This window comes from Pinus tabuliformis, chromosome J (assembly GCF_031772625.1).
Source record: "Pinus tabuliformis cultivar Carrire ecotype Pingquan chromosome J, CPIR1, whole genome shotgun sequence".
Taxonomy (NCBI): domain Eukaryota; kingdom Viridiplantae; phylum Streptophyta; class Pinopsida; order Pinales; family Pinaceae; genus Pinus; species Pinus tabuliformis.
In genome coordinates, this window is record NC_142295.1 from 1,039,150,205 (window position 1) to 1,039,222,293 (window position 72,089).

At 37.3% G+C, this 72,089-nt stretch overlaps 1 pseudogene; it reads right to left on the reverse strand.

The window, feature by feature from the left end:
• Positions 1-29,567: 29,567 nt before the first annotated feature.
• On the reverse strand, positions 29,568-30,290 carry LOC149230448 (histone H2A pseudogene; annotated as a pseudogene).
• Between the last annotated feature and the right edge of the window lie 41,799 nt (positions 30,291-72,089).

Below are 72,089 nucleotides of genomic sequence, written 5' to 3' on the forward strand. Positions count from 1 at the left end.
TTGGATAATGCTAATCTAATTAAATCAAAATAAAATCCTTGAACTAAATTGGTGGAACTGCACACTATTTGAAGATGTTGGTTTTAACTGCTAGCTTGAAATCTATAATTTGTTGATTGTGCTGCAAAATTCCCTACTTCTTGTTGCAAAATTTCCTAAAAAATTACTCAACTGATAAGTTCAATGAACTTATCCCACTTATTGATCCAAATTTAAACAGGAATGCAACAAATTACAAATATAACCATACACATAGAGATGTAGCGAAATAAAACTTTATTTCATTAATATCAAAAAACTGAAATATGCTTACATACAAAATGGAAATAAACTAGTACATGACGTGCATGATGTAATGGTTGGGGCGGATGGTTTTCACCCTGCCCAGCCAAGTTCGAATCCTGTGGAGGTTGTAAAATGAGAGGGTCTTACCGAAGCTTACAAAAAAAAAAAATGGAAATAAACTAGCTCGGGCGATGGTAGCTTATCTTTGAGAAGAGATGTGGCAGCTACATTCCACCGAACTATGTTACAATGAAGCTTGAAGGCCTATATATTATTGAGAAACAATGGAAATCCCTAAACATCAAAAAACCTAACCCTAGGAGATGAAACACCAAACTACAGGCCCCATTGGGGTAAGTTGGTACATCAACTTCCCAGGGTCGTAACTTTGGCATACGATCTTAGTTTGACGCACACGATACCTCAATAGAAATACCTATCTGAGGACTACAACTGTTGACAGAAAATTCTAAGTTGAACACTCATATTCACCACCAGTGATTTTCCCAAAAAGTGTCGTTTAGGGCCTCAAAATGGCTGTGGAAGTTCAAGACCTGGAAAAATGCCAAAAATAGCAAATTGTACTACAATTAAGGAAACTAAAAACTAAAAGAAACAATGGTGGGGGTCCAAGTGGAATAGGTGGGTGGACACTACTTCTATATACTTTTCAAAGGTAGGATTACTTACAAAAAGATGGTGAATTTCATGTGAAATGAATAAATCACTTTCTAAACCCTGAAGAAAAGTTTTACCATCAATATTTCCCTTTAATTTGGAAAAAAATGAGTTTTATGTTGTTATGTCTTGTAACTTTTGTTGCTAATATTCTTGTTGGATTAATTGACCATGAGAATCTCTTAATGATGGTAAACCCTTTTGCTATAGAACAAAGAATTTTTTATGAAACTTTTAATCTGAACTTCTAGATTTTTTCATTCCTAGAAGTCCTGGAAATTTGTAATACCTTCCTAACTTCCAAGACCTCCTTTTTAATCCTAGTTTCAATTTTACCTTTGAATTTAGAAGAACTCATTCTGAAATCAAATGGGAGATGAGAAAATTGGAATACTAGGAGAAAGTGCAGTTGATGATAATGGTAATTGAAAAGAAAATTGGGCTTTAATGGGGGATCAATTATCCGTGGGAATTTCAGAAGTGGAACGTTCACTTAAATTTAAATGTTGGTAGGATTGGGTTGGAAGTTTAGCAATGATAGGTGGAAAAGAGATAGTTATAACTAGTTTAGCGGGTGGTTGGTGAGGAGTTAGCAGATGAGATAAATTGGTGGGAGTAACGGTTAGGTGGAAAGGTGGTTTTCGAGGGGGTTGTCAGTGGTAAGGGCTATTGGAGTGGGGGCTATACAATGAACGAGCGCTGGAAACGTATACCAACAGTGGTTTCAGGAATCAGGATTGTGTACCCCCTGGTGCGTTAAATACTGGTAATGTGGGGGGTCCTGCTTTTTATTATAAAGTGTCGATATTGGCAGAGGAATTCAGCCCCATTAAACATGCGTAGAAGATAAAGTGCACAACGACAATTGTCACTTTATTTTTTTATATAAAAAATAGAAATTTGGCATTTATAAAACATACCAAATTAATTAAAAGGTACAAAATGCATTTTCCTTTATTCATTTTTATTTTTAAAATAAAATTATGCAATTTGGAAGAAGCTTGCATAAGAAAATAAAAAAAAGTTACAACGAGTATCACTAGGTGCACATTAAGGATGAAGATATATATAAGACAACCTTCAAAACAAGGCATGAGCATTATGAATTCATGGTTGTTCCCTAATGCATCAATTACTTTTATGTGCCTATGAACAATGTGTTGAGTCCTTACTTGGACAAGTTTGTGTTGGTGTTTGTTGATGATATGTTGGTTTACTCAAAAACCAAGGAGAAGCATGAGGAACACTTAGCTACATTGTTCCAACTATTGGGACAACACAAGCTTTACATGAAGCTTAGTAACTGTGATTTTTTTCAGTCTTAGATACAATATTTGGAGCGCGTGGTCTCAAAGGAAGGTGTGGCAATTGATCCAAAAAATATTAAAGTGCTCATGGAATGGCCAACACCGATAAATGTGGCTGAGATCATGTCATTCATGGGACTTGAAGGGTATTATAGGAGATTTATTAAAAAATTCTCCAAGATTGGTTATCCAATCATGACATTGCAAAAGAAGGGGTGCAAGTTTGAATGGACAACAAAGTGCACTGCAAGCTTTGTGAACCTGAAATACTTGCTAACTCATGCACCTGTAATCAGAATAGAAGATACAAATAAGGAATTTGTAGTGTGCACATATGCTTGTAAATAAGGACTTGTAGGACTCTTAATGCAGGATGGCCAAGTGATGTGCTATGAATCAAGGAAACTAGATGAGCACAAGAAAAATTAGGTGACTCATGATTTGGTTGTCATTTTTCATGCATTGAAGATGTGGAGACATAATATCCTTGGAAGGAAATTCACTTTGATGACTAATCATAGAAGGCTGAAGTATTTATTTGATCAACCTAAATTACATGCCAAACAAGAAATATGTGTCGGGTCTGTGTGAATTTTTTTTGGACCCTATATTAGGTGGGCGGACCTACATATGGTTTTTTGCATGGGTTTTGCACAAGGTTTTGGGCATGATTGTTTTCTTCCCATGGTATTTTGTAAATCTAGTCAAGGGAACTACGGCTATGTTCTAATCCAAGGTTAATGGATTGGGATTTATGAATGCTTCAACATTTATATATATGTATTGTAACATTGAAAGGAACATAATGAAAAATCAATTTGGTAGTTTCGATTTTGGGATCCAAGGGAAACCTCTGTGTATTTGTTTTATATTCTCATAATTGTTTATTTTATGTTTTTAGAATGTGTCTACAGGTAATTTTTGTACAAGGTTAAAACCTACAATATGGTTGGCCACAATTAATGAGTTTAAATTCGAGATAAAGTACATCAAAGGAAAGGAAAATAAAGTTTCCAATGCACTCAGCAGGAGGTTTCAGCTATGCCATATATTAACCAAAATTTCTTATGGGACTGATCTCCAAGAAAGAATTAAAATTGTGGGGCAACAAGATGAAAAATATAAACAATTAAAAGAAAAGCTACAACAAGAGTCTGAAGGTGAGAAAGATAATATATTTTACCTCATATCTGATGGACTGATTAGATACAAAAATAGAATCTATGTGCCAAATAAGAGTGACTTGAAGAAGCTCATATTAAAAGAATTTCATACAAAGCCATATTTTGGCCACCAAGGTTATCAAAATACATTAACAATCATCAAAATGTTTTATGATTGGCCTAATTTAAAAAGGAAAGGGGCTTATTTTATTTCTAAATGCATCGAATGTCAGCAAGTGAAGGTTGAATGCAAGCATCCAACAAGATTATTATAGCCTATTCCCAATTTTGAATGGAAATGGGATGTAATTTCAATGTATTTTATTACATGATTTCTATAAACATCCAAAAAAAATGATGCCATCATGGTTGTGGTAGACAAATTAAGCAAGGTAGCTCACTTTGTAGCCATACAATCTAGTCACACAAAAAGTGATGTGGCTCGAGTTTTCATAAAATAATTCAAGAGATTACATGTAGTTCCCAAGAAAGTTATCTCGGATGGAGATGTAAATCTTACTTCAAAGTTTTGGACAAAATTGTTTGTTGGTCTAGGGACATAATTGGAATTTATCACAACATACCATCTACAAACATATGGGAAGACTGAGAGGAAAAACATTATTCTTGAAGACATGCTTAGAATGTATGTTATGCACCAGCCGAGGAAGTGGGAAGAGTTTCTTCCACTTGTGGAGTTTTCTTACAATAATGGTTATTAATAATCCTTAAGGATGAGTCCATGTGAGGTTCTTTATGGGAGGAGGTGTGACACTCCTATTAGCTAGAGTGATCCAGTGAACATGGTTCTAATTGGGCTTGATATTCTAAGAGAAATGGAGCAAGAAATGGTAACCATCAGGCATAATTTAATGGTGGCCCAAGATAGGCAGAAGAGTTGTGTGGACAACCATAGAGTGCATAAGGAATTTGAGGGAACATTTCTATCTATGAGATAGACCCAAGAATATCTCTTTGAAAATTGGGCCTTGCGCCAAGATGGAACCATGATTTTGTGGGCCATTTCAAGTGCTTGAAACAATAGGTCTCGTGGCCTATAGGATGGGCTTTCCACCAACAATAAAAGTTCATAATGCTTTTCATGTTTCTTTACTCAAAAAGTATGTATAGGACACTAATAATTTGATTGATTGGTCGGTGTTACAGGTAGAACCAAAGGAATAATTCTAGTCGAGACCTCTATGCATCCTAGATCGAGGACAGCTCATGCTACAAAATCGAGTAATCAAGCAAGACAAGGTGCAATGGAGGCACTTTGAGCCTAAGGAAGTCACATGGGAGATGGATGATCATATGTGAGAAGAATATCCATTTTTGGTTGTTGGTTAAGCAAATGTAAATATTTTTGTAAATTATTGTACAAAGCTGTGTATATAAATCCCATAATGATTTTTTCTTGGTTTAAAGCATGTTGTTTTTTTATGTTCAGATATAAAACACCGAGGATGATGTTCCTCCAAGGGGATGGGGTTTGTGATATCCCTTGGTTAATTCCTCCCTATTGAAAGTGTTATAATCATTTTGTTGTGATTTAAAATGGATTGAGATATGGGAGAAAAATTCATAGCTTGAAGGAAGGAGATTACTTGGGAAAAGTAGAGGAAGCTTGGTTATTTAATTCCAATTATAAGAAACTAACTAGTGTGCCTTAAATGGGGTGAATGTGCATTTATTTAGTTGGAGGAAGAGAAGGCAAGAATCATGCCTCACTTTTGAAATCCCACAAGTTAAAGAGGAAAATAGTTAAGAGTGGGATTCGCTTGCATGGGTGGCGTAGGGAACTGGCATAACAACATCCCCATGACCACACGTAATGGAAAAAAGACCACTGGCCAAAGAATGGAAATTTTTGGAGAAAATTGCATGATGCATGGATCATCAGGGGTGAGTTTAAACAATGCGTAGGAGAAGGAGCTCACAAAGAACTGGGAACACATAGGGACCAAGAGAAAGGATATTTTCACTTGGAGCAACACAAGAGAAATAAATATGTAAAGAGAAGCACACACAATGGGAGCCATGTATCATTCAATGTGTTGAAGTGGGATGACCAGTAGAAGCATAAAACAAGGCACAAATTGGAAGAATGGTGAAGGACATTTTGGTTTTAAGTAGAGAAGGGTCATTTGGGCATCTCCCAAGTGAAATACATAGGCTCTCTGGATTTCTTCGTTTGGGTGGAGGCCCTGTTCCTTTGGATTCATTATTAAGGAGTGCCTTGGGACCTCTTAGTTTGGGTGGAGGCCCATTCTTTTGGATTCATTGTTAAGGAGTGTTTTGGGATCTTCTTTGTTTGCTTGCAGGATGAGTAATTAATTTAGTGATCTCTGAATTCTCGATGTAGGGTGGAGTTATTGAAGGTATTGTGTTTGGTTCTTCTCAGTGAGATTTGAACTCCTGGTTCAGGTGGAGCCACTCAGGGCATTAGTTTAAGGTTGAAGGTGGTATATCTTATGGATTCCTTGTATTGCTAAGGGGATAGGTGGCATAACTTCTGTATTTCATATATTGACTAAAGGGTGGAGGTTGTATATCCTCTGGATTCCATATATCAAGTGAAGGTGGAAGTGGAGCAACCTCTAGATTCCCTGAATAACTAGTGGGTGGAGATGGTATAGTCTTTAGACACCCTATTTAAGCTAGAAGCATTGGTTGATTCCCTAAAATCCCTCCTCCTCGATATTTGAATTTGACTGAGGGGTGATTGGATGCAAGAAAGAATTGCGGTGCAATCCAATCTAAGGTTGGGTGGAGAGTTGAATTCTCAATCTCAGTTTCTAGGTCCTTCATTATAAGATAAGTGCTTATCTAGCTCTATGTGCTACTAATTATGATATAAATGATCATTGTGTGTTTAATGCACAAATTAATGATTATATAGGTTATTTACTTCATGGTTTTGAGGAGTGGTTTATCTCCTATGTTTTTAATGGAACATTTCCAAATTCAATGTCTATTTTTGAGCTTAATTTCTATCTAAAATCCTTGAGTATTCGAGATAAGTTAATATATGTGGATTGGTTGATCAAATGCATTAAAATGAATGGAAATAGTCGGCCTTGTTCTATGTGAATTCATGTCAGAAGCATGTATTTCCATCATTTATATTTATACCCATGTATGGCTATATGCCTATGCTAGACATAAAGGTTGGGATGGGTTAAATCCCATATAAGCTCGGGAGGGATAGGCCTGTAAGGTTGGGATTAAAGGGAATCCTTGTCCTAGTATATATATATATATATATATATATATATATATATATATATATATATATATATATATATATATATATATATATATATATATATATATATATATATATATATATATATATATATATAGATACATATACATATACATATATATATCTGGAGGGATAACTTATGGACATACACCACTGTGTATGGGAATTGAACCAAATGTATATACATAAAAGTTCAGGAGAGATAGGATGGTATGGTAGGGAACCAAGGGCGTCCTTGTCAGTATAATCATATATGTATAGGAAGCTCAGGAGGGACAACAATGGTCGGATGTGTCAACAACTGTATAGACATATATAAACATGTGTTATAAGCTGGGAGAGAGAGTGTGATGGCTAAGGGTTGGAGGGATGTTTCCAAACGACTAAGTGTCCCAAAAAACAATGTATACACACACACATGCACACACACACACATATTGTAAGCTATAGAGGGATAGGGACCAAAACTGTGTGCCATGAGCCTTAGTGAGGACTTACTTACACATAAATTTATGTACATCCCCAGGAGAGGGGTCATTAAAAAAACCAAGTACTGAAGGATGATGATAATTATTCCTAGTAATTAGTGTCATGGGAATTTTTGTCTCGAGATCCTGTGTCAGCGAGCCCCGAAGGAGTGCACAATAAAGAATGACCGAGAGGGGTCAATATGGATAAAATCTTGGCATATAACATGAAGAGGGATTTCCATCTCAAGCCTCGATAATTACAAGAAGATGGAGGACCTAGGAAACACCATAGTATTATACCATGAAACCTCAGTTTTTCATTGGTAGGTCGGGACTAGTGGGACTCAAGCCACAGTGGAAAGTGGCGTGTACCTAGGATGATTTGGTGCTATGATGGCATGCCATATGGATGCCATATTTGACCACATTGGAGGGTTGAAAGGCATAAAAACGAGTTACATTTAGTACACCTAAAGGAATCCACATGGATGGGATGACATAGATTGATGTTAGTGAGGTTCAATGCAGATATGGAGAAAGGTTCTTGACAAATGACGTAAAAAGGTGGTTATGTCTCATGAGTTTTGGAAGGGTGACATGGTTGAGTATCGAGGTAATAGGTTGTGAGATGGGGTCGAGATGTGAAATTTCCCTTTGTTTTACATGGAAAAGTTTGCGTCCCTTTGGGACTTTTGAAGTGGGTGCATATTTAGCACCAAGGAAATAGGCCTAGAGATGGGGCCAAGATGAGAAATTTTCTATTGTTTAACATGGAAAATTTCGTCTCACCTTGGGACTTTTTAAGTGTGAGCATGTTTACCCAAGGAAATAACTTGTTGTGTATACCACTTATGCATGCTTAACACAGAGCCCAAGTGGACCGATGTGGGATGATCCATGTGGGATGGAGGACTCCCACGTGGGGTCCGTGTGGCAACCATAAGGATGACTTGGAAAAATTTTATTGGTTAATTCTTAAATTGGCCATATCTTTTGATTCAGGAGTTAGATTTAGGAAAAAAAATATATTGTTGAAAATCTATTGATGAGCTGGATGAAATGGAAATGCTTATTTTAATTTTTGAGGATATAAAAAATGACGAAATTTTAAGACCTCATTTCCATAACAAGACTTTGGAGGTCAAGTCAATGACAATAACATCTTCTTCCATCCTGGGGATGGTCTCTAAGGTGGATGAGGGTGTTACAACATGTGGAAGTATTTGTGTCCTCATCTTCTATTGTAACTATTTGTATTTGATTGTAGCCTTTGAATCCATCTAGAAAGGAAAAAATAGATTTTTCCATCTAAGCTATCTAGGGCTTTATCTATGAATGGTAATGGAAAATGATCTTTAAGGGTAGCTTTTTTCAATTCTCTGTAATCTATGTAGACTCACCATTTTACATTTTTTTTAGGTACCACAACTAAGGGAGAAACCCATTAATTGTCAGAGATAGGGTAGATGAAATCTACTTGTAGTAGATTTTGAAGTCCTTTTACTATCGCCTATAGGATTAGATTCATCCATCATTGAGGCTACCTTATACATATTGCATTTTCTTCTAAATAAATATGATGATTGCATGTACTACGATGAATAGCTTGCACAAATATGTAATCCCAAGCAAATTCTTTGGAATACTTCTTTAACACTTGACTAATTGATCTTCTTGAGACGCTTCCAATGTGGAAATAATATTTACAAATTTTCTTGATTCAATTTTAACAATTTTAGTCTTTGAATTTTTCATTGCATTTATTGGAAAATTTGTTTGGAATGAATATTGTATTTTTAAGGAAATACTTGAGCAAGTCCACCCAAAGGGATCTCTTCCCACCAACTTATTAGTTGGGCCTAACACTGAGAGCATCAAGGAGAATTTACCCCGTGACCTCCCAATAGTGAGGTGATTTTAAAGATGGGACCTCAACCAATTAAGCTAACCCACAGAGCTTCTTGGAATGAATATGTAAATAATTCATTATGTAAATTTCTTGAAAATTTTATCCCAAAATTTGTATTCATATATTGAGTTGTTCCTAGTTGTTCCACAATACCAGAATTATAAATGACCTAATATAATAGATTTTCATTTGATTCATCCCTAAAAGAAATAGCCCAATTTATCATTTTCTTTTTGAAATTATCATTTGTCCTAATCTACAACTGATGAATGCATGTGACTATATCCATCCATGGTCTTCCAAGGATAAGGGGATGTCCTCCCAAATTAGAATTGGGATGTAGAATTAAAATGTTCATGGGATATACCCATGAATCTATGGAAACTATTAAATATTCTATTACACATTTTGGATTAATCCTTGATCTAACATCTAATTCCATTATTATAGGTGTTGGTCGAAGATTGTCTTATTTCAAAGTTTGTATTGTATCCATTATCATTACATTGATTCTTGCACCTAAGCCAATTAAATTATTTGTTATTAAAAGATTATGAATTGTAATTGTATCCATAGGAATTATAGGATCAACATGGGATCAACGTACTTTTTAGTTTCAACTGAATTTGAGAATATGCTAGCTAAATGACCAATGACATGTATTACAGTGAGATCTTTCTTTCTTTTCTTAGATTTGAAACAAAGGAATTTTAAGAAATAGATTTTTAAATCAATTTAAGAAGTCATGCATAAGAGGAATCATTGGTTTTCGTACAATTAACCTATCCAGAAAGGGAGGTACTTTAGTAGCTAATGATTGACCCTGATGAGATTCTGTTATTTTATTTGATTTTGTGTTATTATCTCTTTCTATGATTTTTTACGTGTTGGTTTTACTTGAAATTTCTGCAATTTCTTATTGTCCTTGTATATATCAGAAGTTTCCTTTGTAATATTTTTCTTGACTTTAAGTGAATATTATCAATGGAGACGATTGAATATGTGAGAATTGCTTCTTCTTCTGCATTATATACAGGTTTATCCACTTTATCATTACGGTTTTCCACTAGATGGGTTGGTAATTGAGTATGTATAGGCTAAGGTTGATTAGAAGGAAGGGTTATTTGTGGTATCACAAATTGTTGTTGGAAAATTTGAGGCAGTTGAAATTGTTGAAAAGATAGTTGTTGTTGGAAATATGGTTGATAGGGCTATTGATAAGGCTATTGGTGATTATACGGAGGTTTGTTTGCATAATTTTTTCCTCTCCATCCTTGTTGATAAGGTTGGTTTGAAGGCTACTAAGTAGGTCAAGCCTTCCATGGCATAGGAGCAGTATATATGTTTTGAACAGGAATTTTACAATAAGAAAATTTTTGGATATGAAGTCAAACCTATAGGTCGAGGATGCCAATGTCTTCTTGGAGGTGAAACATAGTAAAGTGACTATGTTGCTTCACCTTCTCTTTTTTTGGTTTCCTTAAGTTCTTCTATTGTTGGGAATTCTATGTTGAATGTTTTTCTACACAAATTCCACAAACTTCAATATTATCCAAAGGAAATTTATGTAAAGGATGTTTCTTTCAACATTTGGGGAAAATATAGATAGTACTTCATTTTTTTACGCTTGTATCTTTCTAGTTTTCAATGTATCAATTTGAGAGCCAGGGTTATTTAGAAATTCTATTTTAAATTTTTCTAATAAATTTCCAAGTTCCAATGTGATGACTCCTCCCGAATCTAACTTAGTAACCTTTAAGAGTGCATCCCTTTGTCCCTTACCTAAATTAGTTGTTTCTATAGAATATTTCCTGCATAATTCAGTAATTTGATCATAAGGTAATTGAGAAATATACCTTGACCCATAAGATTGAAGACATATATATATTCATCTCATCTTCCTTTTAATAAGATTGTTTGTGTAAATTCAAGATTCAGATCACTATGTAAATATTTCTAAGTATTCTTCCAAGATTGTTGAATGGTGTTGTCAATGATGCCAACATTGGTTCTTGAACACTCTTAATATTTGTCTGGATTTCATTTACAATGGTTAAGCATCCCTAAGAATCCCTATATTCCTCTCAAATAATGAGAATTTTGGATAGAAAGATGATTGTGTTCCGACTTAAGATCATCACCATCTGATTCTCCTTGTCATGAAAATTCTAACAATAGGTGTTACATCTCATAATTCCTCATGGCTGAGGAGTTATGTTCTTCTAAATATTGAAACCCTATTCCATTTCCTAGGAACCCCAAGGAGGTGTTACAAGAAAATTTCATATTATTCAAGAAAATTAAAATTAAAAGGTGGGGTTATTCTATCCTAGTCGAAGCCAAAAAAATGATGGGGAAATTTCTTCAAGAATAAATTATCAAAATTAGTTCTAAATTTTTTGGCTCCAAAATTAAAAACTTGAAATTCAAATTCAAAATTCATTTTCCCTCCTTGATTAAGTCAGCTCATGAATCCTCTCCCATATCTATAAATAATGTTGGCATTATGATACAGGTATGATACAGGTGTTGTCCTTGATGGCAACTCACTCAAATGACAGATCATAGTGCAGCAGGTCAATAGCAAAGAATTAATGATCAAAGAGAGGTATATGTAGGTTCATCATGACAAAGATGCGTATACACGCGGGTTAGCAGACCAAAAGGTGTGTATAACGTACACACGCACTTTCACATAAGGAAAGGCACGTACATGTTGGAAAACTATGTTTTGGTCAGTGGTATTTGGTCCATGGTATTTTGGTATTGGTCCATGGTATTTGGTCTGAGGTATTGACCCCAGGTATTGGGTCCAAGGTATTGCTCCTACGTGGTTTTGGACCATGGTATTGAGAGAGGCCTAAACCTATATAAGGAAGAGAAGATCATTAGGCCAAGAAGTGTAAGTGGTGCAAGTATTGAATATCTGATGAAGTGTGAGAGATCCAATATGTAGGTTATGGGTTTGTGACACTTTGGTTGATCTGAACTAATGATGCACCTATGTGGATGATAATAGATGATGGATCAGGATCTTAATGCTTGGAATGTATTATCATTATGTGGTTTGATCATGGATAGACTATATCTGAATTATTGACGCATGTTTTATTGTATAAATATTATGATCTGGGTATGACTGATGTCTGGAATAGCTGCAAAGTTATGAATAAATATTGGCAGATCTATAAGCGGGTTCACTTTGGCAAAAGCGCATATACACGCTAGTTTGGCTCATCCGAGTAGCGTATACAGTATGAATTATGATATTTGAAGTTGCAGTTGGGTCTGGTTGGTGTTGCAGAGTTCTGTGTTCTACTCTCTGTTCTGGTGACTATGTTTTGATGACAGGGTTTCAGTGATTCAGTATTGGGTGATTCAGAGATTGATGATGCAGTTCTAGTTGATGGTTGTATTGCAGTAGTGATTGATTTGTGCTTCAATGTTGTTGATGCATCCAGTATGAAAATTGGATGAAACATGGCCTTCATATTATGGTGTTGTGATGAAACAAGGTCATAACCTTCTATAGGCCGGCGCCTACATACTAGTAAACATATTGGCTAGTACAAGAGCTAGGGGGTTGGAGCTCCCTTTCAGTAGCAGCTGGAAAATGAGTGAAGATTGTAGCCTTTAGTAGGTTGGCACCTATGTACTAGTAAACGGATCGGCTAGTACAAGAGCTAGGGGGTTGTAGCTCCCTTCCAGTAGAAGCTAGAGAATGAGAGAAGGTTGTAGCCTTCTGCAAGTGGGTGCGCCTACGTACTGGTATGATTTTGTGCCAGTACAAGGTTGTAAACAGGTTTTTCTTATCTTAAAGAAAACGGTAGCAGGTGGCTTTTGTCCTGCATTGGGTTTCTACCTTATATCATGGTGTTCATGTGTGTTTCTTATGTGTGATGATCTGTTTTGTTTTTACTGCACCTGGTTATTGTTTACATGGTTAATAATGTTCTGATGCACTCATTAAATATCGACATATGATGAATTAACTGAATCATAAGTTTGCTGGATATACGTTAGTTTCATTAAACACAGTTGCATATACATGCGGGTTTCCTTCACTGAAGTAGCATATATGAATCTGATAATGGAAATGAAAAGATTATTGATTTGCTAATACTGATTCACCCCCCCCCCCCCTCTCAGTATTGTTTCCAACAAATAAAGGACTACTCTATCTGTTAGCGCTTGAAATTTCACCTCAGGCTGAGAAAGGCAAACTCCAAGGCAACATCAAACCACTTAGCCTCGTAGCTAGCCCTACGGGGCAGGAGAGGGCTCTCTCCGGTATATCTCGACAAAGATCTTCAAAGGGCGGAGATAACCAATAAAGAACACTGATTTTAGGCTAGTAAACTGATAAAAGGTTTGATTTGAGAATTTTTGGGATTTTGGTGGAAAATCGGGGAAAGGCAATTTTGGGTGCGGGGATTGGACACAGTTTTTGCAGGGGGTTCTTTGGGGCAAGGTAGGAGACTGTATTGATGCCTTTGAAAGAGTTAGATGGTCAAGAATGACTGGTGAGGAGCTAAGGAGAGCAAGTAAACACCTTGAGTTCTTCTTAAACAGATGAAAACATTGATATTAAGCAAACTTAAAAGCAGAGCATGGCAATCATGAATTCTACTTTAACACTTCATTTGCCTAATTTGCAGAAGGAAAAGTAAGAAGATGATTCACATAACAAACTTAAAAGTACAAAGAGAAACACACCATCAATACATGTAACCACAGGAATCCCAAAAAGGACTGCAAAACCCTGGTCTTTCTTCCTTTGCCAAAATTGCAGAGACACAATGAGTAATACAATAGAAGCTTTCTCCCTCAAGAGTCCAACCATGAAAATGACCAAGAAAGTACATAATATAGGCAATCTAACATCTTTCCTTACCTCTAGGGGTCAAGCTCACTATCCTAGGAGCTGTTTCAACCAATTCTAAATTGAGCACTGAAAACTAGGCAGTCAAAACAACTTGCCTCTATAAGCTAGGAAACCAATTCATTCATTAAATTTTTGCCTATCTCATGAATGAATCTTCTAGAAGAGATAAATAAGTGTCAAAATATCATAAAATTACATCATTTACAACAAGGAAGATCAAAATCTACTCCAAAAAGTCAAATCTAGTCAAAAGTGCGTTTTGTTGGGCTGTAGGTGAATTTCTGTGAAAACTGCCCAACACATCGCGCCATGATCCTGAACGCGTCGCGCACCTTTGGAGCTGCTTTTGAGGCACTTCCAGGTGTCCAAATGAGGCAAACGTGGGCTTGTTGGAAAGGTCTGGATGTCTACTTTCCAACCCAAGTGGAATTTCTGAATTTGGTGGCCATTTGCCCCTCCAAAATTGAAATCTCCCAAGACTGCTTCCTGTGTGTCAAAAAGGTGGCAGAAAGTCATTTTTTGCTTGTTTTTTGACTTTCTGGAGGCCCAAAACTTGGTGAAATTTCTTGGAAATTGCTGAGCAAGTGTATCTTTGCATGAAAAATCCAAAAATTCTGAGTTTTCTTGAAAATGAGTTTCCCATCGAAAGGGTCGCACGCGGCGCGCGACATGTTGGTGGAGAAAACCTGTTTTTTGCCCAAAAATTCACAAGTGACCAAAAATGCTCAAAAATTTTTTGAAATTTGTGCTGGAGTTAATTCATTTAGCATCATGCTCCTTCAAGGAAGCCTCAGCCAAGATGTGGAGGGGATCGGGCCTTTTCCTTCGTTTTAGTGCTTTGGCCAACCGTCTTTGGAGCACCTTCATTCTTGCCTTGCATACGTGCATTCGGGCCCAATAGTGGTTCTTCATGTTCCGGAGCAGGTCCTTATCTTGGTTGGCCTTGGCCAGCAACCTCTCCAAATGAGCATTGACCCGGAGAAGCATAGCCTCTCGCTCAACGGGTACCAAATCACGGGACTCTTGCGAGCCAAGTTGCGGTCCTCATGAATCCTCCGCAACTCATCAAGAGTGTGATCATCTTCCAATTTCTTGTTGCGCTGCTCCAAATATGTAGTTGTCCATTGTGCCATCTCTAACTTTTGCTGCAACAAGCGGTTCTTAGTTTCCTTTTGCTGAATGATCTCGTGAAGCTCCGTGCTAGGAGAATGGATGTCAAGATCAATGATGTCGATATCTGGATCACCTGACGGTCCCTTCTCAATCATGGGCTGCTTGCCCCTCTCTGATACTTGTGCTTCTGTCGGAAGCGAGGCCCCTTCCACCTGATGTGGAGATAACACTCGCTGAGCTGATGAAGAAGGCGAGACCCCTTCCACCTGATGTGGAGAAAATACTCGTCGAGCTGATGCAAATAAGGCCCTGTGGCCTCTCTGATATGTGACCAATGGAGGAGAGCTGACATGTCTGGTCTCAGGGATATCATGTTGTTGTGATGGTCCTCCCTCCTCATGAACAACCTCAGGAGGTGGTGGTGGCGCTGTGAAAAAATCACGAGAGATAAAATCCTCCCATGGGATACCCTGCTGAGCCAACTGATGTATGACCACAAGCTGGATCAAACCATAATGATAGATGCTCCTGTGTTGCTGTGTTGGGCTCTTTCTCTGCATCAAGGGCACCATCTTCTCAATATTCCGGCACATGAAAAATGGTATGTTCAACATCCGTACCCGTGTGAAATGCATCAACAAGCGAATATGGTACGAATACAAACATGAAAATCTACCCTCACAGGTGAAATAGCGCATGATGAGCCTCATCAAGGGAGCATACTCATCCCTCAAAAATCTGAAAGGAAATACACCAGTCATGTGCCTCATATATGCAGGTTTAATGTAGGGCTCATACTGAAATCTGTCCAATAGTTTGCGCTTGTTCCACTCTTCTCCAACATTAGTTATCCCTGTTGCTTGAGCAACCATCTCAGGTGTCAATGAAAAATCCACCCCTGCAAGGTTCACATGCCCGTTATGCTAATGCAAAACAAACAAGCGGACCAATTCCCTGTGATGCTGAATTTGAGAGATCCTCTCGCAAAACTCATAACATGACAGGTGGCGAAAACATGTGACTGCAAGTGGACAAGCCTGCAAATAGGTCAAAGAGGTGGGCTCCTCTCTCACATGGTGACCACTCTTACCACCCCTGTGAGGCCTCCTTTGTACCTCAACCTCTAGTGTTGACTCACGGTCATCACTTTGCTCATAGTCGGTTTCGGTTTCTGACATGGTTTCAAGAGCAAAGTGGCTGAAATGTACCGCTGCTTCTGCTCAAAAATCTGTTGTTTTAATTGTTGAAATGTTGTTTCAAGGGGACAAATAACACAAGGGAGATGTTAGGGAGGGGAGACTTTTAAGGGAAATTAGGGAAAATATATGAAATAGGGAATTAAGGGAATGAATCATGACATATACACCATCACACAATTATAATTTGCAAGGGTTTTATGGGAGGTAGGGTTTAGGGTTATATTATTGATTTTTAGGAATAGGGGTAGGGTTTTAGGGCTTTTGGTATTTTTGGTAGGGAGATTAGGTAGAAATGATATGGGAGGTGGTAAAGGGATGTGGGGAAAAAGTGGGGGTGAAAAGGATGACCTTGAAAACAGCAAAACAAACCCTAGCTTTACTAGCACTTTGACATTCTTAAGCAAATACACATGGACTCCTCATTTGAAAATAATGGCTTTTAAATACATTCTCATGCTCTTTCAAGCTTTAGCAAACAATACATTTTGATGATTGGAGGCCTACCTGCAACCTTGAAGAAATTTGGGGTCGTTTTGCAGTTTACAGGCAATTTTCTGTGGATGAATCCCCAACATGTAGCGCGCGGGTCTCGCGTGCCCAACACGTCGCGCCAGTGCTTTTTTCCAACTACGATGAATCCCTTGACGCGTCGTGCCTGCCAACACATCGCGTGCAGGTCTGAACGGGTCGCGCGCAGGCTCTGTCTGCAATTTCGCCCAGTTTCTCTTCAAATCGCCTTTCACTCTTTCTTTGAGGAAAATGATGACCAAATGGAGGGAGAGAGGGGCTTTATAAGCTTGATTTAAATTAATTTCCCCTCAAACCCTCTTTCTAATGTTTATAACATGACACTTTTTCAAAATTTAAATGATGTTGACTTTATGGTTTCCTTTTGTCCTGAAATTGGTTGAACTGATGCTTTTTCTTGAAAATTTTTGCAGGGATAGCTTCTGAGGAATCTTGGCAAAGGGGACCAGGGCTGCATGCTGACTTTCGAAGAATTTTTAATTTTTACAACTTTTTACAAAAATGAGAAAATGACCTTGTCTTTAAAAACTGGGTTTTTAAATCCAAGGTAAAAATTAGCTGTACAAGATGAAATCTTTTGAAGAAATACTTTAATAGTCATCCCTCTGGCCTGCTGGGCATTTATTGACTTTTAAAGACATGACCTCAAAGATAAATTGGACCTAAACCCTAGACCTAGGACTTTTGACCTTAAGACAATACAAGTAACCTTGAAAGAGTTTATTGACTGAAACAACTTGATCCAGCAGTGCCAAGAGGGGAATAAAGACACCAACTCCTCCATCAGGGTTATGGCATGCCTAATGGAATGCAATGAGATGACACTGATGAGACACCTACTTATGCAAATGCAAAGAGCTTTGATCGTTGATGGAGGGCTACTAGACCGACTCTAACACTATCCACAAAATGAAATGGAGGAAACTCACATCTTCTATCTCTACGTCATGGAGTAGTCTTACAAATCTAAAGGAGGTCAAATTACAAGGGTTTTCTTGGTGTTTTGTTTTGTCTGGGCTCTGGAATTTTCATTGCATCTTTGAGGCAGCTCCTAGATATATCTCCATCATTCTATGGGCTAAATATAAATCAATTTCATGTAAAATATTTTGATCTGCTTTTTCTAAGGGAGAATCTTAGATCACTTATGTTGTGCAATATTTGTATCCCTTTTGATATATCTCTATGATGATTTGAGGGTTAAATTTATCAATGTCTATGAAGCAGTTTGTAGCCCTAGAGGCCAAATTTCCATGCTCAGGCTTGTTGAGAGAACATTTCAATTTACCTTGAGGTTGATCATGAGGTTGGTTGAACGTGTCATCTTAAAAGACTAAGACCGAATATGCTCTAACTGAGATCTATTTCGTGACCATCAATTCAGAATCTTATCACCATTCTTGACAATGTCTTTTGAGGTTACTTTGGATCATTGTGGATTGGATTAAACACAAACCTAAATTCATGATTACTTGGCTCTATGAAAGATAATTTTTGTAGCCTTGAAATTGTTTCAATATCTCAACCCATATTTCTATGGTACCAAGGCTCATATTCTTTTATCTTAATCCATGGAGGATTCTAGAATGAACTTTGAAGTGTTTTGTAACTCCCTTTATGAAACCAGATTCGAAACTAAAACTACCATCTATTCTTGATTAGACTTGAGTTGGTTGTAATTCTTGAAACATTGAACTAAGAATCATCTCGAGTAGTATTGGGTTGAAGCTTAATTACAAAAAAAAGTCAAGTTGTAGTATATCCTTATTTGGCATCACTCTCAAAGTTTGTCCCAACTTTTTGAGCTTACGAGCCTATCTTTCAATCCAAACTGGAGGTATATTGATCTGAAGCTGATCATATTACCTAAGGAAGTAACAAAGGCATTCTCTTTGAGAAGATCCTTTGAATGATATTGGGATGTCTTCTTGTGCTCTATTCTTTTGAGGTAGATTAGATTAACATCTCCAATTTTGGACTGACGTGAGGATGAAATAAAGAGTACTCTTGGGTCATTTATTGGTTTGGAACAAAGTTGAGTATGGTGTTCCTATAGCCACATATTTTGATATTCAGTCCTCTTATAATCTAGGCATCTTTTGAAGTATACGATATAAAATTTTCAGAGTTGTGGTTTGAAAAGTCTTAATAGTTGATACCTATTTGACCCTCTATGATTGTTCATAACAAAGCATCTTCAAACATGATCTAAAAATTCATAGCGAGATAATTTAGGGACTATTGCAGACTTATGTGTTTTTTTCTCTTTTGAAAGGGATGGTTGAGTAGCCTAATTTTTGTATTTAACCAATATCTGAAGCAAGAACATCAACATTATATCAAACATCAATGGCAGGACTTCTTCCCCCTATGGGATGCAGAGAACATGTAGATCTATGTGCCCTCTCCTCGAGCTATGGAGTCATTGTTGTAAAATATCACACTTTCTCTGAAAATATAATTCACACCAACCATTTACAATGACAGTGAAAGACACCTATGCAGTAATGAATGTAGTGTTTCAAATATTGGCCATTGAATGGAAATGAGTAATGTTCTTGCTACAAATCTGTAGAAAGAAAGTATTATTTCCCTTGATTTCTGCAATTTTAAAAGGTCCCAACCAGATGTTATCAAAATTTCCATGTTTTCATTTTTATTCTCTTCTTGCATCCCATCTTAATACTAGGTCTCCTTGTCTAAAATCTCTCTCTATCTCTCCTATCAAATAAAATTTTCATCTTATCTTGATATTGGAGGAGTTTGTGTTGAACTTCTTCTCTATCTTGATTAAGTTCAATAATATGATTGATTCTTTTTGAAAAATCATCAGTTTCCTCATAAGAATATTGTAAGAGTTTCATGACTATAAAGGTCAACTTGGTAGGAAAAATGGCTTCAATACCATAGACTAGTTGAAATGGAGATTTACCAGTAGATATTTTAGGTGAAACTCGGTTTTCCCAGACTGCATACTTCAAATGACTGTCCCAATTTCTTTTATGATCTGCTAACACCTTCTTAATAACTTTAATCAAGATTTTGTTTGATGACTCTGCTAGTCCATTCCCTTGTGGATAGTATGGTGTAGAGTGATGTAAATAAATTTGGTATTTTTGAAAAAACTCAATCATTTTAATGGAACTAAAATCTTGAGCATTATCTATAACTATTTGTCTTGGACAACCAAACTTGGATAAAATGTTTTCTTCAATGAACTTCATGACAACAGAATCAATTGCATTTCTTACAGGGATAGCCTCTACCCATTTTGTGAAATAATTTGTTGTTGTTAGGATCCATCTATGTTGATTACTAGAAGAAGGAATTATTTCACCAATGAAATCTAGACCCCATTGCAAGAAAGGAGCTTCAACTAATACTGGAATGAGAGAGAGAGCAACTAGTTTTTGTTTTCCTCCGAAAAATTGGCAAGTAATACAATTCCATACTTTCAAACCAACTTGGAAAATCAATTTAGGCCAATAAATTCTTCTCTCAATATATTGTGTGTAGTTTCTTTCCAAGCATAATGGCCTCCACATACTCCTTCATGAAACTACTCAATTACACCCTCTGTTTCACTTTCATTTAAACATAGTAGAAGAATATTCAATAGATCTTTCCAATACAGGTTTGCATTAAGTATGCAATATTCCATTTCTACAAGCTTAAGAGACATGCGTTTATTTATGTTGAACTAGAGAGGATATTCACAATATCTTAGAAAATGTATAATATCTATATAGTATTTTGATAATAAAAACTTTTCATCAATATGCAAAGGAAGTTGGAATGGTGTTGAACTAGAAGAAGTTTCTTGTGGATTCTTCTCCTCTAAAACAAAAGAAGGTTCTTGTGGATTTTTCGCCTTTGGAACTTTTGAAATCTGCGTGATTGAATTTATGCCCAGAACTTTACAATTTGATTCTGGTAAAAACCTAGCCAGTCTATGTCGTTTAACTATCTTTTTTGGTCTGATATCCAAATCAAACTCTAAGATTTTGGCTATCCATCTTCCTCTTTTCCCATCTGTATTAGGTTGAGTTAGCATTGTTTTTACTGCATTTTATCTCAATTTACTTGATGATTCTTTGTTAGCCTCAACTTCAATTGCATCATCTTTCATGTCTACCAAGGTTCTATATTTTCTTTCTCTCAACATTAAACCAAAATCATCAACAAATGCTTTCGAAAATATAACCTTTGTTGCAATGATGGAGGTTCAAAATCAACTGGCATATTGTTGTAGCTTTATGAAATCCCTTGATGAAATATGAAATAGGTTCGTTAGGATTCCTTCTGAGATCTTCAAATTCAGTCAAATAATAAACATGATCTTTCTTTTTCCCCACTGATTTATAAAGATATTGGTTAACTCTGGCTAGGTACAAATAGAATTTGGTTGCAATTTTCTAAACCAAATTCTAACATTTCCTTCTAACAATTGAAAAAACAACCTCATATAACCATCTTCATGTTCTATTTTCATTTTATCTGCAAAATCCAAAAATGAAAATCATTGATCTTCTGTATTTGGTCCTATTTCCCCATTATATCTAGGCAGATGTTTTAGATAACCTTCAGGAAAATCATGAATTTGGGTTGTTGGTGGTAACACTAATGTTGCATATCTAGCTACCATAATTGGTCCTATCCCAACCATTTGTTGTTGTTATGAAACTAATTGTCTAGGAGACAAAGGTTCCTTGGAAGATGGCTTCCCTAAAATTATAGGTTTTTTTATTATTGAGGGTGAATGATTAAATTTTCAACTTCAAGAACAATTTTCCCTTGATCTTCAAAAGCTAAAGGGTTTGTATAAATTTTAAGCTCCTCTTCAGGTTGATCAGAAGTAGAAGGATAAGTATGAATAACAAAGGATATAAAATCTCTAGGTTTAAGCTTAGGTAATTTTAATTCAAGTTCTGCTTCTATATCAGATAATTCTGAAAGAGAGACAAAAGTTGAAAGGATTCAAGTTGATGGACCAATAAGGCAGATTGTAGATCTACTCCTTTAGAGAGAAGTTCTAAGAATTTAGGTGGTAAATCATATAAATAAGAATGTATGGGATTTGGTTCAAAAGGTTCAGGATGTGAAACTGATTGTGATGAAAAAACGTTGAGGTAGAAGCTTCAAGTCTTGCTTCTGAGGGAAGCAATTTACACAAGTCTCTCTAGATTTGATAATGGAGTAAAGAGTTGAGGATCATAATGAGATCTGGTATGCCTATGTGAAGCCAGATTTAATCTATGAAGTCACCAGGTGAAATATTTTAGCCTGCTAGCCTCTTATTTACCATTAAGAGGTAAGGTTTATCATTGTCCCACAGAAATAAACTTCAAAACTTCGTTCCTCGACAACAACACCAATCTGATGTTGTTGCTTTGTAGACAATTATAGGCTCGAGAACTGTGCCAAAGCATATAAGTAAGGATTTTGTTTAATCAATGATTCAATCCATTTATATGTACATAATACAGAAACTTTTAAAGATTTCTCAAAGTTTTGATTCCAATATTAACAACATACAATCTTTTAAATGTTGGTGATAGATGAAAAAGAAGATATCTTATAACTAAATATTTTCATTATCAAACATAGCAGAGGAGTATAGAAATATTTCTATAGCTAACACTTATATATTTGAGAGATGAGAGAAGGCAATAATTTTATGATGCAAAGGTACTAATTTAAACAAATCATTCAATCAGTTATTCTGCAAGGGCTATCAGGGAAGTCAAAACTTGACCTAGCCTTACCCAATACTTCTATATTACATCAAACATATGAAGAATAATAGTAATGATTACACAAGAAAACTCACATGAACAAAAATGTTGCTAAAAATTGAAGCCAAAATCCTTTTATTATCTTCAAAAATTACAATAACATCTCTTGGTTCTCTCAAAGTATCAAACCTCCTTACTTCAAATAAAAAAAATTATATATAGAGTCTTCATAAATATCTAATTTAATTACATCTTTTACTTTAAATCAAAACTTTATCCAAATACATTTGGATAATGCTAGTCTAATTAACTCAAAATAAAATCCTCGAACTGAATTCGTGGAACTGCGCACTATTTGAGGATGTTTTTTTCAATTGCTATCTTGAAATCTATAATTTGTTGATTGTTCTACAAAATTCCCTACTTCTTGTTGCAAAATTTTCAAGAAACCTGCTCAACTGATAAGTTCAACGAGGTTATCCTACTTATCATCATCTCGACATGAAAATTTTATTACTTTTCTGTATGCTTCATCTACTTGAGTATACTTTTCAAAGGTGGGCTTGCTTACAAAAGTATGGTGAATTTCATGTGAAATGAATAAATCACTTTCTAAACCATGGAGAAAAGTTTTACCATCAATATTTCCCTTTACTTTGGAAAATTTTGAGTTATTTGTTGCTATGTCATGTAACTTTTGTTGATAATATTCTTGTTGGATTAATTGACCATGAGAATCCCTTAATGATTGTAGACCTTTTTGTTTTAGAACAAAGAATTTTTTATGAATCTTTTTAATCTAAACTTCTAGATTTTGGCATTTGTTCTCTAGCTGTAGCATAAAATTCCATTTTTTCAATACCTTCCTAACTTCCAGGACTGCACCTATTCTATCTTCAATTCCCACACCTTCCATCTCTTCTTTGGTTTTTTAATTTAAGACTTTGATACTTCTTGTTGCTTCTCGAGGTTTATGGTCAAGTTCTTCCTTGATCTCAGTAATAACCAATTTTTCTTTGTGAACTAGTTGTTCCTATTCAAAAATAATTTCAATAAATGTCCAAAAATATGAAATGGATGAATTAATGTCTACCCAAATCTTCTCCTTAGCTTCCAACAAATTTTGTGCACTAGCTTATTCAACCATATATTTTTCAAGTTGTCTTGCAAGCTTGAAATTTTTTTGTACTTATGAAAGATATGCATTGTCTGCCTTAATTTTATTTTCTTCCATTTTAAGCAAAGATGCATGTAGCTTTTCAATTTCTACTTTTCTTAAGGATAAATCAGCCATATCTTTCAATATCTAATATACTGAATCTTGGCTTGTTGATTCTGTTTGTATTACTGGAATTCTTGTTGTAACATTTTGCTTCTTTTCCTTTAAAAAAATTTCCATCTCTGCCTCCATTTTTTGTATTTGTAGACTCTAATCTATATTCATATGCAACATGAATTCTTTTTCATCTGAATTTCTTCTACTTTCTATCCTTGATAATATCTTGTGTTGCTTCAACATTATTAGGATCTATGCCTAATTTAACAATTAAATATTCTTGTATCTTTTTCCAGTGATGACATTATTTCCAGCTTCAATTGTGAGTGCATATTGTTTAAAGAAGCCAGCAACTTTGAGGCGATCATGCTAGAGTTTGTTAGAGAAGAAAAAATCATTTCACCAGTCTGTTTATGTAGATCAATTTGATCTATGGGATGAATCTGTTTGGGGCATCTGTGAACTACACAGGTCATAAAATTTCTGAGTTAACTAACACAGGTCCTGATATTGGGATGGAGCAATCTTAGACACAGATAAATCCAATCGTAATAGACAGTCGGTAACCCGCGAATCAGGACATAAACTTCCTGAATTGACTAACGCAGGTCCTCGTAGGATGGAGTAATCTGAGACACAGATGTTAATGCCAGATATAAGGAACAACGGGATTATAAAAAACAGAGCAAATACACACCACATTTTACCAATAATGCTAAGCAACAATGTGATGAAGAATGGAACTGCGTATGATGAGCTCACCGTGGCAGAAGAAATTGTAATAAAAATAGCTGAAAATTAACTAGAACATATGGGTTGGAGCAATCCGTAATCATATAACGACTACCAATGTGAAAGGAAGAGATGCTTCGAAAGAGTTTGAAATTTCAATGATTGGTGAGTTATATTACTTCCTTGGACTACATGTAACTCAAACTACAGCAGGTATATTCATATCTCAAGCAAAATACCTTAAAGACATGCTTAAAATATATGGGATGGAAGAATGTGAACCTATGAGCACACCGATGACCACAGATTGCAAATTGAGCAAAGATGATGAATCCCCCTCGGTAGATGCAACTCTTTATAGGTCAATAATTGGATCTCTCCTATACTTAACTGCTACAAGACTCGATATTATGCAAGCAGTAGGAATGGTGGGAAGATTTCAATCAGCTCCTAAGCAATCCCATTTGTTGGTTGTGAAAATAATTCTCAGATACTTGAAAGGTACTCTTGATTTTGGTCTATGGTATCCCAAAAGCACAACTCTTACCATGACAACTTACACTGATGTTGATTGGGATGGAAGCATAGATGATCAAAAAAGTACCAGCGGAAATGCATTCTTCATGGGAGATTGTCTAGTATCTTGGTTCACTAAGAAACAATCTTTTATATCTCTCTCCACAATTGAAGCCGAATATATAGTTGATGCAGATTGTTGTCCACAAATATTGAGGATGAAGGAAGCATTGAAAGATTTCAACATAGAGACTAATAAACTAATCACCATCTATTGTGACAACATCAGCACCATCAATATTTCAAAGAATTTGGTAATTTACTCAAAGACCAAACATATTCCAATCAAAGACCACTTTCTTCATGAACAAGTTGTTGAATGGAATATCAAGTTGGCATAGGTAAATACAACGGAGAAAATTACAGATTTCTTCACAAAACCCCTTCCACGAGAAGCATTTGAATATCTTCTCCAAAAGATGGAGTTCATTGCTCTTGCATTAAATTAAGAGAACACATTGACAAGAGTAGAAGCACCATGACAGGGGGAGCAGCTTGATAGGGGGAGTACTTGGGCACCCCATTTTCCATTGATGCTAAAGAGGGAGAGAATACAGAAAGGAGAGGATCCAAGAAAAGGAGTATATTTCCATCAATGACAAAGGGGGAGATTGTTGAGATGTCAATGTTGTCATTGATGGCCATATGGATTCAATATATATATATATATATATATATATATATATATATACAGACAGAATCCCAAGAAGCGTTAGACCCAAGGAGCGGTCCCAAGGATCAAGAGGAGTAGTACCAAAGAGAAGAGCGAGAATAAATTCAAAGAGAAGCCATCGGGAACCAAAGGAAACCCATCAAAAGCCAAGAGCAGGAGCCAAGACAAGCCAAGGAGGAGCAAATCCAAGAGAAGACCGCATATGCCCAAAAGAAAGAGCTAAAAGTGAAGAACTGTTATATCATAAAAATATCATATCGACATTTTTTATTGTGTGTCGCCACTCAACTCCGATCTTCGATCTCCGATAAGACCTAAGCTCCGATATGCGATATGGACCTCCGATACGCGGACCCAACTTGATTTAAGTTAATGATTTAATTATTAAATTTCATTTGCCACTTTATCAAAACTTTTGAATGGAACCTCTGATAAGACCCTCTGATTATCGATTGTTGATATGGTTGCAGACCCGATTGGCTTTATCATAATGTATCTAATATAATATCATGGCAACCTTATCAGAAATTTCCTATATCACAAGTTTTGTAGGTTGTGTCATGTTAAAGATTCTGATACAAATCCCTGATATCCATGTGGTCCCAATGTACGGGAGTAAAGTGATGATGTGGCATGTGGGACCTCTCGGCATCCATTATAATATGGTTTCGCATTATTTAAATGTATTCGTTAAAAGCTATGGCCCCTCCTATCTTGCTATTATAATATGGTTTCCGTAACAATGAAACTATGTTTTATTTGGTTGATTACTAACAAAGACCCCTTCCAACAGCGATTTAATATATTTCCAATGTGCCACCTCATGCACAAGTCGACCTCACTTCAAATAGACTTGTCCCTTCAGTTATAAAAAAAATCACTATAAATACAACTCTAAACCTTCATTTCAAAACATTGATCTTGGTCATCCATCACAAAGAGTAAGACACATCTCACAACATGTGAATTTTACAGCATCGAGTTAAAGAAGCTAAAGGCCAAGAAGAGGAAGCAAATTTTGATTGGTTTAAAAATTGATGAAACGATATCTCGTACCTATGGATACTCTCACGTGGAGGGATCGAACTTGCGAACAGGTGTGTGGACATTTATCTGTGGAAGCTTGGACTTTGAAAGGCGCAGACCTATAGCTTAAACCTCTGCGCACTCTTGATTAGTGAAAAACTCGTGTCCTTGAATAGTGGAAATTTTGAAGGGTTGAACGGTAATGAATTTGGAGGATTGAACAGTGAAGAACCTGGAGCCTAGAACAATGTTGAACTTGAAGGATTGAACAGTAAAGAACTAGAATATTTTGATAGTGAAGAACACTCTTATTCGGATCTTAGATGATAGAAAAATTAGGAGTCAGTGGCAGTCTTGTGGAGCGGCAATTGAAGGAAGTCTTGAATTTTTTGAAAGTAAGTCATTCATATATTACGTTTGTTAAAATGTGGAGGGTTGGTGCCCTAGAGGTCGAATCCTCTAAAAACAGGGTTTGAGCCTTGAGAAGGATAGGGTTGAAGCCCTAGAGGTTGGAGCCTCACAAAAGTCCAATTTGGTTTTTGGAAATAAGTTCGAGCCTGGAAGATTGAAGGGTTGGTGCCCTCTAACATCATTGTACTCAAGTTTTTGTAAAACAAGATTGGTGTCCTCACTTGTTTATAATAAAATCCTTATTATTTATTTTTTTTATTATAATTGTGAAGAATCTTAACTGGTAAACATAATAATTGAAAATAAATGTTGATTCACCCCCTCTCAGTATTTCCAACATATTAAAGTGTTTTTAGAGTTTGAGTTTTTTTATTATTCAAAGCCTTTACAAAAATACTCAAGTGGGTGAAAAATATAGAGTTTTATTTATTTAAGTGGAATATGTCCTTTATTTAAAGTGGATTATTGATTAAAGATTTGAAAAGGTGTTTAAAGTATTGGAAAATGTTTCTAATATAGTATTTTTTTAAAGGTTTTTTGAGAGAGGGTATAGGTTTTTTGAGAAAGGGTATATTAAAGTTTTATAAAGTTTTCTAGCAAAAAGAGGGGTTTTATTTTTTGAAGACTATTTTTGAAGGAAGATGTCTTTCTCAAATTTCCAGCCCCAATTTCCACCCTTTATAGGGAATGATTATGATGTGTTGGCCATTAAGATGGCAACCACATTGCAGGATCATGATGTTTGGAATCATGTCCAGTTTGAGTTTTCATAACCTAAAGATGAAAAAGAGAACAAGCCCTCTCTAATGCAGAGAGGGAACTATGGAAGAAAGACAAAAAGAAGAATACACAAGCGTTGTAGCTTATCCAGTAGGGACTGGACCGAGCAATGTTCCAAAAGATTATGATCATGTCTTCAGCAAAGATAGCATGGAAGACTTTGGCGACAAACTATAAAGGTATTGTCGGGTCACGACTGTCATAAATCAGTTAAAAATTAATGATGAATACATTAGAGATCAAATAGTGGTTGAGAAGGTCCTCGATATTTGTCTACCAAATTTGATGATGTGGTAGCAACCATAGAAGAAGCCAAGTTTTTGGCATCATTAACATTCGATGAGTTGATTCACTTATATCACATGAAGCAAGGATAGACAGAAATAAGGATTCCACTTTAGAAACCTCTTTCAAAAGTCAAGTTTTTATTTCAGAGAATTTGGATGTGTAGCTTATGCACATGTGCCTAAACAGCTAAGAGGTAAATTGGATGATAAAAGTGAAAAATGCATATTTACTACTTATAGTAGGTAATCAAAATCTTACAAATTGTATAACCTTGTTACCAAGAAGACTATAACTAGTAGAGATGTTGTGTTCAAAGAGCAAGAGTCATGGAATGAGACAATTGACAATAAACTTAATGCCCAAATGCCACCATTAAAAAAAGTCAAATAAATTATAATTTAACTAATATAATAAAAAATCAAATTAGAAAACAAAGTCACCCTTCAACCTATCTACTTATCTAAAATTTATAATTTTTAATAAAACATATATAATTGATTTCCTACTATTATCCCATATTTGTCTAAGCATCCATTTCTATTAACTAAAAACTTCTTCAAACTGGATTTTCATTTTGGAGATTTGTTCACTTGAACATTTTGTTTTCTAAATCATATTTATTACTAGATTTTATTGACAAATTATTTTGAAGATAAATATTAACACTACACAAAATAAATAAATATAAAAATCATTGTCCTAAACCTCATTGATAAGTGCGGGTGGGGTGGGATAAGTGGGGGTGGGGTGGGAGTTAGTTTCCTCCCTCTTTTTTCATTTTAGAGTTTCGATAAAGAATATCTTATGATTATATGTTGGTTGTAGAAATTTGTTGGCCTTCCTCTAGAATTGATGATATGTCATATTTTTTTTAAGCTAATGCTATCGTTATCTCTTCCATAGTTTTTGTGGTGCACAACATTGCAATAAAGTTAAAGATATGGCAAGTTTTTTTTTTTTTTTTGGCTTTGTTGAAGGAAGGTGTATAGATCAATGTTTGAAAGTATTTTGACTTTCATTATCTATTCTTTTAGGAATTGAAGGTTCCATCAAATACGAATACTAATTAATTGGCTTTCAAGATTGGTTTGAAGTCAAGAATTTTTAAGAGTTGAGAAAAATCTCTCCATTCCTATTCTTCTACTGAACTTTCATATGGAAATCATAAATAATATTGTATTTTTAATCATAAACATTAAACTATTAGAGATAGTTTAAGATAATGTTTAACTTTATTTAACTTTATTAAGAGAAAAATACCGAAAGCCAAATTGAGCTTTGTCAGTTAGAACAAAGGTTTGCTGCCTTATGGCGCACCATCGTCTCCATTTAATTCGAAGCTGTCAAATCCAGTGATGACGTCTTCTACTTCTTCCACGGAGACTCGGGGAACTCTGCAACTCACTTTTGCAGAAAGTTCAGCCAACTCGTCGTCATTCCTGATCACCCGCTGAATGTGGTCGGAGGAGATTTTGGTTCTCTTGTCGTCGCGGGCGGCGTTGCCACCCAATTCCAACACCTCGGCAGTCACATATTCCATGACAGCGGCCATGAAAATGGCGGCATCGCTTTCCAACCGCTTGGCGTACCGCCGCTTCTTCATATATCTGGCGATCCTGTCCACCGGAAAATTCAATTCCGCCCTTACAGCCATGTTCACCGCCTTCTCTTTCGACCCTTTACCTCCCTTCCCCCTGTTTTTTCCCGAACCCTCCATTTTCCTTATACCCAAATGCCGCGAATTACAGATTGCTCAAATGAAATAGTTTTATTTATCCGAATGAGATCACGGGTTCAAATCCTGTATGCAATAAGAGTTTAAATAGCCGAGAGGCTTCAATATATTTGAACTCGATGGGACGGGTTCATGTAGCCGACGGATCAGAGTTTAGCCAAAGGAAGAATTAGGGTTTATTCCATTTCCATGTTTTCATTTTAACTTTTTCCTTCCAGCCAGGGCAACTGATTGCTGTGTCACCACAATCATATATGGGGCAGTTTAAACGTCATATGCAAAATAGAATTATTATTATTTTATTTTGAGAGAAATTAATTTGAATATATATATATATGAATTCAGTGCAATAATGACATGAAAGTCGAGGATGCAAGTGTATATTTTTTTTTTTAATAAGTTGTATCATTAAGGCATTTTTTTTAACAGGCATTGATAGTTCAAACCCATGAACCATGTCTAGCTCATGTACCATATGTGATGTGAGGTGAGGTTGGGTAGATATGTTTGGAGGTCATATTGTTATTGGCCACTCAAGTGTTTTTTTTGTGATTCATAATTTGTACAAAAGAAATTACCAAATACATTTTAAAGTCAAGGCATTTAGGATCACTTATTGTGGTTTGTTATCAAGAAGTGGTTTCACAAGTATTTATTTTGACAACTATTTTGTGATTTCTCCCAAAAATAATTTGTACAAATGTTTCTTTTTTTAAAAGACTTTTTACAATGTTTATTATTCAGATAATCTTTATTGCGTCTAGAGGCACTCTATGGCTCAGCATGCAAGGGACCATGTAACATGTTATGTAATGTAATGCAATATATGTTATGTAATGTAATGCAATATTATGTTGACCTGGTCAAATTAAAATAATACAAATAAAAATTGACTCTTATGTAATATGATATTATGTTGATTTGGTCAAATTAAAATCGGTATTTTAATTTAAAAACTATCATTATACTAGTCCACATACTACACTTCATATATGTGTGCAAGATGTTAGAGTGGTTTCGGTAAATTTAACGGAATATTATGTTGATTCGATCAATTAAAATCAAAATTATTATTTTAATTTAATAAATATCATTATACTATTCCACATACTATATTTTATATGTGTGCAAGATGTTAGGGTGGTTTAGGTAAACTTAGCTCGGTCAAATTATCAATAGTTTTCTAGATCCAGGTTTATGACAACCCATGGTTTTTCCCATGGTATTCATGTGGAATATAACCTATTTAAAAGAGGACAAAATTGAATAGGACAAAATTCCATGTTTATAGTATTTGATTATTTTAAATTTGTACAAATTACTAATCGATATATTGCCAAGTTGAAAGTTCCAAGTTGGGATGAGATTGTGTACTTTTCTCATAGAAAAGTGGCAATGGTTTTTAATTGTCAAGTCAATCAAAGCTCTTAATAAGTGTAGGATTGAGAGGAAAAATGAGAGTGTTAATCTAAAACCCTTAAGTTATTCTATATAAAAATTTAAGTAGGATAAACGGGCAACAATCTTATGAAGAGATCCTTCCACGGACCTACTTGGTGTGCGTTCAATCGTCATGCCGAAGAATCAGATCATATGTTCATCACATGTCATTTTACTATTACTATCTGGGATCTTATATACCAAGCATTAAATATCAGCATGAGATGGAGAGGTGATACTTTTAATGTCGCCTCGAACAGTTGGTGGAATGAGGCCTCCCCCAACAAACTAAAAAATATATATCTTCTTATCTAATGGGGTATATGGCTTGGTCAAAATCACAAGATTTTTCCAGAAGCTAATTATCATCTTGATATTATTAGTGCATAGATCCTAGCTAGGAATTTACAATACCTGATGAGGAGATAAGGAATAGATCTCAGATTTTCCTCCCTGAGAACATCGATCATACATTTCCTTGGGCCTATTTCAATGGCTCTGCACAAAATGAACAATGTGGCGGAGGGGAAGTTTTGTACCTCAATAATGATAATTATTTCAATTACAATATGTTATAGCTACTAGCACAAATAATTTCTATGAATTATTCAGTCTAAAGTTACTTATGTTATTTGCACATGAAAAGGGATGTTGGAAACTACAGGTCTTTGGTGTTTCAAATGTTGTTATTGAATGGTTCAATTTACGTTCTACATGTCACGAGCACACACTCGGGATAATACTGAAGGATGTTCTCGAGATTAAAGCACAATTTGATGTTGTTATTTCTCAACACATATACAAGGAAAGGAAATTTCTTTTTGACCAGCTCTTTAGGGCAAGGGTGCAGCAGACTTGCGATATATTACCCAGCATAATGGCAATAAACACTTCCAATATTATCATTGCCCCTTTATAGATCCACGGGAATCTAACTGAGATTTAGAACGACTATTTTTTAACATTTTTTTTATATGTCTCGGTCGTTGACAGTAATCATAGCTACTGATAAATCTTCGGTTTTGTTTTTACATGGACAATGACTTATATAGCAATTCTTATACATGGTTAGTGGTTTATATAGCAGTTTTGTATTTATATTTAGACTATGAAGAACAATTATATTTCAGTTTCTTGATAGGTTTATGCATGATTTATCACTCAGATATTTGTTGAGTGATTAAATAACCAATATCTTGATATGCCTTAGGCATCTACATCGTGTAATTTTCAATATTTTATATAATGGAATTAAGATTTTTCCGGAGGGGGGCGAATTAAGTAAGATAATTAAGTTGTTCGTGAAGTGATTCTTGGTATTATCTCTGGATATATCTTAACCTCTAGAAACATTTTATGGTTGGATACATTTCTTTAGTAAAGTCCTGCAACGTTACAATATTTTGATAGACTAGGAAATAACCCACGGCTTTTTAGGAATATTTTTAGTTTTAGGTTATAGTGTATTCATGTTTGTTTTGTAAGATGGAATATTAATAGAATTTGAATAATTCAAATTGTAATTAAAAATTATTCAAATGAAAATTTTGAAAGATTAAAGTTGGTTAATATAATGTGTGGTAAGTTTTTTAAACTTTTTTCCCCAATCACAACCAGCCAGTTCCAACATGGGCATCCCTAGCACAAAACTTTATCAAAATTATTGATTTTTATGGCTTTAGTGCAACAGTTTTTTTCCTCAAGGAAAAATTGTAACTTTCATTATGTTAAATATTGAAAATTACATATTGTAGATGTTGCATATAGCGCATATGTCAAAACTGGTGGCCTAGCCACAACTGTAGAGAGTCTACAAAAACCATAAAAGGTACTGTGATACTGATATACAAAACATAAATGTACATATATATATATCTATAAATGGTTGCTATGAAATATCCATCGAAGATATGAGTATCATCAGGCCATAGGAACTCCATGTGGATGTTGTTCCATGAAAGGCTTGTGATAATACTAGTAAAAGTCATGTCCATGATGTTCCTGTATCAACCAACTACCAAGAGGTTGTTGCGCGGCTTCCTTGGAAAGGTTGTCAGAAAGCTGGTTCCTCTCCCTGTAGATGTGTTGACAAGAAATATAGTCAAAACGAGATTTAATAGCATAGATTTCTTCCAATAAATTTCTGAGTGTGTGCACGTGACATTCAACCTGTAGATTGAACCAATTGATAACAAGTTTGGAATTGCCAAATATCTGAAGTTGTCGGCATCCCTTCTCAAAAGAAAAAATAAGGAGGAGTCTGAGGTTGTTGAGTTCATAATAATTGTTTGTGCCTCTCCCTAAACCCATACTCATTTTGAAATAATGGTCATCTCTGAGATATAAGATGGCCCCACCACCACAACCTTGTTGTTGAGCTGAACCATCAAAATAAGCCCATGGTATAGATTTATTGATGGTTTCAGCAACAATATTCCTGCTTGGTTGATTGGTGTCATCATCTGGGATCAAATTATACAGAGCCATAATATGAGATAATGATAATTGCCAATCGAGTGCCTTGTCCTAGAAAATGAGTTTACTTGGAGCAATCCATATACTCCAACCTACTAGCAGCGAAATGTTATTAAGCTTTGAGGGGTGGACATGATTCCACCAAGATTCCAAAGTGTAGAAAATAGAGTCTCCCTCCCATCTATAGGTGATTTCCATTGTTTGATATATCTTATTCCATAATTGAGTCACAGCCTTGCATAAATAAATAAGTGATCAATACTTTCTGAATAGCATCTACAGAGAATGCACCAAGTGGGACCTTGGAAGGAGGAGTGTTGTAGGATATCACCTGTAGGGGCTTTGTTGCAAAGCAGACACCACATAAATAACTCGATTTTGGGAGGGATTTTTAGCTTCCATAGCAAACGCCACCACCAAATAGTATTCTGGGGTTCATGATCTATGTATATAAAGGGATATCCTGCTTTTGGAGAGTAATTTCCATGATGAGATATGGCCCAGACTAATTTATCCTCCATATCCTAAATCTAAATATAAGCTTCTGAGAGTGTATTTGTATAACTAGACCATTCCTGATGCCATCTATCCAGGATCCCCAAGTTCAATGTAGATTTCCAAGCTTGACCAAAAATGGTAGAATTGCCAAAATCCGCGATCTCGTTTAGTGTCCTTATCCCAGCTGTATCCAAATGGTGAATGAGTTCAGGCAGAAGAATATGAACATTTCCACTTCCAGAACAAGCATCCATCCTGATGCGAACCTTGGGGCCCGGTCCAACTTTCCAAGTCAGCCTGAAACAGATGTATTCCATAGAATTCAAAATAGCTCGCCAAATCATTGATATAGCAGTTCTATTCCAGTTGGGGCTCCTAATCTAATCATCAATACATGGAGGGTGAATGTACTTTTTCGTGACCACTTCCATCCAAATATTTTTTGTGGAGAGTATCTGCCATCCCATTTTAGTAGAAAGGGCCTTAGTAAAGCAAGATAGATTCTTCATTCCCTAGCCTCCCCATTTCTTTGGTAATGCAATTTAATCCCATTTTATCCAAGCAAATGGTCTACGTTCATTGTCACATCTCCATAGTAGCTTGCAGCATAACTTTTGAATTCTGGATATAATTCCTTTTGGGATCCAAGCTAATGACATCCAATAGACAGGAATTGCCTCTAATATTGATTTGATAAGAACAAGGCATCCCACCCGAGATAACCATCGATGATGCTAGATGTTTATTCTTTTTTCAACCTTGGCTACTGTTAGCTCTGCCATGCTCTTCAACTTTTGATGGATAAAAGCAGGTTGGGCAGTGCTGGTTTTGGTTGCAAAGGGCTCACAACAGTTTTTCTTTCCTCCCCTCCATCTTTCCCTACACTTCCATGAACCCCGATATCCCTGCTTTACCCCGAAATTCAACATAAAACCATATTTACTTAAACCCCCGATGTATGCATTTCCTTCGTTCTCTTCTAAGTTTTTATATATATCCTGTATAAACCCTTTTCCCTCCGGACCCCGGCGCTAAGGTCTTAACCCTTCATGACTCCGCACATACGCAAAAGTGCTACCGCCAAGACCCTTACCTGTCACATCAAGCAAAAAGCACGCGCTTTAATTCCTGGACCGTCCGATCTTTCCCCGCCGGGATCCAACGATAGACACTCCTCCCAACGCTGGAACCTGCGCACGCGATAACCCACAGGGAAAGTGGTTTCCCCGCCGTCCCATCCACCACGCAGCGCTATTTTACTTGATCGCTCCTCCGCACATGAAAACCACCCACCTCCCGTGAGCGGTGCGGGGAAACCGCTTACAGCTCATCCCGTACGACTCCCACCCATTAATTTCCCTACAGCTTCCACGCCCGTCCACTCTCCCATCTTCCATCTCGCGATCCGACGGTCCGCGATCTCCCTGCTCCCATATCTTCCCTTAGCCTCCGTAAGTTGTCCTCCACCGTTCGATTACATGATCTGATGGCCCACACTCTTCCATCCGCATATGTCTTCCGATAGCCACTCCAAGTTGATCTCCACCATCCATTTACTTCATCCAATGGCCAGTGTCGCCTTACCTCCGCGCCCATGTATCTGCCACACAGTCTTGGTGCCCCGACCTCTACCATGTTTCCTAAGGAAAAAGAGGCGAGAATCTGGTGCCCTGTGCCATTACTCTTCAACTACCTGCATTTAAATAACAGCACGCCCAGGGAAGGAGAGTACTACCTCGAGCGGTCGAATTCATTTACCAGTTATGGAGTTTTTTTCCCATACGGTACTCCGCCTGCTCAAGAAGGACATCAGAGTACCATAAAAGCCGATTTTGTTTATTAAAACACACAGTGTGCAACAAAGACCCATATCTAATTGTAAATGTGGTTGGTGGTCCGTTATGACCCCTCCACGCATAGGTTATGCAGAGCAATTTTGTAATCAACCTCCATATATACCCAGAAACAGAATGTAAGAGAGTTGATGAATGTTATTTTGATGTAAAGTTCAACTTCTGGAGACTATAACTACTGTGATACTTGCAGCTTCTGGTCTTCATTTTCAGCTAATGCAAGCTTCTTTTACTGTTAATTGCTCACTTTCCACTTCTTCTTCTTTGTTCGAGGTTGTGCCTGTTATGCACTTTTCATGTGCTCTTGTTGTCATCCTGTCTGTGAATTAGGAAATAGATTTACAAAACTTTTAACAGGTTGCAGCTGGCTATCATAGGGTCATGTGCATCTGCTGGTGTGATCAGTATTACCAATCATCACATTTTCCTTAAACTGTGAGAAATTGGTGGTCTAGAGCCTTGTAGTCTGGGGGTGTTCACCCATGTCTGGGGTTAAGCATAGTAGAAGTGGTTATCTGGCTTGAATATGCAGCATTTTTTTCATTCATCCACCATTTGCCAACATTTTTGTTGAGTTTGTAATTTTTTTTGAGTTTGTAATGTTCCCGAGCATCTTTGATATACAACCTAGGAGAGTTTCTTGGGGTGATAACGTTAATTGGCGTCGTTGCCGGGGAGAGGAGAATTGAAGCTCAGTTTCCTTGGGAGAATGACACAGTTCTAGATTTTGACGATAGACAAGGTCTGGACACATAATTTGGTTGTAATCATCTATCTAGCGACTCCACTGGGGAAGACCAAACTTTGGCAACTCCACATTGAAAATCTGGCTCAGTTTGTGAGACATACTCGAAGAAATCCTTAGAAATCACCAGCTGAACCGGTGCCTGATCTTGAGAGAAATGTCAAATCAAATTAAGCATCACAGAAAGGGGCACCAAGATCAGGTAAGCCTAAAAAATCTCATTCATCTCTGAAAGATAAAGTTGTAGCTGAAGATATAAAGTTTTAAGATATAGAACTCAGCACTGTTAATAAGGAAATTCGTTCAGAGATTAATTTAGCCCCTTGTGCAATTAGTTCCCCTTTGAATCTCAGTCCAAAGAAAGGTTCCCATTCAGTCCAAAACATCCCTCTGTCTCTGCCATCCATCACATCACTTCCTACCATTCAAACTGCTAGCATTCTTCCACATATTCCAATCATGGCAGGACAGCAAGCACCCACGAAGATAGAGAGAATAGTTGTTGCTAGATATGGACCTTTAGTCTTGCCTGTCCCTTTGAATCCTATGCCTGTGGGAGAATATCAGAAATATATGCCTAAATTCACTAGCACAGAGGGAGTAACAGCAGAAGAACACCTAGAAGCTTTCTACAGTTATGTTGATAATTTAGATATAAGTGAAAATGATGTGTGGATGAGAGTTTTTGTCCAGAGCCTTGATGGAGAGGCCAGGAAGTGGTTCATAGAATTACCCAGAGATTTATAATAGATATTGAAGCCTTAGATGAAGCATTTTTGAAGCACTGGGAGACAAAGCAGAATTGTTGTATTACCATACTGAGTTTAGTAACCTGAAGAGGGAAAATGAGGAATCATTGCCTGATTTTAATGAAAGATTTAATCGTATGTATAGTAAGATACCAACTGAGGTAAATCCTACCCCCACCTCTGCCAAACTCACTTATGCTAATGCTTTTGACTCCAATTTCTCCCTATTATTAAGAGAAAGAAGATGTGCCACTCTAGCCGATATGCAGGATGCAGTACTAGAGGTGGAATCCAATATCATGGCTGCAGAAAAGCTCAAAAGTCAAACTGACAGAAGGAGGCAGAGAGGTCAGGCTTCTACTTATTCTTCTTCATCTTCAGAGCCTAAATTAGATAAGATGACTAAGATGATAGAGTCATTGACTGCTGAAATTTCTAAGCTGAAGGTTGAGCAGAATTCAGGGAAAATAAGGCAGCATAACACATTTGCTCCAAGAAATTCCAATCCATTCAGAAGAGCAAATGAGCAGTTACAAATAATGCAGAGGGGTGAAGAATCAAAAGAAGAACAGAAAGTTAAATCTCCTTTCCAAAATGTAGTCATGGAGGAGGAACAATTTGAACAAGATGAGGATGAAATTCATTGTATGGAAGATAAATGCAATGCTGCATTTTTTACATTAGCTGCGCATCAAGAGTCTCTGCTGCAAGAACAAGACAGTCAGTAATGGGATAGAGAAGTTGTCCTACAAACTAAGGAGCAACGAAGATATAATCTGAGGTCCAATGCAAAAAATGTCAAGGAAAATACTGCCCAAAGAGCTGTTGTCCAAATAAAGTCACATAATATCAAATAGAAAAGACCAGCAGCTGATCTAGTCATCCTCAATGCTCTAGTTCAAGAGGTAAGAGGTTCTGATAAGTTACCTTTCTCTTTCAACTTAGAGTCAGAAGTCCAGAAGATGAAAATTTCTATGCCTCTAGTAGAATTGGTAAAGTGTGAAATGTTTAGAAAGCCTATCCTTGAGGCTCTTGAGCTGGAAATCACACAAACCTCCATTGACTCTGTCAATTTGCAAGATGACAAGCCTGCCATTGTGCTTAGCCCCATGATTGAACCTGCTAATAATAATTCTCCTTCTTTTTATGTTTCATTGACCATTCATGACAAAATCCTCCACAATTGCCTGCTAGATACAGGGGCCAGCCACAATTTAATGCCTAAAGCTATCATGGAAGAGTTAGGCCTTGATATCACCAGACCTTATCATTATTTATTCTCTTTTTATTCAAGAAAAGTGAAATGCCTAGGATTAATCAAAGACCTGCCATTACCTTAACTCATCTGCCCATGAAGAGTATGATGATGGATATTGTGGTAGCAGATGTGCCTCCCAAGTTTGGTATGCTTCTGTCCAGAGGGTGGATTAAGAGACTAGGTGGGACATTACAGAATGATCTATCTTATGCCATTGTCCTAGTGTTTCGAGGAGAAAGTAGGAGATTATATAGAAAAACACAACTGGCATATATCATCAGTGATGAAAAGAATCCTACCAATCATCCCATATATGTTGTGGACACTGATTTTGGAGCATGTATTCTCCAAATAGAAGAATCTTAGAAGGCCTCATTGCAGATCAGGAAACCAACAATTCAGGCCGAGGAAGAGCAAGGAGGTCGAGTTTGGGAGATGTTCTTTGATGGAGCATGTTCCAGGGATACTGCAGGAGCAGGGGTGGTGCTAGTATCTCCAGAGAAAGAAAGCACTCAGTTGTCCTTTAAGCTGGTTTTTCAAGTCACAAATAACATAGCAGAATATGAAGCTCTGCTATTGGGCCTTAATGCAGTAAAATATAGAGGAATCAAGAATCTGAAGGTATTTGAAGATGCTGATTTGATCATTCAACAAGTTAATAAAAAATTTCAAGCAAAGCACCCAAGGCTAAAAGCATACAGAGATGAGGTATGGACACTCAAAAATTCTTTTGATTATTTCTATATTTCATACATTCCTAGAGCCCAAAATCAGCTTGATGATTCCCTTGTTGTGTCTGCTAGTCTCTTTATTCCTCCCATGCCTCCTAGACTGGTTTATGAAGTGCAAATGAAGTATAGACCATCCTTGCCTGATAATGTCCAGCATTGGAAAGTTTTTGAATATGATGATGAGATAAATAGGTTCTTTCAAGTCATTGATGAATTTTCTGAGATGCAAATTGACCAAGAGAATGATGCCTTAAAAGAAAGCCCCCAATCCCAGCTTAGAAACAAGATTGGTAAAAATAGCATTGTCCAGCTTCCTAGTAATCATATTCCTAAGGGTCTAATTCATCTTGAAAGACTGTTTGACCAAAATGATGTGCCTTACAAGGCTGCCCAAAAAGAAGATCAATCTGCAGTCTGTAAGCATGATATAGGAAGTCCTGGTCAGCCTAGATACATACATTTATCCACTCATCTGTCTACTGACCAAAGTGTTGAATACTGCAAATTAATAAAGTAATTTTCTGGTGTGTTTTCCTGGGAGTATATTAACCTGAAAACATATGATAAAAAGATTATTCAGCATAAAATCCCTCTGGAGAAAGACACCATTCCTTTCAAACAAAAGCTGAGACCAATAAATCCTATGCTTCTTCCTCTAATTGAAAAAGAAATTAAAAAATTGATGGCTGCCAAGATCATAGTCCCTCTTAAATATTCCAAATGGGTAGCCAATCTAGTAGTGGTGAGGAAGAAAAGTGGAGAAATCAAACTATGTGTTGATTTAAGAAATTTAAACAAATGTTCTAAGAAGGACAATTATCCCTTGCCCAAGATGGAGCATTTGCTGCAAAAAGTCTCAGGAGCTAAAGTAATGTCTTTCTTGGATGGTTTTTCAGGCTTTAATCAGATTGTTGTGCATCTAGATGACCAAGAAAACAATGCATTTACCACTCCTTGGGGCACTTTTATCTATGCTAAGATTCCTTTTGGATTGATGAATGTTGGAGCCACCTTTCAGAGAGCTATGGATATAGCATTTGTAGGAGAAAAGGATAAATTTGTCCTCATCTACCTTGATGATATAACAGTATACTCCAGCAGCCATTAAAATCATTTGCAGCATTTGAAAAAAGTGTTTCTAAAGTGCAAAAGGTTTGGAATTTCAATCAATCCTAAAAAATCTCAATTTGCTTTAGAAGAAGGCGCTACTAAGACATGTTGTGTCTGATGCAGGTGTCTAAATTGACCCTGAAAGAGTGAAAGCCATACAGACTTTGTCTGTTCCAAGATCAAAGAAAGATATTCAGTCCTTTCGGGGCAAAATTAATTTTGTCAGGAGGTTTATCCCAAACTTTGCAGAATTGGTGAAGCATATTACCTCCATGTTGAAGAAAGAAGCAGAGGTTAAGTGGACTGATGCAGCATGAAAATCATTTGAGTCTATTAAAAAATATATTATGGAGGCTCCCATATTAATAAGTCCAGATTACAACAATGAGTTCCATGTATTCTCATTTGCCTCTGAAGACACCATTGCAGCAGTTCTATTGTAGGCAGATAAAGAAGGTTCAGAGCATCTAGTGGCATTTTTCAGCAAAAACTTAAGGGATGTTGAAATGAGGTATGATATTATTGAAAAACAAGCATATGCTCTTATTAAATCCTTGAAAGCTTTCAAAGTTTATATCTCGCATTCCAAGATAATTGCATATGTACCCTCTGCTGCAATAAAAGATGTCCTAACACAACCTCATGCTGATGGAAGAATGGCAAAATGGATTGCAAAGATGATAGAATTTAATATAGAATTAAAGCCCACCAAGCTGGTCAAAAGTCAAGGTCTTTCCAGATTGTTAGCTGAGGAAAATTGCAGATCTTTAGATATTGATTTCCTGTGCACAATTGCAGAAAATGGTCAGGCAAAAGAAGAGGAAGCAGCTGAACAGGACGGAAAGCAATCAGTGGCCAAAAATCTAGCTTCTTGTGATTGGTATGCTGAAATAATTAATTTCTTACAGAAGCTAGAAATCCCTTCAGGATTTACTCAAAGTCAAGCCATAACTATAAACCTTAGGGCAGCTAAACACTGCATCAATGAAAATCTGCTCTACTGGAGGGATCCATCTGGAGTGCTTTTAAGGTGTCTGGACAAATAATAGTCAATAGAAGTCATGCAGCAGCTTCACTCCAGCATGTGTGGAGGAAACCATTATTGGAAAACTACAGCCCATAAAATTCTCAGAGTTGGGTACTATTGCCCCACTTTATTTTCTGATGTATTTTCTTTTGTTAAATCTTGTGACAAGTGCCAAAGAATTGAAGGAAAGCAGCAATTGAAGTCCCTGCCCCTAAAACCAATTCAGGCAAAAGGACCTTTTCAGTAGTGGGGCTTGGATTTCATTGGAGAAATCAATCCACATTCCAGTGGCCAGCACAGATGGATATTAATAGCCACTGATTATTTCACTAAGTGGATTGAAGCAATCCCTATAAGAAAGGCTTATCATAATGTGCTCATCAAGTTTTTGACAGAGAATATCTTCAGCAGATTTGGTTGTCCACACAAACTAGTCACAGATAATGCAGCAACCTTCAGGGCAAAAGAACTGGTGGAAATGTGTGATTCAATGGGGATTAAACTGGTCCATTCCACCTCATATTACCCTCAAGGAAATGGTCTGGCAGAATCCTCTAATAAAAGCTTGATAAGGATAATTAAGAAGTTGTTAGAGGACAATAAAAAGAATTGGGTTTCAAAGCTCAAGTATGCACTGTGGGCTAACAAAGTGACCGTTAAGAAATACAAAAGGAATGCTCATTTCAAGCTAGTATATGGCACTGAGGTTGTATTCCCAATTCAATTAACTCTCCCTGTGGTAAAATTCCTTCAAAAAGAGTAGAACGAGGAAGAAGACATGGCAAAGAGGATCACTGATTTAATAGAGGTACATCAGATTAGAGAACAGTTGGTTGAAAAGGCTGCAGCACATCAGAAAAAGATCAAGGAAGCATTTGACAAGAAGGCAAAAAGAGATGATTTTCAGGTTGGAGACTTGGTTTTGAAATGGGATGCACTAAAGGAAAAGAAAGGCAAGCATGAGAAGTTTGATGCTTTCTGAACGGGGCCTCTCATTATTTCACAAATTCAAGGGAACAACACCTTTATACTGAAAAGTATGAGAGGAGAAGCAGTTTTTGATGGCCCAGGTAATGGGTGGTTTTTGAAAGTTTATATTGTTTAAGGTCTTTGGCCTTAAAAGTTGTAAATTTTGTGTTTTATTCAGCTTTAGTATAGTTGTAGTAGACTCCATGCCCAATGGAACACTAGGAATTTTGGCTAATTTGTTTTCATCAGGAAGGCATTGATCTGCAGGTTCTTGAGACCTCACAGGGAGGATCTCATCCCCAGAAGGAGTCAGTGTTACCTCTGCCATGCTCTTCAACTTTTGATGGATAAAAGCAGGTTGGTCAGTGCTGGTTTTGGCTGCAAAGGGCTCACAACAGTTTTTCTTTCCTCCCCTCCATCTTTCCCTACACTGCCATGAACCCCAATATCCCTACTTTACCTCGAAATTCAACATAAAACCATATTTACTTAAATCCCCGTTGTATGCATTTCCTCCGTTCTCTTCTAAGTTTTTATATATATCCCGTATAAACCCTTTTCCCTCGGGACCCCGGCGCTAAGGTCTTAACCCTTCATGACTGCGCACATACGCAAAAGTGCTACCGCTGAGACCCTTACCTATCACATCAAGCAAAAAGCACGCGCTTCAATTCCTGGACCTTCTGATCCTTCCCCACTGGGATCCAACGATAGACGCTCCTCCCGCCGCTGGAACCTGCACATGCGATAACCCGCGAGGAAAGTGGTTTCCCCGCCGTCCCATCCGCCACGCAACGCTATTTTACTTGATCGCTCCTCCGCACACAAAAACCACCCACCTCTCGTGAGCGGTGTGGGGAAACTGCTCACCGCTCATCGCGTACGACTCCCACCCGTTAATTTCCCTGCAGCTTCCGCGCCTGTCCACCGTCCGATCTTCCATCCCGCGATCCAACAGTCTGCAATCTCCCTGCTCCCCTACCTTCTGTTAGCCTCCGTAAGCCATCCTTCACCGTTCGATTACATGATCCGATGGCCCACACTCTTCCATCCGCATATGTCTTCCGATAGCCACTCCAAGTTGATCTTCTTCGTCTGTTTACTTCATCCAATGGCCAGTGTTGCCTTACCTTCGTGCCCATGTATCCGCCACACTGTCTTGGTGCCCCGACCTCTACCGTGTTTTCCCAAGGAAGAAGGAGGCGAGAATCTGGTGCCCCGCGCCATCACTCTTCAACTACCTGCATTTAAATAATAGCACGGCCAGGGAAGGAGAGTACTGCCTTGAGCAGTTGAATTCATTTACCAGTTATGGAGTTTTTGTCCCATGCGGTACTCCACCTGCTCAAGAAGGACATCAGAGTACCAGAAAGGCCGATTTTATTCATTAAAACACACATTGTGCAGCAAAGACCCATATCTAATTGTAAATGTGGTTGGTGGTCCGTTATGACCCTTCCACGCATAGGTTATGTAGAGCAATTTTGTAATCAACCTCCATATATACCCAGAAACAGAATGTAAGAGGGTTGATGAATGTTATTTTGATGTAAAGTTCAACTTCTGGAGACTGTAACTACTGTGATACCTGCAACTTCTGGTCTTCATTTTCAGCTAATGCAAGCTTCTTTTGTTGTTAATTGCTCACTTTCCACTTCTTCTTCTTTGTTCCAGGCTATGCCTGTTATGCATTTTTCATGTGCTCTTGATATTTAGCATTGGAGGGGCTGTCATCCCACCTTTGTGTTAGGATCTAGTATGTATCATTGAATTTGTATGCAGGTTTCTATTATTCTAATGCCAGAGAGTTGTCATCCTGTTTGAATATTAGGAAATAGATTTACAGACCTTTTAACTAGTTGCAACTGGCTATCACAGGGTCATGTGCATCTGCTGGTGTGATCAGTATTCTCCATCATCACATTTTCCTTAAACTGTGAGTAATTGGTGGTCTAAAGCCTTGTAATATGGGAGTGTTCACCCATGTCTGGGGTTAAGCATGGTAGAAGTGGATATCTGGCTTGAATATGCAGCATTTCTTTCATTCATCCACCATTTTCCAACATTTTTGTTGAGTTTGTAATGTTCCCGAGCATCTCTAATATACAACCTAGTGGAGTTTCTTGGGGTGATAACATTAATTAGCGTCGTTGCCAGGGAGAGGAGAATTGAAGCTCATCTTCTCGGGGAGAACGACACAGTTCCAGATTTTGATGATAGACAAGTTCTGGACACATAATTTGGTTGTAATCATCTATCTGGTAACTCCATTGGGGAAGACCAACCTTTGGCGACTCCACATTGAAGTTTTGGCTCAGTTTGTGAGACATACTAGAAGAAATCCTCAGAAATCACCAGCTGAACCAGTGCTTGATCCTGAGAGGACTGTCAAATCGAAGAAAGCAACACCGAAATGGGCATCAAGATCAGGTAAGCCTAAAAAACCTCATTCATCTCTGAAAGATAAAGTTGTAGCTAAAGATATACAGTTTGAAGCTTTAGAACTCAGCACTGTTAATAAGGAAATTCCTTTAGAGATTAATTCAACCCCTTGTGCAATTAGTTCCCCTTTGAATCTCAGTCCAAAGAAAGGTTCTCATTCAGTCCAAAACATCCCTTTGTCTCTGCCATCCATCACATCACTTCCTACCATTCAAACTGCTAGCATTCTTCCACATATTCCAATCATGGCAGGATAGCCAGCACCCACAAAGATAGAGAGAATAGTTGCTGCTAGATATGGACCTTTAGTCTTGTCTGTCCCTTTAAATCCTATGTTTGTGGGAGAATATCATAAATATATGCCTAAATTCACTGGCATAGAGGGACTAACAGCAGAAGAACACCTAGAAGCTTTCTACAGTTATGCTAATAATTTAGATATAAGTGAAAATGATGTGTGGATGAGATTTTTTGTCCAGAGCCTTGATGGAGAGACCATGAAGTGGTTCAGAGAATTACCCCAGAGATTTATAACAGATATTGAAGCCTTAGATGAAGCATTTTTGAAGCATTGGGGAGACAAAAAGGACTTGTTGTATTACCATACTGATTTTGGTAACCTGAAGAGGGAAAATGGGGAATCATTGCCTGATTTTAATAAAAGATTTAACCATATGTATAGTAAGATACCAGCTAAGGTAAAGCCTACCCCCACCTCTACCAAACTCACTTATGCCAATGCTTTTGACTCTGATTTCTGCCTGTTATTAAGAGAAAGAAGATGTGCCACTCTAGGCGATATGCAGGATGCAGCACTAGAGGTGGAATCCAATATCATGGCTGCAGAAAAGCTCAAAAGTCAAGATGACAGAAGGAGGCAGAGAGGTCAGGCTTTTACTTCTTCTTCTTCATCTTTAGAGCCTAAATCAAATAAGATGACTAAGATGATAGAGTCATTGGTTGCTGAGAATTCTAAGCTGAAGGATGAGCAGAATTCAGGGAAAACAAAGCAGCAGAACACATTTGATCCAAGAAATTCCAATCCATTCAGAAGAGCAAATGAGCAGTTATAAATAATGCAGAGGGGTGAAGAATCAAAAGAAGAACAGAAAGTTAAAGCTCCTTTCCAAAATGTAGTCATGGAGGAGGAACAATTTGAAGAAGATGAGGATGAAATTCACTGTATGGAAGATAAAGGCAGTGCTACATTTTTTACATTGGCTGCGTATCAAGAGTCTTTGCTGCAAGAACAAGACAGTCAGCAGTGGGATAGAGAAGTTATCCTACAAACTCAAGAGCAGCAAAGATATAATCTAAGGTCCAATGTAAAAAATGTCAAGGAAAATACTTCCCAAAGAGTTGTTGTCAAAACAGAGTCACAGAATATCAAACAGAAAGACCAGCAGCTGATCCAGTCATCCTCAAAGCTCTAGTTCAAGAGGTAAGAGGTTCTGATAGGTTACCTTCCTCTTTCAACTTAGAGTCAGAAGTCCAGAAGATGAAAATTTATGTGCCTCTGGTAGAATTGATAAAGAGTGAAATGTTTAGAAAGCCTATCCTTGAGTCTCTTGAGCTAGAAATGACACAAACCTCCACTGACTCTGTCAATTTGCAAGATGATAAGCCTGCCATTGTGCTTAGCCCCATGATTGCACCTGCTGATAATAATTCTCCTTCTTTTTATGTTTCATTGACCATTCATGACAAAATCCTCCACAATTGCTTGCTAGATACAGGGGCCAGCCACAATTTAATGCCTAAAGATGTCATGGAAGAGTTAGGCCTTGACATCACCGGACCTTATCATGATTTATTCTCTTTTGATTCAAGTAAAGTGGAATGCCTAGGATTAATCAAAGACCTAGCCATTACCTTAACTCAGCTGCCCATGAAGAGTATGATGATGGATATTGTGGTAGCAGATGTGCCTCCCAAGTTTGGTATGCTGTTGTCCAGAGGAAGGATTAAGAGACTAGGTGGGACATTACAGAATGATCTATCTTATGCCACTGTCCTAGTGTTTGGAGGAGAAAGCAGGAGAGTATATAGAGAAGCACAACTGGCATATATCATCAGTGATGAAAAGAATCCTACCAATCATCCCATATGTGTTGTGGACATTGATTTTGGAGCATGTATTCTCCAAATAGAATAATCTCGGAAGGTCTCATTGCAGATCAGGAAACCAATAGTTCAGGCCGAGGAAGAGCAAGGAGGTCGAGTTTGGGAGATGTTCTTTGATGGAGCATGTTCCAGGGAGACTGCAGGAGCATGGGTGGTGCCAATATCTCCAGAGAAAGAAAGCATTCAGTTGTCCTTTAAGCTGGTTTTTCAAGTCACAAATAACATAGCAGAATATGAAGCTCTGCTATTGGGCCTTAATGCAGCAAATGATAGAGGAATCAAGAATCTGAAGGTATTTGGAGATGTTGATTCGATCATTCAACAAGTTAATAAAACATTTCAAGCAAAGCACCCAAGGCTAAAAGCATACAGAGATGAGGTGTGGAGACTCAAAAATTCTTTTGATTATTTCTATATTTCATACATTCCTAGAGCCCAAAATCAGCTTGTTTATTCCCTTGTGTCTGCTAGTCTATTTATTCCTCCCATGCCTCCTAGACTGGTTTATGAAGTGCAAATGAAGTATCGACCATCATTGCCTGATAATGCCCAGCATTGGAAAGTTTTTGAAGATGATGATGAGATAAATAGGTTCATGCAAGTCATTGATGAATTTTCTGAGATGCAAATTGACCAAGAGAATGATGCCTTGGAAGAAAGCCCCCAGTCCCATCTTAGAAACAAGATTGGTAAAAATAGCATTGTCCAGCTTCCTAGTAATCATATCCTTAAGGGTCTAATTCCTCTTGAAATATTGTTTGACCAAAATTATGTGTCGTACAAGGCTGCCCAAAAATAAGACCAATCTATAGTCTGTAAGCATGATATAGGAAGTCATGGTCAGCCTAGATACATACATTTGTCCACTCATCTGTCTGCTGACCAAAGTGCTGAATACTGCAAATTAATGAAGCAATTTGCTTATGTGTTTTCCTGGGAGTATAGTGACCTGAAAACTTATGATAAAAATATTATTTAGCATAAAATCCCTTTGGAGAAAGACACCATTCCTTTCAAACAGAAGCTGAGACCAATAAATCCTATGCTTCTTCCTCTAATTGAAAAAGAAATTAAAAATTTGTTGGCTGCCAAGATCACAGTCCCTCTTAGATATTCCAAATGGGTAGCCAGTCTAGTAGTGGTGAGGAAGAAAAGTGGAGAAATCACACTGTGTGTTGATTTCAAAAATTTAAACAAATGTTCTATGGACAATTATCCCTTTCCCAAGATGGAGCATTTGCTGCAAAAATTCTCAGGAGCTAAAGTAATGTATTTCTTGGATGGTTTTTCAGGTTTTAATCAGAATGTTTTGCATCCAGATGACCAAGAAAAGACTGCATTTACCACTCCTTGGGGCACTTTTATGTATGCTAAGATGTCTTTTGGATTGATGAATGTTGGAGCCGCCTTTCAAAGAGCTATGGATATATCATTTGTATGAGAAAAGGATAAATTTGTCCTCATCTACCTTGATGATATAACACTATACTCCAGCAGCCATCAAAATCATTTGCAGTATTTGAAAAAATTGTTTCTAAAGTGCAGAAGGTTTGGAATTTCAGTCAATCCTAAAAGATCTCAATTTTCTTTAGAAGAAGGCAAGCTGCTAGGACATGTTGTGTCTGCTGCAGGTTTCCGAATTGACCCAGAAAGAGTAAAAGCCATACAGTCTTTGTCTGTTCTAAGATCAAAGAAAGATATTTAGTCCTTTCTGGGCAAAATTAATTTTGTCAGGAGGTTTATCCCAAACTTTGCAAAATTGGTGAAGCATATTACCTCCATGTTGAAGAAAGGAGCAAAGGTTAAGTGGACTGATGCAGCAAGAAAATCATTTGAGTCTATTAAAACAGCTATTATGGAGGCTCCCACATTAATAAGCCTAGATTACAACAACGAGTTCCATGTATTCTCATTTGCCTTTGAAGACACCATTGCAGCAGTTTTATTACAGGCAGATAAAGAAGGTTCAGAGCATCCAGTCGCATTTTTCAGAAAAAACTTAAGGGATGCTGAACTAAGGTATGATATTATTGAAAAATAGGCGTATGCTCTTATTAAATCCTTGAAAGCTTTCAGAGTTTATATCTTGCATTCCAAGATAATTGCATATGTACCCTCTGTTGCAATAAAAGATGTCTAATACAACCTGATGCTGATGGAAGAAGGGAAAAATGGATTGCAAATATGATAGAATTTAATATAGAATTAAAGCCCACCAAGCTAGTCAAAGTTCATGGTCTTGCCAGATTGTTAGCTGAGGAAAATTGTAGATCTTTAGATATTGATTTCCTGTGCACAATTGCAGAAAATGGTCAGGCAGAAGAAGAGGAAGCAGCTGAACCGGACAGAAAGCAATCAGTGGCTGAAAATCTAGCTTCTTGTGATTGGTATGCTGAAATAATTAATTTCTTGCTGAAGCTAGAAATCCCTTCAGGATTTACTCAAAGTCAAGCCAGAACTATAAAATTTAGGGCAGCTAAACATTGCATCAATGAAAATCTGCTTTACTGGAGTGATCCATCTGGAGTGATTTTAAGGTGTCTGGACAAAGAACAGTCAATAGAAGTCATGCAGCAATTTCACTCCAGCATGTGTGGAGGACACCATTATTGGAAAACTACAGCCCATAAAATTCTCAGAGCTGGGTACTATTGGCCCACTTTATTTTCTAATGTATTTTCTTTTGTTAAATCTTGTGACAAGTGCCAAAGATTTGAAGGAAAGTAGAAATTGAAGTCCCTGCCCCTAAAAGCAATTTAGGAAAAAGGACCTTTTCAGCAGTGGGACTTGGATTTCATTGGAGAAATCAATCCACATTCTAGTGGCCAGCATAGATGGATATTAGTAGCCACTGATTATTTCACTAATTGAATTGAAGCAATCCCTACAAGAAAGGTTGATCATAATGTGCTCATCAAGTTTTTGACAGAGAATATCTTCAGCAGATTTGGTTGTCCACACAAACCAGTCACAGATAATGCAGCAGCCTTCAGGGAAAAAGAACTAGTGGAAATGTGAGATTCAATGGGGATTAAACTAGTTCATTCCACCTCATATTACCCTCAAGGAAATGGTCTGGAAGAATCCTCTGATAAAAGCTTGATAAGGATAATTAAGAAGTTGTTAGAGGACAATAAAAAGAATTGGGATTCAAAGCTCAAGTATGCACTGTGGGCTCACAAAGTGACCATTAAGAAATCCACAAGGAATTCTCCTTTCAAACTGGTATATGGCACTAAAGCTGTATTTCCAATTCAATTAACTCTCCCTGTGGCAAAATTCCTTCAAGAATAGAAGAACGAGGAAGAAGACATGGCAAAGAGGATCATTGATTTAGCATAGGCACAGCATATTAGAGAACAGCTGGTTGAAAAGGTTGTAGCACATCAGAAAAAGATCAAGGAAGCCTTTGACAAGAAGGCAGAAAGAAATGATTTTCAGGTTGGAGACTTGGTTTTGAAATGGGATGCACTAAAGGAAAAGAAAGGCAATCATGGGAAGTTTGATGCTTTCTGGACAAGGCCTTCCATTATTTCATAGATTCAAGGGGACAACACCTTTATACTGAAAAATATAGGAGAAAAAGCAGTTTTTGATGGCCCAGTTAATAGGTGGTTTTTGAAAGTTTATATTGTTTAAGGTCTTTGACCTTAAAAGTTGTAAATGTTGTCTTTTATTCAGCTTTAGTATAGTTTCAGTAGACTCCATGCCCAATGGAACACTAGGAATTTTGGCTAATTTGTTTTCATCATGAAAACATTGATCTACAGGTTCTTGAGACCTCACAGGGAGGATCTCATCCCCAAAAGGAGCTAGTGTTAGTTCTGCCATGCTCTTCAACTTTTGATGGATAAAATCAGGTTGGGCAGTGTTGGTTTTGGTTGCAAAGGGCTCACAACAGTTTTTCTTTCTTCTCCTCCATCTTTCCCTACACTTCCATGAACCCCACTATCCCTGCTTTACCCCGAAATTCAACATAAAACCGTATTTACTTAAACCCCTATTGTATGTGTTTCCTACGTTTTCTTCTAAGTTTTTATATATATCCTGTATAAACCCTTTTCCCTTGGGCCCCTAGCGCTAAGGTTTTAACCCTTCATGACTGCGCGCATACGAAAAAGTGCTACCACCGAGACCGTTACCTATCACATCAAGCAAAAAGCACGTGCTTTAATTCTTGGACTGTCCAATCTTTCCCTGCCGGGATCCAACGATAGATGCCCCTCCCGCCGTTGGAACCTGCGCATGCGATAACACGCCGGGAAAGTGGTTTCCTCGCCGTCCCATCCACCACGCAACGCTATTTTACTTTATCACTCCTCTGCACACGAAAACCACCCACCTCCCGTGAGTTGTGTGGGGAAACCGCTTACCACTCATCCCATACGACTCCCACCCATTAATTTCCCTGCAGCTTCCGCGCCTGTCCACCGTCTAATCTTCCATCTCGTGATGTGATGGTTTGCGATCTCCCTGCTCCCCTACCTTCCGTTAGACTCCGTAAGTCATCCTCCATCGTTCGATTACATGATCTGATGGCCCACACTCTTCCATCCGCATATGTCTTCCGATAGCCACTCCAAGTTGATCTCCATCGTCCGTTTACTTCATCCAACGCCCAGTGTTGCCTTACCTTCGCGCCCATGTATCCGCCACAGAGTCTTGGTGCCCCGACCTCTACCATGTTTTCCAAGGAAGAAGGAGGCGAGAATCTGGTGCCCCGTGCCATTACTCTTCAACTACCTGCATTTAAATAACAGCACGTCCAGGGAAGGAGAGTACTGCCTCGAGTAGTTGAATTCATTCACCAGTTATGGAGTTTTTGTCCCATACGGTACTCCGCTTGCTCAAAAAGGACATGAGAGTGCCAGAAAGGCAAATTTTGTTCATTAAAACACACAGTGTGCAGCAAAGACCCATATATAATTGTAAATGTGGTTGGTGGTCCGTTATGACCCCTCCACGCATAGGTTATGCAGAAATTTTTTTTAATCAACCTCCATATATAACCATAAAGAGAATGTAAAAGGGTTGATGAATGTTATTTTGATGTAAAGTTCAACTTCTGGAGACTGTAACTACTGTGATACCTGCAGCTTCTAGTCTTCATTTTCAGCTAATGCAAGCTTATTTTGTTGTTAATTGCTCACTTTCCACTTCTTCTTCTTTGTTCCAGGCTGTGCATGTTATGCATTTTTCATGTGCTCTTGATGTTTAGCATTGGAGGGGCTGTCATCCCACCTCTGTTTTAATATATAGTATGTATCATTGAATTTGTATGCAGGTTTCTGTTATTCTAATGCCAGAGAGTTGTCATCATGTCTGTGCATTAGGAGATAGATTTACAGACCTTTTAACTAGTTGCAGCTAGCCATCACAGGGTCCTGTGCATTTGCTGGTGTGATCAGTATTCTCCATCAGCACATTTTCCTTAAACTGTGAGTAATTGGTGGTCTAACGTCTTGTAGTCTGGGGTGTTCACCAATGTCTAGGGTTAAGCATAGTAGAAGTGGTTATCTGGCTTGAATATGCAGCATTTCTTTCATTCATCCACCATTTTCCAACATTTTTGTTGAGTTTGTACTTTTTGTTGAGTTTGTAATGTTCCCAAGAATCTCTGATATACAACCCAGTAGAGTTTCTTGGGTGATAACATTAATTGGCGTCGTTGCTGGGGAGAGGAGAATTGAAGCTCAGCTTCCCTGGGAGAACAACACAGTTCCACATTTTGATGATAGACAAGGTCTAGGCATATAATTTGGTTGTAATCATCTATCTGGTGACTCCACTGGGGAATACCAACCTTTGGCGACTCCACATTGAAGTTATGGCTCAGTTTGAGAGACATACTCGAAGAAATCCTCAGAAATCACCAGCTGAACCAGTGCTTGATCTTGAGAGGACTGTCAAATCGAGGAAAGCATCACAGAAGGGGGTATCAGGTTGAGGTAAGCCTAAAAAGTCTCATTCATATCTGAAAGATAACTTGTAGCTGAAGATATACAGTTTGAAGATTTAGAACTCAGCACTGTTAATAAGCAAATTCCTTCAGAGATTAATTCAGCCCCTTGTGCATTAGTTCCCCTTTGAATCTCAGTCCAAAGAAAGGTTCCCATTCAGTCCAAAACATCCCTTTATCTCTGCCATCCATCACATCACTTCCTATCATTCAAACTGCTAGCATTCTTCCACATATTCCAATCATGGCAGGACAGCAAGCACCCACGAAGATAGAGAGAATAGTTGCTGCTAGATATGGACCTTTTAGTCTTGTCTGTCCCTTTGAATCTTATGCCTGTGGGAGAATATCAAAAATATATGCCTAAATTCACTGGCACAAAGGGAGTAACAACAGAAGAACACCTAGAAGCTTTCTACAATTATGCTGATAATTTAGATATAAGTGAAAATGATGTGTGGATGAGAGTTTTTGTCCAGAGCCTTGATGGAGAGGCCAGGAAGTGGTTCAGAGAATTACCCCAGAGATCTATAACAGATATTGAAGCCTTAGATGAAGCATTTTTGAAGCACTGGGGAGACAAAAAGGACTTGTTGTATTACCATACTGAGTTTGGTAACCTGAAGAGGGAAAATGGGGAATCATTGCCTGATTTTAATAAAATATTTAACTGTATGTATAGTAAGATACTAGCTGAGGTAAAGCCTACCCCCACCTCTTCCAAACTCAGTTATGTTAATGCTTTTGACTCTGATTTCTGCCTGTTATTAAGAGAAAGAAGATGTGCCACTCTAGCCGATATGTAGGATGCAGCACTAGAGGTGGAATCCAATATCATGGCTGCAGAAAAGCTCAAAAGTCAAGCTGACAGAAGGTGGCAGAGAGATCAGGCTTCTACTTCTTCCGCTTCATCTTCAGAGCCTAAATCAAATAAGATGACTAAGATGATAGAGTCATTGGCTGCTGAAATTTCTAAGCTGAAGGTTGAGCAGAATTTAGGGAAAGCAAGGCAGCAGAACACATTGCTCCAAGAAATTCCAATCCATTCAGAAGAGCAAATGAGCAGTTACAAATAATGCAGAGGGGTGAAGAATCAAAAGAACATAAAGTTAAAGCTCCTTTCCAAAATGTAGTCATGGAGGAGGAACAATTTGAAGAAGATGAGGATGAAATTCACTGCATGGAATATAAAGGCAGTGCTGCATTTTTTACATTGGATGCGTATCAAGAGTCTTTGCTGCAAGAACAAGACAGTCAGCAGTGGGATAGAGAAGCTGTCCTACAAACTAAGGAGCAGCGAAGATATAATCTGAGGTCCAATGTAAAAAATGTCAAGGAAAATACTTCCCAAAGAGCTGTTGTCCAAACAAAGTCACAGAATATCAAACAGAAAAGACCAACAGCTGATCCAGTCATCCTCAAAGCTCCAGTTCAAGAGCTAAGAGGTTCTGATAAGTTACCTTCCTCTTTCAACTTAGAGTCAGAAGTCCAGAAGATGAAAATTGTTGTGCCTCTCGTAGAATTGGTAAAGTGTGAAATGTTTAGAAAGCCTATCCTTGAGGCTCTTGAGCTGGAAATCACACAAACCTCCACTGACTCTATCAATTTGCAAGATGACAAGCCTGCCATTGTGCTTATCCCCATAATTGAACATGCTGATAATAATTCTCCTTCTTTTTATGTTTCATTGACCATTCATGACAAAATCCACAATTGCCTGCTAGATACAGGGGCCAGCCACAATTTAATGCCTAAAGCTGTCATGGAAGAGTTAGGCCTTGACATCACTAGACCTTATCATGATTTATTCTCTTTTGATTCAAGGAAAGTGAAATGCCTAGGATTAATCAAAGACCTGGAAATTACCTTAACTCAATTGCCCATGAAGAGTATGATGATGGATATTGTTGTAGCAGATGTGCCTCCCAAGTTTGGTATGTTGTTGTCCAGAGCGTGGATTAAGAGAATAGGTGGGACATTATAGAATGATCTATCTTATGCCACTGTCCCAGTGTTTGGAGGAGAAATCAGGAGATTATATAGAGAAGCACAACTGGCATATATCATCAGTGATGAAAGAATCCTACCAATCATCCCATATATGTTGTGGACACTAATTTTGGAGCATGTATTCTCCAAAGAGAAGAATCTCAGAAGCCCTCATTGCAGATCAGGAAACCAACAGTTCAGGCCGAGGAAGAGCAAGGAGGTCGAGTTTGGGAGATGTTCTTTGATGGAGCATGTTCCAGGGAGACTGCAGGAGCAGGGGTGGTGCTAGTATCTCTAGAGAAAGAAAGCATTCAGTTGTCCTTTAAGCTGGTTTTTCAAGTCACAAATAACATAGCAGCATATGAAGCTCTGTTATTGGGATTTAATGCAGCAAAAGACAGAAGAATCAAGAATCTAAAGGTATTTGGAGATGTTGATTTGATCATTCAACAAGTTAATAAAACATTTCAATCAAAGCACCCAAGGCTAAAAGCATACAGAGATGAGGTATGGAGACTCAAAAATTCTTTTGATTATTTCTATATTTCATACATTCCTAAAGCCCAAAATCAGCTTGTTGATTCCCTTGCTGCGTCTGCTAGTCTATTTATTCCTCCCATGCCTCCTAGACTGGTTTTTGAAGTGCAAATGAAGTATAGACCATCCTTGCCTAATAATGTCCAGTATTGGAAAGTTTTTGAAGATGATGATGAGATAAATAGGTTCTTGCAAGTCATTGATGAATTTTCTGAGATGCAAATTGACCAAGAGAATGATGCCTTGGAAGAAAGCCCCTAGTCCCAGCTTAGAAACAAGATTGGTAAAAATAGCATTGTCGAGCTTCCTAGTAATCATATTCCTAAGGGTCTAATTGCTCTTGAAAGACAGTTTGACCAAAATGATGTGCCTTACAAGGCTACCCAAAAAGAAGATCAATCTGCAGTCTGTAAGCATGATATAGGAAGTCCTGGTCAGCTTAGATACGTACATTTGTCCACTCATCTGTCTGCTGACCAAAGTGCTGAATACTGCAAATTAATGAAGCAATTTGTTGATGTGTTTTCCAGGGAGTATAGTGACCTAAAAACTTATGATAAAAAGATTATTTAGCATAGAATCCCTCTGGAGAAAGACACCATTCCTTCCAAACAGAAGCTGAGACCAATAAATCCTATGCTTCTTCCTCTAATTGAAAAAGAAATTAAAAAAATGTTGGCTGCCAAAATCATCGTCCCTCTTAGATATTCCAAATGGGTAGCCAATCTAGTAGTGGTGAGGAAGAAAAGTGGAGAAATCAGATTGTGTGTTGATTTCAAAAATTTAAACAAATGTTCTAAGAAGGACAATTATCCCTTGCCTAAGATGGAGCATTTGCTGCAAAAAGTCTCAGGAGCTAAAGCAATGTCTTTCTTGGATGGTTTTTCAGGCTTTAATCAAATTTTTGTGCATCCAGATGACCAAGAAAAGACTGCATTTACCACTCCTTGGGGCACTTTTATCTATGCTAAGATGCCTTTTGGATTGATGAATGTTGGAGCCACCTTTCAGAGAGCTATGGATATAGAATTTGTAGGAGAAAATGATAAATTTGTCCTCATCTACTTTGATGATATAACAGTATACTCCAATAGCCATCAAAATCATTTGCAGCATTTGAAAAAATTGTTTCTAAAGTGCAGAAGGTTTGGAATTTCAGTCAATCCTAAAAAATCTCAATTTGCTTTAGAAGAAGGTAAGCTGCTAGGACATGTTGTGTCTGCTGCAGGTGTCCGAATTGACACAGAAAGATTAAAAGCCATACAGACTTTGTTTGTTCCAAGATCAAAGAAAGATATTCAGTCCTTTCTCGGAAAAAATAATTTTGTCAGGAGGTTTATCCCAAACTTTGCAAAATTGGTGAATCATATTACCTCCATGTTGAATAAAGGAGCAGAGGTTAAGTGGACTGATGCAACAAGAAAATAATTTGAGTCTATTAAAAAAGCTATTATGGAGGCTCCCACATTAATAAGTCCATATTACAGCAAGGAGTTCCATGTATTCTCATTTGCCTCTGAAGACACCATTTCAGCAGTTCTATTGCAGGCAGATATAGAAGGCTTGGAGCATCCAGTTCCATTTTTCAACAAAAACTTAAGGGATGTTGAACTGAGGTATGATATTATTGAAAAACAGGCATATGCTCTTATTAAATCATTGAAAGCTTTCAGAGTTTATATCTTGCATTCCAAGATAATTGCATATGTACCCTCTGCTGCAATAAAATATGTCATAACACAACCTAATACTGATGGAAGAAGGGCAAAATGGATTGCAAAGATGATAGAATTTAATATAGAATTAAAACACACCAAGCTGGTCAAAGGTCAGGGTCTTGCCAGATTGTTAGCTGAGGAAAATTACAGATCTTTAGATATTTATTTCCTGTGCACAATTGCAGAAAATAGTTAGGCAGAAGAGGAGGAAGCAGCTGAACTGGACAGAAAGCAGTTAGTGGCCGAAAATATAGCTTCTTGTGATTGGTATGCTGAAATAATTAATTTCTTGCTGAAGCTAGAAATCCCTTCAAGATTTACTCAATGTCAAGCCAGAACTATAAAGCTTAGGGCAGCTACACATTGCATCAATGAAAATCTGCTCTACTGGAGGGATCCATCTGGAGTGCTTTTAAGGTGTCTGGACAAAGAATAGTCAATAGAAGTCATGCAGCAGCTTCACTCCAGCATGTGTGGAGGAAACCATTATTGGAAAACTACAGCCCATAAAATTCTCAGAGCTGGGTACTATTGGCCCACTTTATTTTCTGATGTATTTTCTTTTGTTAAATCTTGTGACAAGTGCCAAAGAATTGAAGGAAAGCAGCAATTGAAGTCCCTGCCCCTAAAACCAATTCAGGCAAAAGGACCTTTTCAGTAGTGGGGCTTGGATTTCATTGGAGAAATCAATCCACATTCCAGTGGCCAGCACAGATGGATATTAATAGCCACTGATTATTTCACTAAGTGGATTGAAGCAATCCCTATAAGAAAGGCTTATCATAATGTGCTCATCAAGTTTTTGACAGAGAATATCTTCAGCAGATTTGGTTGTCCACACAAACTAGTCACAGATAATGCAGCAGCCTTCAGGGCAAAAGAACTGGTGGAAATGTGTGATTCAATGGGGATTAAACTGGTCCATTCCACCTCATATTACCCTCAAGGAAATGGTCTGGAAGAATCCTCTAATAAAAGCTTGATAAGGATAATTAAGAAGTTGTTAGAGGACAATAAAAAGAATTGGGATTCAAAGCTCAAGTATGCACTGTGGGCTGACAGAGTGACCATTAAGAAATCCATAGGGAATTCTCCTTTCAAGCTGGTATATGGCACTGAGGCTTTATTCCCAATTCAATTAACTCTCCCTGTGGCAAAATTCCTTCAAGAAGAGCAGAATGAGGAAGAAGACATGGCAAAGAGGATCACTGATTTAATAGAGGTACATCAGATTAGAGAACAGCTGGTTAAAAAGGCTACATCACATCAGAAAAAGATCAAGGAAGCCTTTGACAAGAAGGCAAAAAGAGATGATTTTCAGGTTGGAGACTTGGTTTTGAAATGGGATGCACTAAGGGAAAAGAAAGGCAATCATGGGAAGTCTGATGCTTTCTGGACAGGGCCTTTCATTATTTCACATATTCAAGGGAACAACACCTTTATACTGAAAAGTATGGGAGGAGAAGCAGTTTTTGATGGCCCAATTAATGGGCGATTTTTGAAAGTTTATATTGTTTAAGGTCTTTGGCCTTAAAAGTTGTAAATGTTGTGTTTTATTCAGCTTTAGTATAGCTGCAGTAGACTCCATGCCCAATGGAACACTAGGAATTTTGGCTAATTTGTTTTCATCAGGAAGGCATTGATCTGCAGGTTCTTGAGACCTCACAGGGAGGGTCTCATCCCCAGAAGGAGCCAGTGTTAGCTCTGCCATGCTCTTCAACTTTTGATGGATAAAAGCAGGTTGGGTAGTGCTGGTTTTGGTTGCAAAGGGCTCACAACAATTTTTCTTTCTTCTCCTCCATCTTTCCCTACACTTCCATGAACCCCGCTATCCCTGCTTTACCCCGAAATTCAACATAAAACCATATTTACTTAAACCTCCGCTGTATGTGTTTCCTCCGTTTTCTTCTAAGTTTTTATATATATCCCGTATAAACCCTTTTCCCTCGGGCCCCTGGCGCTAAGGTCTTAACCCTTCATAACTGCGCGCATACGCAAAAGTGCTACCGCCGAGACCCTTACCTATCACATCAAGCAAAAAGCACGTGCTTTAATTCCTGGACCGTCCGATCTTTCCCCGCCGGGATCCAACGATAGACGCTCCTCCCGCCGTTGGAACCTGCGCACACGATAACCCGTGGGGAAAGTGGTTTCCCCGCCGTCCCATCTGCCACGCAGTGCTATTTTACTTGATCACTCCTCCGCACACGAAAACCACCCACCTCCCGTGAGCGGTGCGGGGAAACCGCTTACCGCTCATCCCGTACGACTCCCGCCCGTTAATTTCCTTGCAGCTTCTGCGCCCGTCCACCGTCCGATCGTCCATCTCGTGATTCGACGGTCCGCGATCTCCCTGCTCTCATACCTTCTGTTAGCCTCCGTAAGCCATCCTCCACCGTTCGATTACATGATCTGACGGCCCACACTCTTCCATCCGCATATGTCTTCTGATAGCCACTCCAAGTTGATCTTCGTCATCCTTTTACTTCATCCAACGGCCAGTTTTGCCTTACCTTCACGCCCATGTATTCGCCACACATTCTTGGTGCCCCGACCTCTACCATGTTTCCCAAGGAAGAAGGAGGCTAGAATCTGGTGCCCCGCACCATTACTCTTCAACTACCTACATTTAAATAACAGCACGACCAGGGAAGGAGAGTACTGCCTCGTGCAGTCAAATTCATTTACCAGTTATGGAGTTTTTGTCCCATACGGTACTTCGCCTGCTCAAGAAGGACATCAGAGTACCAGAAAGTCCGATTTTGTTCATTAAAACACACATTGTGCAGCAAAGACCCATATCTAGTTATAAATGTGGTTGGTGGTCCGTTATGACCCCTCCACGCTTAGGTTATGCAGAGCAATTTTGTAATCAACCTCCATATATACCCAGAAACAGAATGTAAGAGGGTTGATGAATGTTATTTTGATGTAAAGTTCAACTTCTGGAGACTGTAACTACTGTGATACCTGCAGCTTCTGGTCTTCATTTTCAGCTAAGCTTCTTTTGTTGTTAATTTCTCACTTTCCACTTCTTCTTCTTTGTTCCAAGTTGTGCATGTTATGCATTTTTCATGTGCTCTTGATGTTTAGCATTGGAGGGGTTGTCATCTCACCTCTGGGTTAGGATCTAGTATGTATCATTGAATTTGTATGCAGGTTTCTGTTATTCTAATGCCAGAGAGTTTTCATCCTGTTTATGCATCAGGAAATAGATTTACAAACCTTTTAACTGGTTGCAGTTGGCCATCACAGGGTCCTGTGCATCTGCTGGTGTGATCAATATTCTCCATCATCACATTTTCCTTAAACTATGAGTAATTGGTGGTCTAAAGCCTTGTAGTCTGGAGGTGTTCACCGATGTCTGGGGTTAAGCATAGTAGAAGTGGTTATCTGGCTTGAATATGCAGCATTTCTTTCATTCATCCACCATTTTCCAACATTTTTGTTGAGTTTGTAATTTTTGTTGAGTTTGTAATATTCCCGAGCATCTCTGATATACAACCTAGGAGAGTTTCTTGGGGTGATAACAGCTACCAGCCACGTCCTATCGGCAATTCTATAGTTGTTGTGTTGAAGGCGAAATCCCAAATACTTAAGTCCTTCTTCAAAAGGGAGTATTGTGTATGGAAACCTCTGAAGAGCATAGTTGATTTTGAGCTGTGAACATCCAATAGTGATCAATGTAGACTTCTCTTTAGTGCAATGGTTTAGATGGGAAAACAATTTATATTTTATTTTTCATTAATAATTTTGACTCAAATTTTGAATAATTCGTAATTTTTATTAAAAAATATTAAAATGAAACATTTGTAATAATAAATTTGGCTAATAGAATGAGTGGTAAGTTTTTTTAACCAACTTAGAGGAATAATTGAAGTTTTAATAAAAAAATATTAAAATGAAACATTTGTAATAATAAATTTGGATAATAGAATGAGTGGTAGGACTTTTTAACCAACTTAGAGGAATAATTGAAGTTTTAGTAAAAAATATTAAAATGAAACATTTGTAATAATAAATTTGGCTAATAAAATGGGTGGTAAGTTTTTTTAACTTTTCCCTCCAATCACAATGGTGTAGACCCAGTTTCAACATGAGCATCCCTAGCACAATTTTTTATCAAAATTATTGAATTTGTATGGCTTTGGTGTAGTGGTTTAGATGGGCAAACAATTTATATTTAAATTTTCATTAATGATTATGATATAAAATTTGAATAATTCAAATTTTAATTAAAATTTATTAAAATGAAACATTTCTAATAATAAATTTGGCTAATAAAATGTGTGGTAAGTATTTTTAACTTTTCCCTCCAATCACAACCGTGTCAGTCCAGTTTCAACATGAGCATCCCTAGCACAATTTACATTTAAATTTACAAACAATTTACATTTAAATTTTCATTAATGATTGTGATGTAGAATTTGTATAATTCAAATTTTAACAGAAAAATATTAAAATGAAACATTTGTAATAATAATTTTGACTAATAGAATGAGTGGTAACTCTTTTAAACTTTTCCTTCCAACAATAACCACGTCGGCCTAGTGTCAACATAGCATCATTAGCACACGTTTTTATCAGATTTAATGAATTTGTATGGCTTTGGTGCAGTGGTTTGGATGGGAAAACAATTTACATTTAAATTTTCGTTAATGATTTTAATGTAGAATTTGAATAATTCGAATTTTAATAATAAAAAATTATTAAAACTTACCTAGATTCATCTTAACTTTGGATCTATCAAGCGCTAAGAGGCATCAAATCTCTCAAGGTGCATACCTCTTTTTTGAGAGCAAAACTTGAAGAAATGTTTGCACCTTGAGAGTTTTGATCCCTCTTGGGCTTGATAGATCTGAGATGGATCTACCCTCGTAGTTAGTGCAACCATATAAAGTAAATAGATGGAAAATGTGAATAGGCATCAAATCACTTACCTTATGAGACATCTCATATTACCAAAATTAAAACAAAACAAACAAACATAATTATAATTTTATTATTATTAGTAGTATAATTATTATACAAAGAACTAATATATGAGTTAAATATATATACATTTAAAAAACATGTAACAAGATTTTTATCCATAAAGATTCACTCCAATTTTATCATGGATATTCTTAACCTATAGATAGGCTTTGTTATAATATTAGTGTTCATGGATTACTAATACCACATGCCCCAAAAACTACAACTCATATCCATATGACACATGTTCATGTGATATTTTTTTAATTAATCAATCTAATTAAAAAGGTGGAAAGGCCGTAACTACTTTTGAGATAAATCTCACCTTTGATCTATAGCTACTACTAAGAATATTCGAGAGTATTCTATGGATATTAAATATTTGTCATCCACCTAATCATTATTGATAATTAAATTAAAATTTTGGAAGCCTTATTCCAAAATAGACATGTCTATCTAGGTAACTAGCATACCCCAAATTGGGGGTGTTATCACTGTTCTAAAATTTTCAAGGATTGAAGTTATCGCTGCACGAATCAAATTTGCAGTGGAAATCATACTCAAGTAAGGAGCTTTGAATTTGAACACACATGGGAAAGAATCTAAAGCGAAATGTAGTACCCATCGATCCCTGGGCCTAACAACAAACAAAGCAGGTAAGCGTCCTGACACTAGTCTAAAGATGGGTTAAGAATCATGCATTTTTTGGAGCAATAAACGTCCATTTGAGATCAATAACTCTCCTTAACCAATTCGGATGGCGGGACTTGTGCGGAAGTTAGCACGGAGGAGCCCCTGAGAGTTGAAAATTTAAAATAGGATCTGACACCCTACATTAATTACGGGGGTGGAAGAAGGACTCATCCACTCGTGGGCTGACCTACCAAAGTACATTGGGGACCAAACGCCAGGTGGGCTACCCCCATTGGCTCTTTATGTCAAGTGAGAGTGATATAGAATGTAAAAGGTAATTTGGAGGTCCCCACTCCCGCTTTCCTTTCTCCCTTCCCTAATCAATCACAGCATGCCACTCGTCTCCCTACCTGACGTCATCACCGCATCATCATACCATGGCCCTTCTTGCTATAAAAGTAACACACTTACGCCTCCTTATCTGAAATTTACTCTCCAGTTCCCAGTGCAACCTTCCCTCCCTGTTAGTCCCCTGCACAGGACCTCCCGTTTGAGTACCTGTACCACCCAAAGACTTGGTCTCGACGTCATTTTCAACTGATCCTACAAACTCCAAGTAACCCATCATCCATGACCACCTGTAATGTGTACTTACTCATTAAAATGAAACAAGCGACACCTGAAACTCCCAAAATCTGTGAGTTCAAGTCCTCTTCCGGCCTTAAACCCTTAATGGACACTAAGGGCCAAATTGCAGACCCAGCATGTGCTTACCACGTTTTGACCTGTTCACAAACCATATAAGGGGGGAAGATACCTTTTGAGTAATTGACTTTAGTCTGTACTACCAAATCATGCCTTCATTTCATCACTTCCCCGAATTCGTTTCTTGGCTGACTACGGTATACATTGATGAGAAGAATTATTTTATCTCTACCTCTGGAGCCAAAATACTTGATATAACCCTCGAATTAATCCAAAAATTCCTAGTTTTTCCTATGTCTCCTATGATGCATTCATTTACCGATGTTACCCTAACCCATCATTTTGTTACCCTTCCCCATAATGAACAATGGTCCTTCATAAGAAAGAACCTAGCTCTAGAGTGTAATCTCTACCCCACATCAATTTTTTCTCAGTTGCCCTCTTTAGTGAGCCCGTTCAGCCCATTTTGTCTATAATTGCAAGTTTATTGGGGGAATACAGTGCCCATATGGCCACCAAGGTCATCTTGGGATTTTTACACAAAATGATGCAACCCGGTTGTTTGTTTGATATCTCATCTTACCTGTCTATAGCCATATGCTTCCCGCTTCATTACTTTTCCACCACCTCTTATTACCATTACTATTCACTTTTTTTGTACCTATTTATGTACACCTACGTCGAAGAGTTCGACTGTTTGGGTCTAAGCATGATTACTCGCAACAAGCAAAGGAATTTCATCTTTGATTGGAATATTATGGTGAGGAGAAGAACGAACATTGGTGGGTACTCTCAGTTCATATCAACCTATATGGCCATCACATATAGGATTATCCATGGGTTTCTCCACCTAGAATTCTTCCCCAGCAAAAATAACTTCTCCGACTTAGCAAAGATACTATGAGAGGGGACTAGTACCTTTATGAGAATTATACAGAAATCAAGGTTTATGGGTGTGAGCTCTATGGTTACCTCCTTCCTGTATTCATGCCCATGATATTTTTGCCCTAGAATTTATTAGATCCTTAGTGTAGAGCTGCTCCATTTCATTCCTGCAAAGAAGGGATATATCTTTAAAATGGGACAGGCCATGGGTCTTTTCGTCGTGAATACAAGACAGGCTTTCAAAATAGTTGAGGCCTTACTTGAAACAATGGATTTTGATAAGGGAGACATATGGCACTATGATCCCAAGGGTGTCATTGCCCAAAGGAGAGAAAAGATAAAAGCATCAACTTATGTACATGAGACCAGGCCCGAAATCGAATGGAAATCTAATTTTGATTCATGGCCTCTTAATACAGAAATGGACACCAAGATCCCAGTAACAACGGATAAAGTGTCAAAAAGGATCGTTGACCAAGCTGGGGATACCAAGATGGAGGAAGAACATATAAATAAAAATGATAGAATTCAAGACCCTGAAGAAGAAGAAGGTTTTGTAACAAATCTAGTGGAAACAAGGCTAGACCAGCCAGGTTTTCAGGTGATATTGGAGGATCCACCACAAGCCACAACTTCATCTTCTACAGAGGTAACAGTTCTGAGCACTCAGGAAGGTGTTTCTATCACTGGGTCAAGCTTGCCTATTGGAAAGGCCATTGAGAAAAGCAACAAGAAAGTCAGGGAGAACACACAACAGGTAACGGCTTGATCTAAAATGTTGGGCAAACTTGTTAATGCCATGCAAGCTCCCTCATCAGTAATAAAAATGCGTTTAGGATCGTCTCAAATTAACGAAAGTGTGAGGAGTTATGTAACAAGTATTGAGATTATTTTATGATCAATTCATGAGGTTAATTAGTTGTTTAAAAACACATGTGCAGCAAGTAAATTGTAGATAAATGAAACACGGAAAACTCATAACACAAAGTTAATAAAGGAGTTCACCCCTCCTCAGCTACATCTCCTTGGACCTGCTTCAGTGGCTAGGCCTCTTTGGATTAATGGTCAATTATCTAATTACATGCACCTGTGGTGCTCCAATGGCTTTGCAACCTACTCCATTGGATTCAGAAGACCCAAAAACCCCAAAAATGACATTCCAAGCTCTGCAATTGGACTTCAGATGATTTAGGCTTGACCTCCTCTCCTGGTGGCCCTAGGCTTCCTTAAACTTCAACGTAGAAAAATCACATGCATAAGTGCATTTTTGCCTCTGCAACCTATTCCATTGTGTTCATATCATCCAAATCATCTAGGAATGACTCTTTCTGAGCCAAAATTGGTCGAAATATGCCAAAGTTATGGCTTCTTCAATTTCTCCTAGGAAATCTTCACTAAATATGGAGAAACTCTAGTTAACTCAGCCAAATTTGGAGTTAGTTCTGGATTTAGCGGACCCACCAAAATCTCTGCCAAACTAATCTGAAATTATTTAACTGATAAACACAGATTAATTAGCACTAATCCTGCTTAGTGCATTAATCTAGCAGTTAGCATAAAATGCTAGCAGTTAAGGTTTGCAGTGTTGGTCACATGCGACGGTCAAGGTTAACTCTAGTGGTTAATGCTACCTCCCAATCTGCCGACGGTTAATAAACTAGTCACATGGAGGTTAATCATTAGCGGTTAATGCTAGTGGTTAACTCCAAACTTCAATGTTTAACACTTTAAAATGAATTTATGCCCATAGTATTTTAAGCAACACATGTAGGGTATGGCAGTAGAGCATTGCGCTTGTTCAAGAGAGGTCACGAGTTTGACTCCCCGGCCTGCCTATAAATATTTTACCTGACCTTTGAGAGGGCACGTCGCAGCCTCCAAGCTTGCCACGTGTCACCCTCTCATTCGTCCACCAAATACGCTTTGACCAATAACATGCCACCAAGTGTCAAGATGCGATTGAGCCACCTATGGGAATATTCCCTAGAATATTCTTTTTGCTGACTAGGTTGTACAGATGCCTGATCAACATCCCAATCAGCTTGTACTAGAATTCCCCTGTTTGACCAAACAATCAGAACGTGATATCTTTCTCATACGAACTCTGTTTTGAGTGAAACAAGTTGAGTTGGGATCGTATTGTCGAGACGGACACGATCGTTTAGGTTTTGATCTATTTAGAACACTTTTATTTTTAAGCAAAATTTTGCCCCTAATCCAGATTCTGATCACATCTTCCCAATCAGTATCCTATCACACAAGACTACTAGCTGCTATGGAACTAGAGTGGAATTAGATGAAGTTTTCACTACAAAACCAGTTGGCACAATATTTAACTTCAAGTTATCAGTTCAAAACTTTGGATGTTTCTTTGGACCTCTCAAGTGTCCCCTTACCGGATAAAATAAATTTTCATAAGAAAGTGGGGGAAATGTTGTATAATGATCTCAATAAGAACGCTATGACCATTAGTAAAGCTGAGACATTACTAGAGAAGGTTGCAAACAAGTTAAAACTAGAGAAAGCCAACTCCCGATCCCTGCATATACAGAACGAGGGTTTCAAAGAGTTGATAATCAAGCTGGGGGTGAATTCAGAGGACATGCCAGTAATAGAAACTCTTCTTCATCAATCTCAAAATGAGTTCCAGGGATTGAGACACAAGCAGAAGAGGTCAAGTAGTGAACATGTACAGTCTAAGGAGCTAGCTCAGGATAAGAAAGAAAAAGAGAACCTAATCAAGGAGTTGGGCGAAAGAAATTATGAGATAGTAGTCCTCAAGTAACAATTGGCCGAACTACAAACAAAAGTGAACTCTCATGTGTGTGTGGTGGTTGTACCCAAAGATCCAAAAAACCCCACTGAACAACTCACCAAGGCCCTTACTGAGCTACAGCTCTCGAAAGGGGAGTTGAAGAAGGTACAAAGAGACTTGGATTCTACTAATGAAACTCTAGCTCAGAAGGAGTGGTAGTTGGTGGCTGCTATGATGAACGTCGAGCTCATCAACAAAAATATGTAGCTAGTGACTTAGAAGGTTACTGAATTGAAAGCAAAGCTAAAAGGGAATATCTCTCTTATGGAAGTAAGGTGACTAGTCTGGGACGAGATCATTAAGGAGATGAAGAAAAGTTGAGAGCCCATAACGTTGATGCATGAGCATAAGGTTGCAAGCAGGGATTACGAGAGCTTCATTAGAGATGTGAAAGAGGAAGGCGAAAGGAATTCTCAGATCACCAAGAGATTTATCTAGTTTGTAAATGAGAGGCCAACCAATGAGTAGAGGCCCATCGATGTAGTGGATAGAGTCAGCATCATAATGGAGATATCCAAAGTAATCCTGAAAGAGGAGGCTAGGATTAAAGTTGAGCAATGCCTTGAAGTAGTATCAAAAGAAGTGGCCACCTTCAGTGTCGAATTTGAAAGGGTGGTCCAAGCGGGATTACCCACTGCTAGGAACCTCTTGGGGAGTTGACCTCTTGGGAATAGTACAGTCAGAGACTTGTTGAAGCTAAAAGAAAGGCAGGTACGTCTCACGAGAAAACTGCCTCTCTCAAAGGGAAAATAGGTGTAAATTATCTGAAGAAGGAATTTCAACTGTTAGGAATAGTGAGGAGCCTTCTTCGTCATAGGCTAAGTTATGTTGTCTTAACCAATTTAAAGTTTAGTTATCAACGATTCTTTTCTGCTCCTCATTCACCTCTAGCACTATGGCAACGATGCGAGTAGTTCGTTAATCCACCAATTGTCTAAATAATTGAACTGTCGACACAATGTACTCCACAGCATGCACACCACTGCATCATCTATGAATATATTTATGATCATCAATTACGACATTTTACCTACATCTTTTATTTTAGTCGCATTTTGTGTTAATATTTTGTCTAGTCAGTTACTCTTCAGTTAGTACAATTGTGTTATTAAACACGCTGAAATTTTGATATGCCTAGTTATCATGATGAGATCAAGAAAATAATATTTTGTAATGGCCTATCTCTTTCTAGGAGGTCATATAAGAACAGTTTTACGGAACAAGACAAAGGTTCAGAACTTTTGGCAAGAACTCGTTTCTAGTTTTCATAAGAACAATGTTATGGATCTTGATGGATGTATGCTTCTCTAGAAATTAATGCAAGGTTTTTGGTGATTGTGACTTATCGAGTTTGTAGTATGTTCTCTCTTCTTTGTGTTTACATATATGTTAAATGTCTTCTCAGATCACATGTAAAGTAGCCGATGGATATATTTTTCAAAAATATACAGATTCGTTTAAATTAGATGTTGATGAGTTATGAATGTATAGATATGGAAATCAAGTCCTTAAAAGCGCTCCACGTATCTTCACACCTCATAAACATTTCTCTTGTTCTCGTTTCTTTGTAGACTCGGATATATGGAATTATTAAACATTTAAGCTTTGTGTGTTGGGTTTTATTTCTATTTACTTCTTCTATCATACCTTTTAAAAACAATTGATTAGCTGCAAGCTCTAATTAGAATCGGCCACCATAGGTCTATGAATATCATTCTTGTGGATTATTATGTACATCAATTCCTATATAACATTTCTCATGAATGGTTATGAATCAATCTCATTTGAATTACATTGAAAAATAAAACTGTTATGAGCTTCCAGTGAAATACGACAGCACTCACTAAGATGTCCTAGGCACTGGTCTCCTATCAACCCAGAGACTATCTCTAGGAGTGACAACAGGGGGAAGGGGATGTCGAATGAAAGGTGAAGTGAATCCAAAAAGTTGTGTTGCTCAAAGAGAAGAGTTTCTTTTTTGGATGGTTCATGAATAACAAGTAGAGGATCCATTTATTTTATGTTGTCTAATTCCCCCATATGCATTACCTCAAGGTCCTTTTGGTTCTCAATATTGTCTTTTGTGGCATTTCATTGATCATATGTACGTGATAACCTATAAAATAATATTTCCTCTCCTAGCTCCCTCTATGGTGGAGCTTTACTTTTGTGTCTTAGAAAATTCTTTCCCTATTTAAAGTATATTGTCTAATTCAAAACAACAACTAATCATTGATACAAAAAAAGTCGTCGAACTTATCCAATAATTTTTTATGCGTTAAAAAAATCCAAACTTGAAACTCCCAAATGGGCTTGCCCTTAAGAACTCTTGGAGTTCAAGAATCAACATTAATCATCCTTAATGAAGAGTAGTCATCTCCCAAAAACCCTTGGAGTTCAAAAATTAAGACTAATGATCTCTTTTAATCACAAAGAGGACTCAAATAATTCCTATCAAATGCCCCCAAATGTGGACTACTCAAAATTTTCCAACATCCGTAATTACTAAATTAACCAAAGTCAATCCTTAATCACTAAAAACACCTTCAAGCATTCTATCATAAACATAAATTAAAACGTAAACCTAAACATAAATTAAAACGTAAACCTAAACATAAATTAAAACTTAAACCTAACATTATTAATATATAAATCAACTAAAAATTATTATCAATAAACAATAAACCATACCCAGATTAAATTTTTTATTTTTTTTTCAGCACGAAAAAAAGCTATATAGATATATTATATTCATCCAAAACAGAAATGTACAGCAATGTAGATATGGGGGTCATCTGATCTGATAAGAGAAAAAAAGGCTCAAACCCTCAAGGAGAAAGGATATATGTATCCTTTTCAGATCTGTTACATAGAGGTCATGAGGAAAATATTGCATAATGGACATATCTTCATATAGAATTCCAAAAATCAGTCCCATGAGCCAATGTTATGTATGAAAAAACAACAATATTATGAGACAAAAGATGGGGAGCATAGTTCATACCAGATTTGACATCACAAAATAGAGAAATATGTACCCGGCATGGAAAAGTCTTGGATCTGGTAGGAGGTGTTGTTCACTGTAATTTGCAGTCTCCATAAGCCCTGCGGCGATGATAGTCCCTGCTTTGACAAAGCATCTACTCTCCGATTTTTTTCCCTGGCGATGTGGGAGATTGAGTAGTCTTTATAGCATATTAGTCATTTTTCTTTTAAGAAACAAAAATGATTTCACATATAGAAATAAGATCTGACATTATTGTTAAACTAAAATCACAAATCATTTATAAATAAACAATGAACAAAGCACAATTCTAGAACATTAAAGCATTTTTGTATTTAGAAACAAAATTGATTAAACAATGAATAAAACTCAATTAACTGTGTTTTAGAACCTCTAATAATAAGTATATTAAAGCATTTTTGTGTTTGGAAACAAAATTGAGTTTTACAATATTTCTATAGAGTAAGCAAGAAAGTATGGGCAAAAAATCTCCAACTTAAAAAAGAAATTGCACAAAAATTAAACTTGAATGCTTTTAGAATGTCAGTTTATTTTTCATGAGAAAAATATACCAACCTAACCATAGAGTATAAATGAGAAAAAAAAAATCACGAAAGAAACCTTCAATATAAGAAGTTTTGCATAAAAAATTAAACTTGAATTTTGTTGGTTAAAACAACTATAACCTCACTAGGGCAAAGCTAATTATTTGTGAAATTTTCATCATCATAAAGTAATTTTTTATAATTTCAAATCAAAAATTGAAATTGACGTATTTTAATATTTAAAATAAATTCTAGTGCAAAGCCCAATCACATGTACTAACTACCCAATATCTTCATTTATTTCCAATTCTCATTAAACATTAATGGAAAAAATTGAATAGCAAGAAGAATAGTAATGTGAAAAACATAATGGCAAGAAGAATAGCTATTGTGCCATCAATACTCTCCCCTTTTACAAAATATTTAAAACATTAACGATTTAATTCTAACTCAATTATAGACATGCATACATAAAATCCACATGTAATAAAATCATTTTCTTGGTCTCCTTTATAAAAGTTTCTAAAAGTGATACACCTCTAACATTTATTAATCATTCACGACTTCTCAAACTAGCAATCCCAAAAAAATGAATTGTTCAAGAAAGAAAGCTCGGAATTAAATGGTGTATAACATATCATAGCTTTGATGATTAGAAAATATGACATCGTATTTATGTTTATCCCATTTGATTTTTGAGTTGAATGTTTTATTTCTAGCTAAATTATATGATAATATATTGATCTATAAATTGTCGTGGATATTTTATTAGACAGTTTGTTATAATAACAGATTTAATAAATTATATTAAAAAATCTAAAATCTATATTATGAGGGTTTATTTGACTTTATATTTTGCGACTTATA